This window comes from Haematobia irritans, chromosome 2 (assembly GCF_050003625.1).
Source record: "Haematobia irritans isolate KBUSLIRL chromosome 2, ASM5000362v1, whole genome shotgun sequence".
NCBI lineage: Eukaryota > Metazoa > Arthropoda > Insecta > Diptera > Muscidae > Haematobia > Haematobia irritans.
Window position 1 is genome coordinate 23063689 of NC_134398.1, and position 72089 is coordinate 23135777.

General features: G+C 33.1%; 3 protein-coding genes across 6 annotated transcripts; all 3 read left to right on the forward strand.

The window, feature by feature from the left end:
* Positions 1–4258: 4258 nt before the first annotated feature.
* LOC142223689 (long-chain-fatty-acid--CoA ligase heimdall-like) lies at positions 4259–16906 on the forward strand. 3 transcript variants are annotated; one of them, XM_075293545.1, is made up of 7 exons: positions 4259–4302; positions 10427–11186; positions 11252–11652; positions 15503–15797; positions 15941–16231; positions 16293–16590; positions 16665–16906. In XM_075293545.1, exons 2-7 carry the CDS (start codon positions 10509–10511, stop codon positions 16751–16753), a joined length of 2052 nt encoding a protein of 683 aa, XP_075149660.1. In that variant the 5' UTR covers positions 4259–4302; positions 10427–10508; the 3' UTR covers positions 16754–16906. The 3 variants fall into 3 exon arrangements, with proteins under 3 accessions (XP_075149660.1, XP_075149659.1, XP_075149658.1); XM_075293544.1 differs by lacking the exon at positions 4259–4302 and adding an exon at positions 4348–4387; XM_075293543.1 differs by lacking the exon at positions 4259–4302 and adding an exon at positions 4360–4419.
* Positions 16907–24047: 7141 nt separating this feature from the next.
* LOC142227381 (long-chain-fatty-acid--CoA ligase heimdall-like) lies at positions 24048–51172 on the forward strand. Of its 2 annotated transcripts, none has more exons than XM_075297897.1 (7): positions 24048–24110; positions 31164–31902; positions 31974–32374; positions 49632–49947; positions 50014–50304; positions 50567–50864; positions 51011–51172. In XM_075297897.1, the coding sequence occupies exons 2-7, from the start codon at positions 31219–31221 to the stop codon at positions 51082–51084; spliced, it is 2064 nt and encodes a 687-aa protein (XP_075154012.1). In that variant the 5' UTR covers positions 24048–24110; positions 31164–31218; the 3' UTR covers positions 51085–51172. The 2 variants fall into 2 exon arrangements, with proteins under 2 accessions (XP_075154012.1, XP_075154011.1); XM_075297896.1 differs by lacking the exon at positions 24048–24110 and adding an exon at positions 31003–31103.
* Positions 51173–61790: 10618 nt separating this feature from the next.
* Positions 61791–71251, forward strand: LOC142227382 (long-chain-fatty-acid--CoA ligase heimdall-like). The gene is made up of 5 exons (XM_075297898.1): positions 61791–62493; positions 62568–62968; positions 69524–70109; positions 70182–70479; positions 71009–71251. Exons 1-5 carry the CDS (start codon positions 61822–61824, stop codon positions 71083–71085), a joined length of 2034 nt encoding a protein of 677 aa, XP_075154013.1. The 5' UTR covers positions 61791–61821; the 3' UTR covers positions 71086–71251.
* Positions 71252–72089: the final 838 nt, after the last annotated feature.

The window sequence follows — 72089 nt, forward strand, 5'->3', positions numbered from 1 at the left end:
AAATTTTACCATAGAAATAAAATTTTGACTAAACTTTCGATAGAAATAAAATGTTAACAAAATTTTATTTAGAAATAAAATTTTGACTAAACTCTTGATAGAAATAAAATGTTAACAAAATTTTCTATAGAAATAAAATTTTTACTTCCACAGAAAATTTTGTCAAAATTGTATTTCTATAGAAAATTTCGTCAAAATTTTATTTCTAGGACAATTTTGTCACAATTTTATTTTTGTACAAAATTGACAAAATTTTCGGTGGAAATAAAGTTTTTACAAAATTTTCTGTGGAAATAAAGTTTTGACAACATTTTCTGTGGAAATTAAAATTTTCTATAGAAATAAAAATTTAACAATATTTTTAATAGAAATAAAATTTTGCAAAATTTTTTTATAGAAATAAAAATATGCAAAATTTTCTTATAGAAATAAAATTTGCTACATTTTCTATAGATTCTATAAATTTTGTAAAAATTTTATTTGTAGGAAAATTTTCTTAAGACATAAAATTTTGGCAAAATTTCCCTAAGAAATAAAATTTTCCATAGAAATAAAATTTTGACCAAATTTTCTATAGAAATAAATTGTTGACAAAATTTTCTATAGAAATAAAATTTTGACCAAATTTTCTATAGAAATAAAATGTTGAAAAAATTTTCTATAGAAATAAAATGTTGACAAATTTTTTATAGATCATTTTCTAAATTTTCTGAAGAAATAAAAATTTGAAAACATTTTCTATATAAAAATAATTTTATTTTTTATATAAAATTTCTAAAAAATTTTCCAAAGAAATCAAATTTTGACAAAAATTTCTATAGAAATAAAATGTTGACAAATTTTTTATAAATACAAACTTTTACATAATTTTCTAAAGAAATAAAAATTTGAAAAAATTTTCTCTAGAAATAAAATGTTGACAAGATTTTGTATAGAAATAAAATTTTATATAAAATTTCTATAGAAATAAAATTTTGACAAAATGCTCCATATAAAGAAAATGTTGACAAATTTTTCTATAGAAATAATATTTTGACAAAATTTTCTATCGAAATAAAATTTTGACAAAATTTTCTTTTTATAGATCATTTTCTAAATTTTCTAAAGAAATAAAATTTGAAAACATTTTCTATATAAAAATAATTTTATTTTTTATATAAAATTTCTACAAAATTTTCCAAAGAAATCAAATTTTGACAAAAATTTCTATAGAAATAAAATGTTGACAAATTTTTTATAAATACAAACTTTTACATAATTTTCTAAAGAAATAAAAATTTGAAAAAATTTCCTCTAGAAATAAAATGTTGACAAGATTTTGTATAGAAATAAAATTTTATATAAAATTTCTATAGAAATAAAATTTTGACAAAATGCTCCATATAAAGAAAATGTTTACAAATTTTTCTATAGAAATAATATTTTGACAAAATTTTCTATCGAAATAAAATTTTGACAAAATTTTCTATAAAATTTCGACAAAATTTTTTAAAGAAATAAAATTTTGACAAAAAATTCTATAGAGATAAAATGTTGACAAAACTTTCTATAGAAATAAAATTTTGACACATTTTTTATAGATATAAAACTTTGATATAATTTTCCATAGAAATAAAAATTTGACAAAATTTTCTATAGAAATAAAAATTTGACAAAATTTTCTATAGAAATAAAAATTTGACAAAATCTTCTATAGAAATAACATTTTGAGAAAAGACACAAATAAAGTTTAGTTAAAAAAAAAATCTAGAAAAGGTCTCCCTTTGTGTTGAAGTAGTAACATCCCCTTGTTGTTGGATGCTAAAAATAAAAAGATATTTATACACCAAAAAATTATCGCTAATAGGAGGGATCGTGATATATAATAATGCTTTTGGTAAGGTTTTCTTCAATATTAGTAGATTATGTTTGTCATCAATGGCAACCATGCCCATCCGAACTTCTAGACAACAATGGTTCGGTAAGAGGGATCTGCACCCCAAAACTTTTATTAACTGGGTACAGACGGACAGGAGGGACGTATAATAATATTTACTATAAATTATTATACCCTGAGTTCAGGGTCAAATCTCATCTTCCTTTTTATGAGAACTTGTTTTTTTCTACAATGTCCTTGGGACGCCCAGATGTCTTGTTTTATTTGCTTAAGCTTAAAATTTCTTTAAAAAATATTCATATCTATAAATTTTAGGTAAATTTAGGTTTATACAAAAGAGCCAATGGATATAAGCCATTTTTCTATAATATTACTTTGGACTTTTGTGAATATCTGAGGACCCGAAAAAGGTTCCCATTCTTTAGAATGTTTTTCGATTCTTTTCGCCCGTATTCGAATATAAATCATTCATGCCCTTTTGCGGTGAGTTAGTTTTGAATTTCAGATAAATCAAATATAATAACAATTTGTGTTTTAATTTTCCTCTATTATTTCGTAGCATGACATCATCGTTTCTAATTGGACTTTAAAAGAAGATATGTTCAAATTGTTTCCTTTACCAGAAGGAGACTATATGTTTAAATTACTTATTGGAATTAATAAGGTATGGAAGGCTGATACCAGCGGTTATGTATATAAAAATGATAAAGCCGAAAAATAATTTAATAAATTAATTGAACTTATCTATATTAATGGTCTAATAAAAAAATTATATATTAGGGCTCTAAAGCCACAATTGGTAGTTGCCACAAGTGGTAGAATTCTACCAAAAAAGGTAGATTTTTTTACTGTTCGGTAGACTGGTAGAATTCTTGATGTTTTAGTAGATTTTGCAAAATATTTCTATCCAATTAAAAGGTACTTTTCAAATTTTCTGTACAAATAAAATTTGGTATTTTTCTGTAGAAATAAAATCTTGAAATTTTTAATAGAAATAAAAAATAAAATTTTTCACAAATTTTTTATAGAAATAAAATTTTGTTTAGAAATAAAACTTTGGCAAAATATTTGATAAAATAAAACTTCAACCAAATTTTCTATATAAATAAAATTTTCTTTAAAAATAAAATTTTGAATTTTTGTGGTAGGTTAAATTAATTTTTTCAAAAATTTTCCATTGAAAAAAATTTTCAAATATTTTCTATAGAAATACAATTTGGACAATATTTTCTATGAAAATAAAAATTTTCAAAATTTTTCTATAGAAATAAAATATTTCTAAGGAAATTAAATTTTTACAAAAATTTCTAATATTTTACATGTAAGTTTTTCTTATCGTTTGGTAGTTTTTGGTAAAAATTTCTCCAAATTTAGGTGGATTATTTTTTTGGTCTCGAGTGGCAACCGTGCTCTCAAGTGAATATTTTTTATTTGCCCTAAATAAGTTTTTGTAAGTTAAAAAAAAACTTCGTTTGTCGAAAATTTCATTCAACCCCCCCCCCCCCCCCCCCACAAAAGAAAATGTTTGGTGTGGGTTAGGGTTTTTACGAACTTGTAATTTCGTATGAAACATTGTCTTTCCGGATGAAAGAATAAGAAAAACATTTTTTGCAATAAATTACAGTGTAATAACAGGATATCTTAAGAAAAACGATATTGTTTATATTGTTTATATTTTTTATCTATTTTTCTTTTCAAGTAAATCTAGCTTCGAAATCTTTGAACAAAGCTAGTTTACATATAAACAGCTTGTGCCACCATTAATTGTAAAATCCAGTTTATAAATATCTCAATTCAAGTTTATACATTCGCATTGTTTGAAAATTATTTGCATATGCTGGTTGTTGTTTGTAGAAGCAATTCAAAAATGAGTCAAATAATTTTGTAAGTATATCTTGGAAAAATGTATTGAAAATGATATACCCCTCTAAAACAATAGCCATACCCTGGCTTGATGCTTGATGTCATTTAATTTGCAATTGTGAACAAATAATTTATGACAATAATGATAATGATGAATTTTAATCCATGTGAATATATTACTACACTGGGTAAAAAAACTGAACACTTTTAAAAGAAAAATGAATTATTTCGTAAGGAAATTGAACTAAATTTATTTCATTTGCTTTTTCGTGTTTTAAAACAATTAGAATTTAATAAAATTTAATGTTACTTAACCTTCATTTACAAAATGAATGAACTAAATAAAGATTTTTTTTTTAAATTTTTATTTCAAATATGTTAATTTAATTGTTTTTCTCATCATTGTAGTATTGAAGTTATATGTTATACTCTCTACAAGCACATCGTCCATAAATTTCCGACACATAAATAAACTGCAATTATAGAGAAGTTTATTCATTTATTTTATTGCTTGTCAAACTAGGGGTTATATTATTGATTTTGTGCAAATAAATTGCCAACAAGTAAGTATAAATACATATTGCATTTTTTTGTAAAAGTTTAGTTAAAAAAATCAAATTGTGAAGAGACAAAACAAAGTGTATACAAGTGAGTCTAACGGATTATTTGAATTAAATTATGTAAGCATTTAAAAGTGTAATAGTTATTGAAGTAAATACACATTGTCTATTTGACGAATTATTAAATGATTTAAATAATAAAAAAAAAAATAAAAATTCGGAATCGAAAGATTTTTTTTTAACGATGGAATTATTCTAGTAAAAGTTGGTTTATAAATCTCTTTTTTGTTTTTTATACCCGAAACCACACAGTCCGGTCCGGGGTTTAATAATTTTGAATCTGAGAAAAATGTATCTAACAGAAATATTGTTTCAATACCGTGTAAAGTATATACCAAATCGATACAGAAATACCTCCTGAGCATAGAAATATTGCCGAAATCTGAGGGGATCTCATCATGTCCGCACATCCGTCCATCTGTCGAAATCACGTTAAATTTCGGTCGAATTCAGATATCTGTTTGAAACTTGACGCAAAGACTTTTTATTGCTATAGGCTAGTTTAAGTTAGCTCTGGATCTTCCAAGCTCCCTTTGACGATTCAGTTCATTATTCCATGTTTTCCTCGATGAGTTTCCACTTGTTCCACCTGGAATTTGCTACGTGATTTTGATGTTTACCCTCAAGAAACGAAACAAAAATTATTCATCCTTAAGAACCAGAAAAAAGAATGATGACGTTAAACAAAAGCAAAGGGATGGATTGGCGGTAGTTTGTGTACTGGTTCCTGATGCTGAATTGAACGATTTTGAGATAATCGTGAACTTTTTCTGTGGCGATTTATAGGAGATGATCTTGATGATGCACGACAGCGGCCTATTACAGTACTGTTGATGTAGAGAGGTGGTAGCTATCGCTGATAGGGTCGATGTGTGTATCGGTGGTGGTCTAGGATGATCGGTAGCTTGTAAGGAAGATTTAACTTCTACGTGTGGGGAGGAGATTTACCCTCAACTTGTGTTGAAGAGTGAATCTCAACTTGTGAGGAAAATTTACCTTCAACTTGTGAGGAAGACTTTAACAGCAACTTGCGAGAACGAGTTAACCTCAACTTATGAGGAAGATCTACCCTGTTCTTGTGAGGAAGACTTTACTCTTAACTTGTGGGAAAGATTTTTCACTCAATTTGTAAGGAAGATTTACGAACAACATGTGAGGCAAATTTGGCCTCAACTTGTGAGGAAAATTTAACCTTCATCTTGGGAGAAACATTTTACCCTATCTTGTGAGGAAGATTTATCGTCAAATGTTAGGTAAGGTTTATCCTCTACTTGTGAGGAAAATTTACGATCACCTTGTGAGAAAGATGTTGCCCTCAACTTGTGAGGAAGATTTTATCCTAAACGTGTGAGGAAGAGTTAACCTCAACCTGTGGGAAAGATTAACGGTCAACTTGAGAGGACGGATTTACCCTCAACTTGTGAGGAAGATTTTATCCCAAACTTGTGAGGAATATTTTACACTCTAACCCGAAAGGAAGATTTTGCCCTCAAAGTATGAGAAAGATGTAATATTTTATTGTCAACGTGTGAGTAAGAGTTACCCTCAACTTGGGAGAACGATTAACGATCAACTTGAGAGAAAGATTTTACCCTCAACTTGTGATGAAGATTTTATCCCAAACTTGTGAGGAAGATTTTACACTCAACCCGAAAGGACGATTTTACCCTCAACTTATAAGAAAGATGTTGCCCTCAACTTGTGAGTAAGATTTTATCCTCAACGTGTGAGGAAGATCTACCCTGTTCTTGTGAGGAAGACTTTACTCTTAACTTGTGGGAAAGATTTTTCACTCAATTTGTAAGGAAGATTTACGAACAACATGTGAGGCAAATTTGGCCTCAACTTGTGAGGAAAATTTGACCTTCATCTTGGGAGAAACATTTTACCCTATCTTGTGAGGAAGATTTATCATCAAATTTTAGGTAAGGTTTATCCTCTACTTGTGAGGAAAATTTACGATCACCTTGTGAGAAAGATGTTGCCCTCAACTTGTGAGGAAGATTTTATCCTAAACGTGTGAGGAAGAGTTAACCTCAACCTGTGGGAAAGATTAACGGTCAACTTGAGAGGACGGATTTACCCTCAACTTGTGAGGAAGATTTTATCCCAAACTTGTGAGGAATATTTTACACTCAACCCGAAAGGAAGATTTTGCCCTCAAAGTATGAGAAAAATGTTATATTTTATCGTCAAGGTGTGAGTAAGAGTTACCCTCAACTTGTGAGAACGATTAACGATCAACTTGAGAGGAAGATTTTACCCTCAACTTGTGATGAAGATTTTATCCCAAACTTGTGAGGAAGATTTTACACTGAACCCGAAAGGAAGATTTTACCCTCAACTTATAAGAAAGATGTTGCCCTCAACTTGTGAGTAAGATTTTATCCTCAACGTGTGAGGAAGATCTACCCTGTTCTTGTGAGGAAGACTTTACTCTTAACTTGTGGGAAAGATTTTTCACTCAATTTGTAAGGAAGATTTACGAACAACATGTGAGGTAAATTTGGCCTCAACTTGTGAGGAAAATTTGACCTTCATCTTGGGAGAAACATTTTACCCTATCTTGTGAGGAAGATTTATCATCAAATTTTAGGTAAGGTTTATCCTCTACTTGTGAGGAAAATTTACGATCACCTTGTGAGAAAGATGTTGCCCTCAACTTGTGAGGAAGATTTTATCCTAAACGTGTGAGGAAGAGTTAACCTCAACCTGTGGGAAAGATTAACGGTCAACTTGAGAGGACGGATTTACCCTCAACTTGTGAGGAAGATTTTATCCCAAACTTGTGAGGAATATTTTACACTCAACCCGAAAGGAAGATTTTGCCCTCAAAGTATGAGAAAGATGTAATATTTTATCGTCAACGTGTGAGTAAGAGTTACCCTCAACTTGTGAGAACGATTAACGATCAACTTGAGAGGAAGATTTTACCCTCAACTTGTGAGAACGATTAACGATCAACTTGAGAGGAAGATTTTACCCTCAACTTGTGATGAAGATTTTATCCCAAACTTGTGAGGAAGATTTTACACTCAACCCGAAAGGAAGATTTTACCCTCAACTTATAAGAAAGATGTTGCCCTCAACTTGTGAGTAAGATTTTATCCTCAACGTGTGAGGGAGAGTTAACCTCAACCTGTGAGAAAGATTAACGGTCAACTTTAGAGGAAGATTTTATCCTCAACTTGTGATGAAGATTTTATCCCAAACTTGTGAGGAAGATTTTACACTCAACCCGTAAGGAAGATTTTGCCCTTAACTTGTGAGAAAGATGTTGCCTTAAACTTGTGAGGATGATTTATCATCAACTTGTGAGGAAGAGTTACCCTGTACTTGTGATAAGATTTACTCTTATGCGCTTTACAGACTATCAGTTATTCCGGATGATAGCGATCGTGTCGAACATATCCCATATATTGTGCACAATATAAGTTAAGTCCGAAGGCATAATCGATACTTCTGCATTTTTATGGGATCGATAACACATTTACCGATTATTTAGTCATCGCCGACAAGTCGTATCGATCCGACATACTGTAAGATTCTTTACAAACACCGACATTCCGTCCGGAATAACTGATAGTCTGTAAAGCGCATTACTCTCAACTGGTAAGAAAGATTTTACCTTCAACCAGTGAGGAAGATTTTGCCCTCAACTTGTGAGGGAGATTTATCATCAACTTGTGAGGAAGAGTTTCAATGTACTTGTGATAAGATTTACCATTAAAATGAGTACTAGCTTTGAGTTTAGCCGCTAAAGTGAAAATTAAATCATCAAAATAAGGCATAAAATTATACATATTTGTTGCAAATTTTATTACAACATGAAGTTATAATAATAGCCAAAAGCAACTTTTCATAAAGTTTTTATTCCTTAAAATGGATTAATAAAGAAAAGTAATCTTGAGAAAAAAGTGATTTAGCGGCTAAACTCGATCTTAATACCCACCTTTACTCTCAACTGGTAAGAAAGATTTTACCTTCAACCAGTGAGAAAGATTAACGCTCAACTTGAGAGGAAGATTTTACCCTCAACTTGTGAGGAAGATTTTATCCCAAACTTGTGAGGAAGATTTTACACTCAACCCGAAAGGAAGATTTTACCCTCAACTTGTGAGAAAAATATTGTCCTCAACTTGTGAGGAAAATTTTTCATCAACTTGTGTGGAAAAGTTACCCTCAATTTGTGAGGAAGAGGTTGACATCAACTTGTAAGGAAATTTTTCCTTCAACTTGTAAGGAATATTTTACCATCAACCCGTGAGGAAGATGTTTCCATCAACTTGTGAGGAAGATGTTGCCTTCAACTTGTGAGGAAGAATTACCATCAACTTGCGAGGAAAATTTTTCATCAACTTGTGAGGAGGAGTTACCCTCTATTTGTGAGTACTATTTTACCGTCGACCCCTGAGGAAGATGTTGACATAAACTTGTAAGGAAAATGTACCCTGAACTTGTAAGGAATATTTATCATCAACCCGTGAGGAAAATGTTGACATCAACTTGCAAGGAAAATGTACCCCCAACTTGTGAGGAAGATTTTATCCTCAATTTGTGAGAAAGATGTTGCCCTCAACTTGAGGAAGAATTTATTCTTAACTTGTTAGTAAGAGTTACCCTCAATTTGTGAGGAATATTTTACCCTCAATCCGTGAGGAACATGTAACCTTCAATCTGTGAGGAGGAGTTACTAACGACTTGTTAGGAAGATTTAACATCAACTTGAGAGGAATATTTTATGCGCTTTATAGACTATCAGTTATTCCGGACGGAATGTAGGGGTTTGTAAAGAATCTTACAGTGTGTCGGATCGATACGACTTGTCGGCGATGACTAAATAATCGTTAAATGTGTTAGCGATCCCATAAACATGTAGCAGTATCGATTATGCCTTCGGACTTAACCTATAATGTGCGCAATATATGGGATATGATCGGCACGAGCACTGTCGTAAAGCGCATTACCGTCAACCCGTGAAGAAGAGGTTGTCTTCAATTTGTGAAGAAGTTTTTACCCGCAACTTGCGAGAACGAGTTACCCTCAGCTCCTGAGGAAGACTTTACTCTCAACTTGTAAGGAAAATTTTACTCCCAAAAATGTGAGGAAGATGTTGCCCCCACTTATGAGGGTAACCCTCAAGCCGTGAGGAAGATGTTGCCGTCAACTTGTGAGGAATATTTTACCCTCAACTTGTCAGGTATATTTTACCCTCAACCGTTGAGGAAGATTTTAAGCTCAACGTGTGAGAAAGGTTTTACCTTCAACTTATAAGATTTAAGATCAAAATGTGAGGAATATTTTACGTTCAACTTCTACGGAAGATTTACCGTCGTCTTGTTAGGTAAAGTAACCCTCAACTTGCGAGATCGAGTTTCTTGTGGAGAAGATATACATCAACTTGTAAGGAAGATTTACAATGAACTTGTAAAGAATATTTACTCTAAGCTTGGGAGGATAGTTCAAAACTTGTCTGAGAAAAAAGAGTGCGAGAGATTTCCTTATCTCGAAGATCCATTTACACGTCTCGATTGTGGGCAAAATTCAGGCGACCGTGGTTCCACTTCTTAGAGGTTTGACCATATTTATACATCCAGAAAAGGAATATGATCAACTCCTAGAGCAAGATGTTAGTTTCGGACGGTGAACATGTTTTTAGCTACCATATTTCGTCGGACTGATATCGACAACAATCTCTGATATCTGATTTCGATAACAATTTTATGTTTGGTGAGAAAACAACATCTTGCGGCAAAAATATTGTTTTCTTCCCAAACAAAAAGAATATTTTGCTCAATGAGGTGATAATATTCCTTTTATGCGTGTACATGTTGTTGTGATGGCGATATGGGTATTAGACTGATACAAAGTTATAGTTTATTAGAGTGGTACGAAAAATATGTGAACTATAATTTATGTGGGAAATATGTGGTGTTTCTATAGATTTTTTATTATTATTAGAGTGGTTTATACTAAATATATATTAGCATGGTTAGAAAGATAATGTAACTACAGAATATCTTCGTCACATTGTTGTTTTTTTTTTTTTATTTTTTGTTTCTTACAGAGAAATCTATGCGCAATCCCATGGAAATATCACAAAGAAAACTTCTGTTGAAGTTCCTTTAAGTTTTCAGTATACCTTTAAAATGACTTCCTTCAGAGCAGCCACAAATCATTTTTCGTGTTGTCTAAATGAGGCAGTTCAAATATTGGCATCGAGCAATTCCTTAAACGAATTCAAACCACAGACTATACCACAATTTTTTCGTACATGTTGCCAAAAATATAGCAATTTACCAGCTTTGGTTGTAAAAAATCAAACCTTCGATACATCCCAAATTCAAGAGAATTGGACCATTATTAGCTACAGAGAATATGAAATCAATGTAAAAAAGGCAGCCTTAGCTTTACTCCATTTGAATGTGAAACCACGAACCTCAGTTGGAATATTGGCCTCAAATTGTCCCGAATGGTTTTATATACATTTGGGAGCAATACAAATCAATGCTATATCCACGGGAATTTACACCACAAATTCATCAGATACTATTCATCATGTTCTCCATACATCTGAAGCCTCTGTGGTAATAGTTGAGGACAGTCAACAATTTGAGAAAATTCAGAATATAAAAGAAAAACTGCCAAATTTACAAGCCATTGTCCAATTACGGGGTCCATACGGTTTCAGTAAATCTGAAAAGACAAAGGGATATTATCGATGGATTGATTTAATGCAAATGGAATGGAATACGGATTTAAATGAAGAATTGCATTTAAGAGATCTTGCATTGGCGCCCAACGATTGTGCTTTGCTTATATTCACTGTAAGTTATGTGGGTGGATATTAGAAAATATTCTCTCTCTCATTCTCTTTTCTTTCAATTTCTAGTCTGGTACTGTGGGTATGCCCAAAGGTGTTATGGTCTCCCACGATGCCATTCTCTATACTGCTCAAGCTGTAAGCAAATCCCTCCCTAATCTTTGTCAAGGAAATGAGACTATCATCAGCTATTTACCTTTAAATCATATTGCTGGTCAATTTTTTGACATCTTCATGGCTATGTTGAATGGTACAAAAGTGTTTTTTGCCGATCGAAATGCATTAAAGGGTACGCTTGGCCAAACCATGATTGAAATGAAGCCTACAAGGATGCTTGGTGTTCCTCGGGTTTATGAAAAACTGCAAGAGAAATTAATGTCTATGGAGGCAAACTACTGGACAGTATTTAAAAAGTTAATGGGATGGGCCCGAGAAGTCACGCTGGAATATCATCTTAATCCAGGCAAGAGGTAGTAAAGTATATTAAATTTTAATACCTTCAGCGAAGATAGAGAGCAAATGTTCGAGTCATCGGTAGACATTGTGGATCTACCGATGTTTGGGGCATATAAGTGGAACTTCTAATTCTAATTGATTAAATGGTTATTGTTAGGGACGGTGTGGTGGCGGTAATGAACGGTGTAATACTGACTGATGACGGACGGTGTGATGGAAGCTGGTGATGGAGAATTGCGGGGTGATAATGGCGTTGGCCCGACTGGTACTCATGAACGAGGGTGGCGATGATGTCATGCCAACTGGTGACCGTGAATGAAAATGGCGATGATGTCTTGCCGACTGGTGCTTGTGGAACGGGGATGGCGATGATGCTGGGGTCGTATCCCTTCGACTTGTGTAAATAGAAGAGGGAATGGAGGGGATTCGGCTATACTAGCACTCGGGTGATGCGAACGTATGGCGTAGGTGACGAACTGCGTATATGAACAAATCGCGTAAGCAGACGAACTACATATGCGGACGAACCACGGAAGCACACGAACTGCGTAAGCGAACGAATCGCATATGCGAACGAACCGCGTTAGGCGGGAGCTAGTATAGCCTTGGAAAAGAGGGGATGGCGAGTTACAATAGTTGGATGGGAACGAATCGAGTTAAATACAAAGGTAGATGCGAACGAATCCCGTTAGTTTGAATCGGCTGCTGCTATCGGAAGTTCTGCAGCGATTGATGTCACTCGGTCTACTGTTCGTAAGGCTTCGGATCATTCATGCCATCATCTCGAAAATCCCAATTTTTAAGCTGACAGTAACCACAAATCAACGAGAATTCCCCACATACACTTTATTTATGTTGGGTATCGAAAATCGCTTCCTCCTTGTATTACTTGTACCTTCCCCAAATAAAACAATGACTTTGCACATAGCATTGTATGGAAGAATGTGCGTATGGTACCCACCACCATAGAATGATGATGGGGGCATAATAGGGTTGTCATTCCGTTTGTAAAATATCGAAATATAGACATCCGACTATAATTCTGTATATATATAAAATTCAAAGTATGTTTATTTATTTGTATGTTCCGGGTAAGCTCGGAAACGGCTGAACCGATTAACTTTATATATTCGAAGAACGTAGAGGCGATTATGTGGTGAAAATATGGTACCTCTTTTTTGATATCCGGTGGGATAGGGGACCTCCCCCTTGCCGGACTTTTTCAAAATTGGAAATTGGCAATGTCTAGACAAAGATGCGCTTTTTTATTTTTCCCTATTTGGTCGGGGAGGGGACCTACCCATTGCCACACATTTTTTTAAAGTACAGTGAAAAAAATGAATTCTCTGATTTTCTTAAGAATTACAGAGAACATGACGCGAGGTTATACAATTAATATGGGGTACCTGATTTGTTAATATTTGGACGTGGAGGGCGACCACCCCTTGACCCACTTTTATCCGATTTGCTTGAAGAGGGCGTCTAGAGAAAGATGCGCTACCTTATTTATCGATATTTGGTCGGATAGGAGGACCTCCCCTTTGCACGACTTTTTTAAAGTAGTTACAGTGAAAAACTAAAATTTTCTGGCTTACTGGCGATTTGCGGAGAACTCCCCCAGGTTATGATATTTATATGGGATACCTGAGTTTTTTGGTCGTGGAAAAATAAAAGGGCTCTTTTCCAATTTACTTGAAATTTACAGAGGACGTGGGGGAGGTCATGAAATTAATATAGGGTACCTAATTTTGTGACATTTGGTCGGGAAGAGGGGCATTTTGAACATTGATTTGATGATGATTTGCTTCAAATTTTCAGGAAAGGTTGTGGGTGACGTCTACACAAAGATACGCTAAACCATTTTTCGATATTTGCTCGGGGAGGGGACCTCTTCTCAAACTAAAAAAACAAAACTAAAATGTTCAAGTTTAACAGGATGGCTGATAAGTCCCCGGTCTAACAAAGAAAAACACATTTTTTTTGTCAAAATTAGTTTTTATTATTCAACATAGTTCCCTTCAAGAGCGATACAACGATTATAACGACCCTCCACTTTTTTGATGCCATTTCGGTAGTACTCCTTCGGTTTTGCCTCAAAATAGGCCTCAGTTTTGGCGATCACCTCTTCATTGCAGCCAAATTTTTTCCCTGCGAGCATCCTTTTGAGGTCTGAGAATAAGAAAAAGTTGCTGGGGGCAGATCTGGAGAATACGGTTGGTGGGGAAGCAATTCGAAGCCCAATTCATGAATTTTTGCCATCGTTCTCAATGACTTGTGGCACGGTGCGTTGTCTTGGTGGAACAACACTTTTTTCTTCTTCATATGGGCCGTTTTGCCGCGATTTCGACCTTCAAACGCTCCAATAACGCCATATAATAGTCACTGTTGATGGTTTTTCCCTTCTCAAGATAATCGATAAAAATTATTCCATGCGCATCCCAAAAAACAGAGGCCATTACTTTGCCAGCGGACTTTTGAGTCTTTCCACGCTTAGGAGACGGTTCGCCGGTCGCTGTCCACTCAGCCGACTGTCGATTGGACTCAGGAGTGTAATGATGGAGCCATGTTTCATCCATTGTCACATATCGACGGAAAAACTCGGGTGTATTACGAGTTAACAGCTGCAAACACCGCTCAGAATCATCAACACGTTGTTGTTTTTGGTCAAATGTGAGCTCGCGCGGCTCCCATTTTGCACAGAGCTTCCGCATATCCAAATATTGATGAATGATATGACCAACACGGTCCTTTGATATCTTTAAGGCCTCTGCTATCTCGATCAACTTCATTTTACGGTCATTCAAAATCATTTTGCGGATTTTTTTGATGTTTTCGTCGGTAACCACCTCTTTCGGGCGTCCACTGCGTTCACCGTCCTCCGTGCTCATTTCACCACGCTTGAATTTTACATAGCAATCAATTATTGTTGATTTCCCTGGGGCAGAGTCCGGAAACTCATTATCAAGCCAAGTTTTTGCTTCCACCGTATTTTTTTCCTTCAGAAAACAGTATTTTATCAAAACACGAAATTCCTTTTTTTCCATTTTTTTTCACAATAACAAAAGTTGCTTCACAAAAGACGGTCTATCTCACAAACTAATTGACTTACAGACGTAAAATTTTGACACGAAACATTTGAAGGTTGGTACTATATAAAATTAATATGCATTTAAGCCAACCTGGAAATTTATAAAGGCAATAAGAGACTTGAAGGAAAGTTCCCAGATTTTCTTGATATTTTCAGGGAAGTTTAAGGGTGTTATCCACTTCTGTATTTGTAGATGTTTGGTTCGGAAAAGTGACGTCCCTTTAAAAAATTAGAGGAAAATCTAACCTTCTCCGGTATACTTGGAATTTACAGGGAACGTGGGAGAAGGTGATTAAATCAATACCGGAGTGGGTTCCAAATTGCCCGATTTTTTAAAAATTGAAAGTAGAGGGTTGTCCAATAATGGGAATTTGTGATTGATTTTTATAAATTTGTTAAATCAATTATATATTTAATGCATTTTAAAATACTTGGAATTTACAGGGAACGTGGGAGAAGGTGATTAAATCAATACCGGAGTGGGTTCCAAATTGTCCGATTTTTTGAAAATTGAAAGTAGAGGGTTGTCCACTAATGGGAATTTGTGATTGATTTTTATAAATTTGTTAAATCAATTAAATATTTAATGCATTTTAAAATTTAATTAAAATTTTAATTGGCAAAATGTTATTCTTTATTTTTGTTCAGTGTGTGCATACACGAGGAAAGAGTAACCTGACCCCTGATTTAATTGTCTTACACATTTCAGTGCCTTCGTTTTCAGATCACAACATTACAATAATATTCCCCATACGCCCTTGAATCTTTATTTTTAGAAAATCTCTGTCATATCTGAAATATTGCATTGCCTCTCTCTGGGTGTCACGATGTCGGAAGAATTTGGGTTTGGATAAGTTGAAAAGCTGTTTCATTGGTGGTGCCCCAGTACCGAAAGAGTTGAAGTTATTTTTTATGAGTTTGGATCAGCCCCTTACCGTTTGTTATGGATTATCGGAGACATGCGGTATTGTGGTATACAATTTTGATTATAATGATTTGGAAGCAGTGGGTAAACCCATAGGAGATATTGAAGTTAGAATAAATAAGGACACTGGAAATGGAAAAGGAGAAGTAAGAAAAACAAAATATTAATAAAAAATTAAAAAAAAAAAGAAAAATCTATACAGGATTTTTCTATTCTTTTTTTTTAATTTTTCATTATTTTCTTTTGTGAGCAAACAAATTACATTTGAAATTTTTGAAATTATTTTCAGGTTTTAATGCGAGGACGTATGAATTTCATGGGTTATTTAAAGGAACCCCAAAAGACCAAAGAAACTCTTACCGGAGATGGATGGTTGTTAACAGGTGACATGGGTCATCTAAACTTGGAGGGGAATTTATATATCAATGGTCGTATCAAGGAATTGATTATCACTTCTGGTGGGGAAAATATGCCACCCAATTACATAGAAGATCTTATCAAAAAAGAGTTGCCATGTCTCAGTAATGTAGTGGCAATTGGAGATCGAAGAAAATATGTTACTGCCTTGCTTACTTTTAAGGTAAAAGCAAATTTAATATATTGCTGTCAATTAAGTTAATTGAAAATTTCATTTCCCCTAGACCTTTATAGATCCTGAAACGGGTTATCCATTGGATATTTTACTACCAGAAGCTGTGGATTGGTTGTCTTCTATAGGTCAACATTACACTCACCTTTCACATATGCTTCATATTCAATTGCCTGATGATTTACAAAATTTTGATCCCAATACAGTTCAAATAAAATTGGATGATCCTATCTACAGGGCTTTGGAAGCTGGTATAAAACGGGCAAATGAGAAAGCCATATCAAATGCTCAAAAAATTCAATATTTTTCGGTATTGCCTCATGATTTTTCTGTACCAACTGGGGAACTAGGTTAGTAAAATTTATTTAATATTTATTTTCTTTCTATTTTTTTCTATTTTTGTTGTTTTTTTTATGTATTTTAGGACCTACTCTTAAAAGTCGTCGCAGTTTTATACATGAAAAATATACTCAATTTATAGAGGAAATGTATCAAAGGGGTGAAAACATCTGAAGAGAGCCAATCTTTGACATCTTATGCAGAGAGAATATTTCAAGGGCTGTCCTAGAGCACCAAACAAATTTGAGGCTTATTAACAAAGATTATGGATACTATCTGTGTATTAAAGACAAATCTCTTTGATATAAATATACTTTATAGAAATTATCTATATACAGTGAAACCTCTCAAACTTGGACACTCTGAACACCGGACACCTGTCAAAAGGGGACATTTGATCGGTGAAATTTGCTATATGCTATACACTGAACGACTTTCAAGTGTGAACAAAATATAGGCGACCGTGGATATCTACTTCTCAAAGGTTTCACTGTATACAAACAAAAAAAAAATATTTTTCTCGTCAATCACGAAGTTCGTTGATCCAAATAATTTTTAATTGAAATGTCTTCAATCATAGAAATGATAGTATCAATTAAAACAAATTATTGATCCAACTAAAAATTAATTGATACTATTAGGTTTTAATGTTTGTGATTGATTTTTGTTTCAATTAAACAATTTGTTGAATCAATTAAATTTTTAATTGAATAGTTTTTATATCCTCCACCATAGGATGGGGGTATATTAAATTTGTCATTCCGTTTGTAACACATCGAAATATTGCTCTAAGACCCCATAAAGTATATATATTCTGGGTCGTGGTGAAATTCTGAGTCCGTATGTTGAAATCACGCTAACTTCCGAACGAAACAAGCTATCGACTTGAAACTTGGCACAAGTAGTTGTTATTTATGTAGGTCGGATGGTATTGCAAATGGGCCATATCGGTCCACTTTTACGTATAGCCCCCATTTAAATAAACGGACCCCCAAATTTGGCTTGCAGACTCTCTAAGAGAAGCAAATTTCATCCGATCCGGCTGAAATTTGGTACATGGTGTTGCTATATGGTCTTTAACAACCATGCAAAAATTGGTCCACATCGGTCCATAATTATATATAGCCCCCATATAAACCGATCCCCAGATTTGGCTTGCGGAGCCTCTAAGAGAAGAAAATTTCATTCGATCCGGCTGAAATTTGGTACATGGTGTTAGTATATGGTCCCTAACAACTATGCAAAAATTGGTCTACATCGGTCAATAATTATATATAGCCCCCATATAAACCGATCCCCCGGTTTGGCTTGCGGAGCTTCTAAGAGAAGCAAATTTCATCCGATCCGGCTGAAATTTGGTACATGGTGTTAGTATATGGTCTCTAATGACCATGCAAAAATTGGTCCACATCGGTCCATAATTATATATATCCCCCCTATAAACCGATCCCCAGATTTGGCTTGCGGAGCCTCTAAGAGAAGAAAATTTCATTCGATCAGGCTGAAATTTGGTACATGGTGTTAGTATATGGTCTCTAATGACCATGCAAAAATTGGTCCACATCGGTGCATAATTATATATAGCCCCATATAAACCGATCACCAGATTTGGCTTGCGGAGCCTCTAAGAGAAGTAAATTTCATCCGATCGAGCTGAAATTTGGTACATGTAGTTAATATATGACCTCAAACACCCATGCAAAAATTGGCCCGCATCGGTCCATAATTATATATAGCCCTCAGATAAACCGATCCCCAGATTTGACCTCCGGAGCCCTTTGGAGGAGCAAAATTCATCCGATTCGGTTGAAATTTGGTACGTGATGTTAGTATATGGTATCCAACAACCATGCATGAATTGGTTCATATCGGTTCATAATTGTATATAGCCCCCATATAAACCGATCCCCACACTGTTAGAAAAATATGTTTTTCATATGTTCCGATTTAAACAAAATGTGTTTCGGGCACGATTTTAAACCACAATATATTTAAGTGCAAACATGTAATGTTCCTAAACTAACACTAAATGTTTGGGACATCTATGTTAATATGTTAGAATATATTATGTTTGGGGTATGAATGTTTCATAAAAATCATATGTGTGAATACAAACATATATAAATTTACAAATTTCGACTAAACATACATATGTTGTGATATTTTATTTAAAGTGACCGAGAGAGTATAGAGAAAGAAATAGAGATGGAAACCGGGAGAGTTGACGAAAGATATCAATATAACACAGCAAAAGAGTCAAAAGAGAACAATTTCTGTGAAACCGCTTGTATGTTGTTTCGGAAAACTGTTTTATGATAAGGCCAAAAATTTGATATGTTTAAGTCTAAATATTATTTAATTTGAATAAAGAGAATATACATTCTGAACCAAGAGAATAGACATTTGAAAAACAAACAGCTTATGTTTTCGCCTTGAGAGCAGCATTTTATGTATGTGTGGACATGTGTTTTGTTTATCATTTTGGCATTATGGGCACAATTTTTTTCTTGGTTCGTTAAAAGAAATCAGGGGTCTTCATAAAAATAACGAAAGGGCACTATACTCTTTTTAGAGTATAGTGCCCTTTAGTGACAGTAAAATGAAATAAGGAGGAAAGGAGTGAAAAATTACACAGTAAAATGTAAAAAAACAAACTTTAGTTCTTCTTTATTAAAAAGTAGTCCACGAGGAGTTGACGGACACCATCAAATATAAAAGCGGGCATTAAGTTCGAGTTTTACAGCTAAAACAATTTAAAAAGTTTATTTTCTTTAAAATGAATTATTAAAGAAAAATAAAAGGAATTTTAGAGCGATGGTGTTAAATGCTAGTAAAAAACTGTTCACTCCTAAATAAATTTATGTTTATATTATAAAATTATGTATGTATGTTTATACTCGACTCCACGTTCTTCTTTTGTTAGTTTTTGAATTCTTTCCAAATTTTAAAGTTTTGTACAAAAACAGTTTTTTATTACAAGATTGTTATTTTTGCAATAAAAAATAATATTTTATCCAAAAATCAGTCAATTTCGTTTATATCAAGCACTGTTACTGACTATAAATCTTTAATAACGCATATTTCGAAGTTTCATTTAAAAAAAAAAATAATATAGTATAAATATAAATGTGTAAATTAAAAAACAAAAAAAAAAAAAAAAAACAAAAAAAATGTTCGGTCGGAGCAGGGATTGAACCCACGACCCTTTGCATGCAAGGCAGACATGCTAACCACTGCTCCACGTGGCAAACAAATGTATGTTTCTGTTAAATAATGTTATGTTTGCATGGGCTCGTGGGCGCTGCAAACTATGCTATATAAATGTAACTTAAAACGATAATTATCTACTGGTGACTATAACAGCTACGTAGCCCAGTGGATAGTGTGTTGGCTTACAAACTGTATGGTCCTCGGTTCGATTCTCCGTGCAGGCGAAAGGTAAAATTTAAAAAATTTATAAAAGTGAATAATTTCTTCAACATTATTTGTATTACAGAAAAAGGTGCCAATAACTAAAAAATTTCGTGGAAGTGAAAATTACGAGTATGTTAGGGAATGAGCACAATCGTGTTTGGGAGAAATTCTTCCAAGCATATAATATTTTTGGCTCAAAATGCTTCCAAACATATAATATGTTCACATAAAACAAACATATTAATGTTTCGGCAGTATGCAATAATATATGTGCTTCCTGCAAAATATGTTTGGAACATATGTTAAAGAAGCGATTTTTTTTGAGGGTGCAGATTTGACTTCCGGTGCCTTTTGGAGAAGCAAAATTCATCCGATCTGATTGAAATTTGGTACATGGTGGTAGTATATGATATTTAACAGCCATGCCAAAAGTGGTCAATATCAGTGCATTATCATATATAGCCCCCATATAAACCGATCGCGAGATTTGGTTTTGGAGGCTCTTGGAGGAGCAAATTTCATCCGAGTCAGTTGAAATTTGGAACATTGTGCTAGTACATGGCCGTTAACAACCATGCCTAACTAGGTCCATATCGGTATATAGTTATAAAGGGTGGTTAAATTGTAAGGGCCGACGTTGAATGTGAACCACATCTAAACGCCAAGTTTTTTTTCCGAATTTTATTTGACATTTCTCTATTTCAGACTTACTTAATTTGAACCATGCAGAGATACACAATCCAACAACGTGTTAAAGTTATCGAGACATATTATGATGTGGATGAACAATTTTCGAAGAAAATCATCTTCAGTGATGAAGCACATTTTCACCTCAGTGGATTCGTCAATAAACAGAATTGCCGCATTTGGGCGAATGAGAATCCAAGAGTGATTGTCGAAAACCAATGCACCCACAAAGAGTGACTGTTTGGTGCGGTTTATGGTCTGGCGGCATCATCGGGACGTATTTTTTCCAAACTGAGGACGGTCAGGCAGTTACTGGGAATGGTGTTCGCTATCGTGAGATAATAACGAACTTTTTATGGCCCGAATTGCAAGATATGGATGTGGACGATAGTGGTTTCAGCAGGACGGTGCCACTTGCCACACAGCTAACGAAACAATGGCTCTTTTGCGCAACAAATTCAATGGCCGTGTTATCTCACGTAATGGCGATGTCAATTGGCCGCCAAGATCATGTGATTTGACACCGTTGGACTTTTTTCTTTGGGGTTATTTTAAAGGAAAGGTGTACGTCGATAAGCCAGCAACAATTCAAGAGCTAAAGGATGAGATAATTCGGCATATTAACGGCATAGAACCTCCATTATGCCTCAGCGTCATCGAAACTTTGGACCATCGGATGGAGGTGTGCCACCTAGGTCGCGGCGCCCATTTGGCCGATATTTTGTTCCATACATAATTGAGTAATACCAATACATCATAATAAAATAAAACAAGTAAGGAAAGTCTGCAGTCGGGCGGTGCCGACTATATTATACCCTCCACGACTTTGTAGATCTAAATTTTCGATACCATATCACATCCGTCAAATGTGTTGGAGGCTATATATAAAGGTTTATCCCAAATACATACATTTAAATATCACTCGATCTGGAAGAATTTGATAGACTTCTACAAAATCTATAGACTCAAAATTTATGTAGGCTAATGCACTAGGGTGGAACACAATGTTAGTAAAAAAATATGGGAAACGTTTAAATCTGAAGCAATTTTAAGGAAACTTCGAAAAAGTTTATTTATGATTTATCGCTCGATATATATGTATTAGATGTTTAGGAAAATTAGAGTCATTTTTAAAACTTTTCGACTAAGCAGTGGCAATTTTACAAGGAAAATGTTGGTATTTTGACCATTTTTGTCGATATCAGAAAAACATATATATGGGAGCTATATCTAAATCTGAACCGATTTCAATCAAATTTGGCACGCATAGCAACAGTGCTAATTATACTCTCTGTGCAAATTTTTAACTAAATCGGAGTTAAAAATTGGCCTTTGTGGTCATATGAGTGTAAATCGGGCGAAAGCTATATATGGGAGCTATATCTAAATCTGAACCGATTTCAATCAAATTTGGCACGCATAGCAACAATGCTAATTCTACTCTATGTGCAAAATTTTAACTAAATCGGAGTTAAAAATTGGCCTCTGTGGTCATATGAGTGTAAATCGGGCGAAAGCTATATATGGGAGCTATATCTAAATCTGAACCGATTTCAATCAAATTTGGCACGCATAGCAACAATGCTAATTCTACTACCTGTTCAAAATGTTAACTAAATCGGAGTTAAAAATTGGCCTCTGTGGTCATATGAGTGTAAATCGGGCGAAGCTATATATGGAAGCTATATCTAAATCTGAACCGATTTCAACCAAATTTGCAACAATGCTAATTCTACTCCCTGTGCAAAATTTCAACTAAATCGGAGCAAAAAATTGGCCTCTGTGGTCATATGAGTGTAAATCGGAAGAAAGCTATATATGGGAGCTATATCTAAATCTGAACCGATTTCAACCAAATTTGGCACGCATAGCTATAATGCTAATTCTACTCCCTGTACAAATGTTCAACCAAATTGGGGTAAAACTCTGGCTTCTGGGACCGTATTAGTCCATATCGGGCGAAAGATATATATGAGAGCTATATCTAAATCTGAACCGATTTCAATAAAATTTGGCACACTTGACTATAGTACTAAATGTTCTTCTTGTGCAAAATTTTAAGCAAAATTGGGTAAAACTCTTCCTTCTGGGGCCATATAAGTCCATATCGGGCGAAATATATATATATGGGAGCTATATCTAAATCTGAACCGATTTCTTCCAAAATCAATAGGGATCTATTCTGAGCCAAAACACATACTTGTGCCAAATTTGAAGTCGATTGGACTAAAACTGCGACCTAGACTTTGATTACAAAAATGTGTTCACGGACAGACGGACATCGCTACATCGACTCAAGAGCCCACCCTGAGCATTTTTGCCAAAGACACCATGTGTCTATCTCGTCTCCTTCTGGGTGTTGCAAACATATGCCCTAACATATAATACCCTGTTCCACAGTGTGGAGCAGGGTATAATTACAATAATTTCCTAAATAGTTTGTGTTTTATTCAAAATCAACATCGGCCCTTGAAATTTTAACCACCCTTTATATGGCCGTTAACAACCATGCCTAACTAGGTCCATATCGGTCTATAGTTATATATAGATAAATCAGATAAATCGATCCCCAATCACACAAAAATTTGCCCATATTAAATTCATAATTGTATATAGCCCCCTTATAAGCGACCGCCATATTTCAATTCAGGCTCTCTACCACGTATGGACTAACTCACAATTTAGAAAACGATGTTAAGAAGTTTTAATATACCACAACCCAAGTAATTCGATTGTGGATCACAGTCTTTCGTAGAATTTTCTACGCAATCCATGGTGGAGGGTACGTAAGATACGGCCTGGCCGTATATACTTATTTTTTTCTAACATTGTGCTTCGCCCCAGAGCATTAGCCGATTTTCGTAATATAAACCTTTATATATAGAACCAAATAAAATGGAAGGATTTAAGATGGCATCGAAAATGTGGATCCACAAATTGGTGCAGGGTATTAAAAAAGTCGGCCCCACCCGACTTTGGACTTTCCTTACTTGTTTCAGTGTATGTACTGTCATGAAATAAATTTGATATGAATTAAAAGATCGGCAATTAAATACAGAAAAGCTGATACTGTCTGAATATTCATAAACATATTAAATTATAATTATTTTAGTTATATGCTTTGTATCGAATCGAATTAAATACCGACTAAAGACACAATATGGCCAGAGTCATAAAATCTTGAATGGATAAAAAAAATAACCCGGATGTAATATAGGGAAATTATTTCATAATTACTGTTAATATTATCATTTAATTAGTTCCACAAAACACTTCCGCCGTTCATTGATTTATTCGTTTCTATAAAGGTAATCGGATATATATATCAAATAGGTTTAGACTAGTTCAGTAAAACGTGAAAAAGTACGCATAACGAGTATAACATTTTTATTGTATACATATAGACAAATATTTTCATTTAGTTAAATAAGTAAGAACATGTGTTAATCTGAATTTATAATCACACATTAATGAAAATTAGTTGAAATATCCCTAAGATACTGTGTTATTATTATACAAAGTAAGAACGCTGTTTAGTTTTAGCTGACCAAATGTTCTAGGACATGATTGTGGATTACTAGACCTGAAAATCATTAATAAATTGTTTTCCAAAAGATTCATTTTTATAAGAATAGACACAAATTGACATCAACAGTCGTCAACACTTTGTGCCTACACTGGAAAAAATATTGCCGTGAGGTCAACGATTTCATGTATTTAAAATACGAATGCACATTTTGCTTAGCATAGAAGACGCATTTATAAAGTTTTTTTCCTTGTCCAAAAGTCGATAAACTTTTCAATGAAGTCGTATTATCCTTATAATTAAGTGATTTGACTAAAAAATGGGTATCATAATATGAAAGAAAAAATGTCAACTTGACTTTAATAATTCAGAAAAATTCTTTAAATTTAATGAAATTATCTTTAAATTTGTTGTCTTTTTGCATCTTGACTACAAAGCAAAAAATCGTTCAAAAATAGGACATGTTTTTCAACACTTTATTTTAAAGACGTTTTTTACTTGAAACATTGCATAATTTCTACTGGAAGTCGAGTCTCAATTTGGGAAATAAAGTTGTCGTTAACTCGTTTTTAAAGGACTTTCATAGCATATGAAGAAAAAAAGTTGAAAAAATAAAAAAATAAAATTTGCTTCCTAGAATCAAGTACACAAAACCAAAATTTAAAAGAGAATTGTGTCTTAAAAGTATCCTTACTTGTATTCTCTGCTTCTTTGGCTCTGAATCAATACCAAAATTTTTAACGTAAAGACAAAATCTTTGGAACCGGTCATGCTTTCTTTTCTTGGTGTCCAATGTTGAGAAGTTAAGCTTTAATGTGATAGTACAGTGAAACGTCTGTTAATTTTATATAAAATTTTGTCACAATTTTATTTCTATTGAAAATTTGATACAAATTGCAATTGTAGAAACTTTGTCAAATTTAGTTTTTTTTTTTTATAGAAATATCATATCTTTATACCCTCCACCATAGGATGGGGGAATATTAAATTTGTCATTCCGTTTGTAACACATCGAAATATTGCTCTAAGACCCCATAAAGTATATATATTCTGGGACGTGGTGAAATTCTGAATCGATCTGAGGATGTCCGTCCGTCCGTCCGTCTATTGAAATCACGCTAACGAACGAAACAAGCTATCGACTTGAAACTTGGCACAAGTAGTTGTTATTGATGTAGGTCGGATGGTATTGCAAATGGGCCATATCGCTCCACTTTTACGTATAGCCCCCATATAAACGGACCACCAAATTTGGCTTGCGATTGCTCTAAGAGAAGCAAATTTCATCCGATCCGGCTGAAATTTTGTACATGGTGTTAGTATATGGTCTCTAACAACCATGCAAAAATTGGTCCACATCGGTTCATAATTATATATAGCCCCCATATAAACCGATCCCCCGATTTGGCTTGCCGAGCCACTAAGAGAGGCAAATTTCATCCGATCCTGCTGAAATTTGGTACATGGTGTTAGTATGTGGTCTTTAACAACCACGAAAAAATTGGTCTACATCGATCCATAATTATATACAGCCCCCATATAAACTGATCCCCAGATTTCGCTTGCGGAGCCTCTAAGAGAAGCAAATTTCATCCGATCCGGTTGAAATTAGGTACATGGTGTCAGCATTTGATCTCTAACAACCATGCAAAAATTGGTCCACATCGGTCCATAATTATATATAGCCCCCATATAATCTGATCCCCAGATTTCGCTTGCGGAGCCTCTAAGAGAAGCAAATTTCATTCGATCCGGCTGAAATTTGGTACATGGTGTTGGTATATGGTCTCTAACAACTATGCAAAAATTGGGCCACATCGGTCAATAATTATATATAGCCTCCATATAAACCGATCCCCCGATTTGGCTTGCGGAACAAATTTCATCCGATCCGGCTGAAATTTGGTACATGGTGTAAGTATATGTTCCCTTTGGGAGCCACCGTGGTGCAATGGTTAGCATGCCCGCCTTGTATACACAAAGTCGTGGGTTCGATTCCTGCTTCGACCTAACGCCAAAAAGTTTTTTCAGCGGTGGATTATTCCACCTCAGTAATGCTGGTGACATTTCTGAGGGTTTCAAAGCTTCTCTAAGTAGTTTCACTGCAATGTGAAACGCCGTTCGGACTCGGCTATAAAAAGGAGGTCCCTTGTCATTGAGCTTAACATGGAATCGGGCAGCACTCAGTGATAAGGGAGAAGTTCACCAATGTGGTATCACAATGGACTGAATAGTCTAAGTGAGCCTAATACATCGGACTGCCACCTAACCAAACCTAACCTAACCTAGTATATGGTCTCTAATGACCATGCAAAAATCAGTCCACATCGGTCCATAATTATATATAGCCCCCATATAAACCGATCACATGATTTGACCTCGGGAGCCTCTTGGAAGACAAAAATTCATCAGATTCAGTTGAAATTTGGTACGTGGTGTTAATATATGGTCTCAAACACCAATGCAAAATTGGTCGAAATCGGTCCATAATTATATATAGCCCCCGTATAAACCGATCCTCAGATTTGACCTCCGGAGCCTCTCAAATTTGGTACGTGATGTTAGTATTCCTGCAACAACCATCCAGGAATTGGTTCATATCAATCCATAATTATATATAGCCCCCATATAAAGCGATCCCCAGATTTGAACCCCGGTGCCTTTCGGAGAAGCAAAATTCATCCGATCTGGTTGAAATTTGGTACGTGGTGGTAGTATATGATATTTTGCAACCATGCCAAAAGTGATCCATATCATATATAGCCAACATATATACCGATCCCGAGATTTGGTTTTGGAGCCACTTGGAGAAGCAAATTTCATCCGAGTCAGTTGAAATTTTGGTACATTGTGCTAGTATATGGCCGTTAAGAACCATGCCTAACTAGGTCCATATCGGTCTATAGTTATATATAGCCCTCAGATAAATCGATCCCCAATCACACAAAAATTGGTCCATATCAAGTCCATAATTGTATATAGCCCACATATAAGCGACCCCCATATTTCAATTCTGGCTCTCTACGTACCGTGAAAAAGTCCATATAGATTCGCAATTAGTTGTAGACTTACCTATACATACCTTTTTTGTCTAATATATATCACGTATGGACTAACTAACAATTTAGAAAACGATGTTAAGAAGTTTTAAGATACCACAACCAAATTAATTCAATTGTGGATGACAGTCTTTTGCAGAAGTTTCTACGCTATCCATGGTGGAGGGTTCATAAGATTCGGCTTGGTCGAACTATAATATATATAATATATAGAATAGTTTTAGCTTTATAGAAAATTTTTTCAAAATTTTATTTCTATAGGAAATTTTGTCACAGTTTTATTTCCCTACAAAATTTTGTTTGTATAGAAAATTATGTCAAAATTTTATTTCTATAGAAAATTTTGTCAAAAAATGTATTTGTATAGAAAATTTTGACAAACATTTATTTCTATAGAAAATTTTGTCAAAATTTTAGTTCTATAGAAAATTTCGTCAAAATTTTATTTCTATAGAACATTTGGTCAACATTTTATTTCTATAGAACATTTGGTCAACATTTTATTTCAATAGAAAATTTTGTCAAAATTTTATTTGTATAGAAACTTTTGTAAAAATTTTATTTCTATAGAAAATTTTTATTTCTATAGAAAATTTTGTCAAAATTTTATTTCTATAGAAAATTTTGTCAAATATATATTTCCATAGAAAATTTTGTCAAAAATTTATTTCTATAGAAAATTTTGTCAAAATTTTAGTTCTATAGAAAATTTCGTCAAAATTTTATTTCTATAGAAAATTTCGTCAAAATTTTATTTCTATAGAACATTTTGTCAACATTTTATTTCAATAGAAAATTTTGTCAAAATTTAGTTGTATAGAAAATTTTGTAAAAATTTTAGTTCTGTAGAAAATGTTTATTTCTATAGAAAACTTTGTCAAAATTTTATTTCTATAGAAAATTTTGTCAAAAATTTATTTCTATAGAAAATTTTTAAAAATTTTATTTCTATAGAAAATTTTGTCAACATTTTATTTCTATAGAAAATGTTGTCAAAATTTTAATTCTATTGAAAATTTTGTCAAAATTTTATTTCATACAAAATTTTGTCAAAATTTTATTTTTATAGAAAATTTTATATCTTATATTTGACCAAATTTGACAAAATTTTATTTCAATAGAAAATTTTGTCAAAATGTTATTTCTAGAGAAAATTTTGTCAAAATTTTATTTCTATAGAAAATGTTGTCAACATTTTATTTCTACAGAAAATTTTGTCAAAAATTTATTTCTATAGAAAATTTTGTCAACATTTTACTTCTATAGAAAATTTTGTCAACATTTTATTTCTATAGAAAATTTTATAAAAATTTTAGTTCTATAGAAAATTTTGTAAAAATTTTTATTTCTATAGTAAATTTTTTCAAAATTTTATTTCTGTAGAAAATTTTGTCAAAATTTTATTTCCATAGTAGATTTTGCCAAATTTATTTTTTTATTTTGTTCAGAATTTTGTCAAACTATATTTCTATAGAAAATTTTGTCAAGCCATAGTTCTATAGAAAATTTTGTCAAAATTTTATTTCTATAGAAAATTTATTTATTTATTTTTTTTTTTTTTTTGTAGAAAATACGTATTATCAAATTTTCTTTTTTCTGTAGAAAATTTTTTTGAATTTTTATAGTAGGAGCCAGACAGACAGGTCTTCTATAGAAATAAAATTTTAACAAAATTTTCTATAGAAATAAAAATTTTTACAAAATTTTCTATATAAACTCAAATTTTGACAAAATTTTCTATAGAAATAAAAATTTTTACAAAATTTTCTCTACAAACTCAAATTTTGGCAAAATTTTCTATAGAAATAAAATTTTGACAACATTTTCTATGGAAAATTTTCTAAATTGTATTTTTGTTGTAATCACTCCTTACAATAATAACACCGTCATATTATCAATTAACATCTAGAAATTCCTTAATAAAACTTCCAACTCTTGAGTGTCATCGATCAAGTCAAAGCTAATCTGAATTCGGGTTATGTATGTAAAAAAAAGAAATAATATAATTATAAGCTGTCTTAGTTTTCCTGTTTTCGAATTTTGATCTTTGGGCAGCTAATGACTGGAACACGATTTAAACCGTTCAAATCAAACCAGAAAATTAGTGTATATTGAACTCAAAAACAAACAGGTCTGGCTCCTAACACTCATAAACTAGTCTCGGACAAACTATTGGGAATCAGTTTCCTTTTTGGCACGAATCGCATTAGAAATGAAAAACTTTCCAACTATGTTGAACAACTCTCATAATCGTATTTCACTAAATGTTCATAAAGGTTTTTGTTAAATTTTTCCTCGATTCAAATCACCAATTAATTCATACTTTTGTCATAAATTCAGATTGTATTATTTTAGTAGGAAAAGGGTAAACCTTAGGCTTTTTAACATTAAATAGCCAAATTTATATAAATGAATATTGTAACTATTATTAAACAATAAAGAAAATTGAATTGAATTGAAAATTTTGTCAATTTTTTTTCCATAGAAAATTTTGTCAAATTTGGTTTTTATAGATTTTTTTGTATAAAAATTTCTGTCAAAATTTTATTTTTTAGAAAATTTTGTCAACATTTTATTTCTATACAAAACTTTGTTAAAATTTTATTTCTATAGAAAACTTTTTCAAAATTTGATTTAGTGATTTTCCAAACTTTTACTTCTAAAGAAAACTTTGTCCAAATTTTATTTCTATAGCAATTTTTTTCATAATTTTATTTCTACACTAATAGACAAAGTTTCGTTATATTAACGAAATGTGTCGTTAAAAGTCAGCCAATGAAACAAATTCGTTAATACAACGAATTTTTTTGTTAATATAAAACAATTTTCTGCAAATCAACGTAACGTTTCGTACTATTAACGAATATTTTCATTGTATTAATGAAAATGTTTCGTTATATCAATTAACATTTTTCGTTGGCTGACATTTAATGAAATTTTCTTTGTGTGTATAGAAAAGTTTGTCCAAATTTTATTTCTATAGAATATTTTGTATTTTTTTTTTCTTTTTTTAAGGAAAAAGTAGAAAACCTTTCCCCCAAAAGATTGGATATAAATCGAGGACGACAAATTTAATTTTCAAAAAGACTAGCAAAAGGAGGGCTTAGAGCTCGCACTAATAGAAAAAGTTTCGTTGTATTAACGAAATGTGTCGTTAAAAGTCAGATAACGAAACAAATTCGTTAATACAACGAAATTTTTCGTTATTATAACGAATTTTCTGTTAATTAACATAACGCTTCGTACTATTATCTCTATCTCGAAACCACTCAAATCATTCTATACTAAATTTTATTTCTATAGAAAATTTTGTCAAAGTTTTATTTCTATAGAAAATTTTGTCAACATTTTATTTCTATAGAAAATTTTGTCAAAATTTTGTTTCTATAGAAAATTTTGTCAAAATTTTATTTCTATAGAAAATTTTGTCAAAATTGTATTTCTATAGAAAATTTTGTAAAAATTTTATTTTTATACAAAATTTTGTCAAAATTTTATGTCTATAGAAAATTTTGCCAAAATTGTATTTTTATACAAAATTTTGTCAACATTTCATTTCTATAAAAAATGTTGTCGAAATTTTGTTTCTATAGAAAATTTTGTCAAAATTTTGTTTCTATAGAAAATTTTGTCAAAATTTTATTTCTATAGAAAATTTTTTCAACATTTTATTTTTTGTAGAAAATTTTGTTTCTATAGAAATTTTTGTCAAAATTTTTTTCTTCTCCCTTTTCCTAAAAAAATTGGAAATAAATCGAGAACGATAAATTTAATTTTCAAAAAGTCTAACAAGAGGAGGGCTTATAGCTCGACCTCCCCAAGTGTATCACAAAATTAGGTATCTCTATCTGGAAACCCATCAAATCATCGTTCCAATTTGTTCTTTAACCTTTTTCAGATATCAACAATTTCATATAAAGTAACTTCGTAAAAACAGAACTTATCAAATAGAGATGTCCTCTCATAATTCTGCCATGGACTATAGATCATGGTCTTTACATCATCCCATAAAAGGTCGAGCTACCAAAGAAAGCCTCAATGAATTTAAATATCAGACAATATCGGATTTTTTTCGTGAACGTTGTGAAAAATATGCCAATATTCCAGCATTGGCTTATAAGACTAACAAGACAGAAGCCAATGAGACACCATCATCTAATCAATGGACAATGATTACCTATGAGCAATATGAAAAGGAAGTGGAAAAAGTTGCTATGGCCTTGCTGTATTTGGGTGTACCACCTCGTTCTTCGGTGGCCATTATGGCTTTCAATTGTCCCGAATGGTTTTACATTGAATTGGCAGCTATACGAATTAATGCTGTGGCCGCTGGTATATATACCACCAATTCTGCCGAGGCGACTTTTCATATACTCTCAACAGCTGAGTCTTCGGTGGTGGTTGTAGACAACAATCATCAGATGTCTAAGATACGCTCTATAAGGTCTAGCTTGCCCCAATTGCGGGCAGTGATACAATTACAGGGTCCCTATGAGTTTGATGAGAAGGCCCAGAAAGAAGGTTATTATCGTTGGTCAGATTTAATGAAAATGAATCTAAGACCCATGTATCAAAGAGAATTGTCCCGAAGGGAATTGAAAGTGGCGCCCAACGATTGTGCATTGCTGATATTTACGGTATTTAATGGTGATTGAATATAATTAAAGAATTCGAATTTAATCAATTTTTTATTTGTATATTTTTCTAGTCCGGTACTGTGGGCTTGCCCAAAGGTGTTATGCTATCCCACGATAATATCCTCTATTCAGCAAAAAGTGTATCCAAAGCTCTTACCTCCATTAATCCAGGAAACGAAGTCATTGTCACTTATTTACCATTGAGCCATGTTGTGGGTCAGGCTTTCGATATATTTATGAGTTTGAATTATGGAGCTACTGTATATTTTGCCGATTGTAATGCCCTGAAAGGTACCATCTTAACTACATTTATGGAAGTCAAACCCACCATGGCTATTGCGGTACCTAGAATATGTGAAAAGTTTTATGAGCGGCATATACAAATGGATAGCGAATCTTCGAGAACATTTAGGGTATTGAGTGAAATGGCAAAAGTTACAATGTTACAGTACCATTTGGAGCGAATGAAAGAGTAAGTCATTGGGGGAAATTAGAAAAAAATATACTGTGAGCCACTGTAGATCATCATGGCATTAAAGGTTGGTCATAAATTGATAAAAAAAAACTCGATATTGTATAGACATAATGGCCAAAGGGGATAATCTATGCATGGTAGTTAGAGACCATAAATTGGCATCGTACATCCATAGAAAAAAATCATTAACGACGTGCACTTTTCGTGAACGGATCGTGTTGAACAACACACATGTGGTGTCAAACGGAGAACAGACGATGTCAATCTGACAACGATAAAATTACACCATGTGATGTCAAAACAACAACCAACGTTCATGATCTGAAAACGTAATGGTCACGAATTTATAAAAAACAAGTAAGGAAAGTCTAAAGTCGGGCGGAGCCGACTATATTATACCCTGCACCACTTTGTAGATCTAAATTTTCGATACCATATCACATCCGTCAAATGTGTTGGGGGCTATATACTCGTATAAAGGTTTGTCCCAAATACATACATTTAAATACCACTCGATCTGGAAAAATTTGATAGACTTCTACAAAATCTATAGACTCAAAATTTAAGTCGGCTAATGCACTAGGGTGGAACATAATGTTAGTAAAAAAAAAAATATGGGAAACGTTTAAATCTGAAGCAATTTTAAGGAAACTTCGAAAAAGTTTATTTATGATTTATAGCTCGATATATATGTATTAGAAGTTTAGGAAAATTAGAGTCATTTTTACAACTTTTCGACTAAGCAGTGGCGATTTTACAAGGAAAATGTTGGTATTTTGACCATTTTTGTCGAAATCAGAAAAACATATATATGGGAGCTATATCTAAATCTGAACCGATTTCAATCAAATTTGGCACACATTACTATATTACTAATTGTACTCCTAGTGCAAAATTTCACCCAAATTGGGCAAAAACTCTGGCTTCTGGGGCCATATAAGTCCATATCGGGCGAAAAATATATATGGAAGCTATATCTAAATCTGAACCGATTTCAATCAAATTTGGCACACATGACTATACTACCAATTGTACTCCTTGTGCAAAATTTTAAGCTATTCGGGATAAAACTCTGGCTTCTAGGTCCATATAAGTGCATATCGGGCGAAAGATATATATGGGAGATATATATAAATCTGAACCGATTTCAACCAAATTTGACACGCATAGCTACAATGCTAATTCCACTCCCTGTGCAAAATTTCAACCAAATTGGGGTAAAACTCTGGCTTCTGGGACCGTATTAGTCCATATCGGGCGAAAGATATATATGGGACCTATATCTACATCTGAACCGATTTCAATAAAATTTGGCACACTTGACTACAGTACTAATTGTTCTTCTTGTGCAAAATTTTAAGCAAATTAGGTTAAAACTCTGGCTTCTGGGGCCATATAAGTCCATATCGGGCGAAATATATATAAGGGAGCTATATCTAAATCTGAACCGATTTGTTTCAAAATCAACAGGGATCTATTCTGAGCCAAAACACATACTTCTGCCAAATTTGAAGTCGATTGGACTAAAACTGCGATCTAGACTTTGATTACAAAAATGTGTTCACGGACAGACGGACAGACGGACATCGCTATATCGACTCAGGAGCCCACCCTGAGCATTTTTGCCAAAGACACCATGTGCCTATCTCGTCTCCTTCCGGGTGTTGCAAACATATGCACTAACTTATAATACCCTGTTCCACAGTGTGGAGCAGGGTATAAAAATGCTTTGTCGTGCTTCGAACCTGGATTGTCTGCTCCAGACGCGTTAATAGTAGCCTTCGCAGTTGCTTCACCAATGGAGTTGCCACAGAAACGTCTAATGATAATTTTAAGACTTTGCATGGCCAAAGAAAAATGAAAGCCATTCATGAAATCGTTAACGTCTGTGGACGAAACCGTAAATAATCTCTTTTTGAATTTTCGTGAAGATTTACATTTCATTTTGTTACCGCCCGTTCACGATTTTGGAACAAAATTTTTTCTATAAGGAGAAAATCTCATCCGATCCGGTTGAAATGAGAAAAAAAGTTAAAAAGTTGATAAACTTTTCCAATAGCCCAGGGGACCAATTTTGAAGGCCTGTTGGTAGGGTTTCGGTCTACCTAGGGTCACAAAATTTAAATCACTAGTTGGTCTGATATCTCGACTCTAACCATACAAAATTCCAAAGAGTGATCTATAACGATTCTCAAACATTTTTCTATTTGTTTTATCTCGTCCTTTTATGCAAACAGATAAAGGGTGATACGGTCAAAATTAGGTCAAGGGAAAACGCGTGTAAATCGGTGAAATCGTTTATTTAAAAAATCAAATTAAATTTCTTTTTCAAGTTCAATTAATATAAAATTCAGGAAAAATATTCAGTTAGGCTTTCGCTTTTCCAAATCCGAATTGCCGGGCCTCACGCTTGACACCTGCCATCAGATTTTGTACAGCCACCTTGTCCACCTTCTTCGCCGCAGAAAGCCAGTTTGCATTGAACTGCTGCTCGTCCTTAGCAGTTTTTTTGGTCTTCTTTAGGTTCCGCTTGACAATAGCCCAGTATTTCTCAATTGGGCGGAGCTCTGGCGTGTTGGGAGGGTTCTTGTCCTTGGGAACCACCTGCACGTTGTTGGCGGCGTACCACTACATGGCCTTTTTACCGTAATGGCAACATGCCAAATCCGGCCAAAACAGTACGGAACAATCGTGTTTCTTCAGGAGAGGCAGCAGACGTTTATTCAAACACTCTTTCACGTAAATTTCTTGGTTGACAGTCCCGGAAGCTATGAAAATGCTGCTTTTCAAGCCACAGGTACAGATGGCTTGCCAAACCAGATATTTCTTTGCGAACTTTGACAGTTTTATGTGCTTGAAAATATCTGCTACCTTTCCCCTTCCTTTTGCCGTATAAAACTCCTGTCCCGCAAGCTGCTTGTAGTCGGCTTTGACGTAGGTTTCGTCGTCCATTACCACGCAGTCAAACTTCGTCAGCATCACGACGTACAGCCTCCGGGATCGCGCTTTGGCCGTCGTATTTTGTTTATCATCGCGATTTGGAGTCACTACCTTCTTGTAAGTCGATAGTCCGGCTCGTTTTTTGGCTCGATGCACGGTTGTAGACGATACACCCAGCTTATTTACGGCATCTCGTAGAGAGAGGTTAGGGTTTCGCTTGAAACTACCGGCAACTCTCTTTGTCATCTCAGCGGCTTCCGGTTTTCGATTTCCCCCCGATCCAGACTTCCTGGCTGTCGACAAACGTTCCCCAACACTTTAATTCGGATTTTCGCGATGCGCTAGCAAAATTTTGATACGCTGCTCTTCTTGCTTGGACGGCATTTTGACAACTGAATAGTGAATTCCAAAATCAAAATAAGAGCAACATTCTACACACACACACATTCAAAATGAGGGGTGTTCAGGTTTTTTAAATGCGAAATTTAAAGAAATACGTCAAGTTTATATTGACCAAATTTTGACCGTATCACCCTTTATTTTTGATCCCTTTGTATGGGAGGTACGTGAAGCAGTGGTCCGATCGGAACCAAATTTTTAGGTTTTGTTATACCCTGCTCCACACTGTGGAACAGGGTATTATAAGTTAGTGCATATGTTTGCAACACCCAGAAGGAGACGAGATAGACACATGGTGTCTTTGGCAAAAATGCTCAGGGTGGGTTCCTGAGTCGATATAGCGATGTCCGTCTGTCCGTGAACACATTTTTGTAATCAAAGTCTAGGTCGCAGTTTTAGTCCAATCGACTTCAAATTTGGCACAAGTATGTGTTTTGGCTCAGAATATATCCCTATTGATTTTGGAAGAAATCGGTTCAGATTTAGATATAGCTCCCATATATATATTTCGCCCGATATGGACTTATATGGCCCCAGAATCCAGAGTTTTACCCTAATTTGCTTAAAATTTTGCATAAGAAGAACAATTAGTACTATAGTCAAGTGTGCCAAATTTTATTGAAATCGGTTCAGATTTAGATATAGCTCCCATATATATCTTTCGCCCGATATGCACTAATATGGACCCAGCAGCCAGAGTTTTATACCGATTTGCTTGAAATTTTGTATTAGCATAACACTTAGTCGTATAGTCAAGTGTGCAAAATTTGATTGAAATCGGTTCAGATTTAGATATAGCTCCCATATATATCTTTCGCCCGATATGGACTTATATGGACCCAGAAGCCAGATTTTTGGCCGAATTTGGTTGAAATTTTGCATTAGGAGTACAATTAGTAGTGTAGTCAAGTGTGCAAAATTTGATTGAAATCGGTTCAGATTTAGATATAGCTCCCATATATATCTTTCGCCCGATATGGACTAATATGGTCCTAGAAGCTAGAGTTTTGACCCAATTTGGTTGAAATTTTGCACAGGGAGTAGATTTAGCATTCTAGCTATGCGTGCCAAATTTGATTGAAATCGGTTCAGATTTATATATAGCTCCCATATATAGCTTTCGCCCGATTTACACTCATATGACCACAGAGGCCAATTTTTTGCTCCGATTTAGTTGAAATTTTGCACAAGAAGTAGATTTAGCATTGTAGCTATGTGTGCCAAATTTGGTTGAAATCGAGTCAGATTTAGATATAGCTTCCATATATATTTTTCGCCCGATATGGACTTATATGGCCCCAGAAGCCCGAGTTTTGGCCCAATTTGGTTGAAATTTTGCACAGGGAGTAGATTTAGCATTCTAGTTATGCCTGCCAAATTTAATTGAAATCGGTTCAGATTTATATATAGCTCCCATATATAGCTTTCGCCCGATTTACACTCATATGACCACAGAGGCCAATTTTTTGCTCCGATTTAGTTGAAATTTTGCACATGGAGTAGAATTAGCATTGTAGCTATGCCTGCCAAATTTGGTTGAAATCGGTTAAGATTTAGATATAGCTCCCATATATATGTTTTTCTGATTTCGACAAAAATTGTCAAAATACCAACATTTTCCTTGTAAAATCGCCACTGCTTAGTTGAAGAGTTGTAAAACTGAATCTAATTTTCCTAAACTTGTAATACATATATATCGAGCGAACCATAAATAAACTTTTGCGAAGTTTCCTTAAAATTGCTTCAGATTTAAATGTTTCCCATATTTTTTTACTAAAATTGTGTTCCACCCTAGTGCATTAGCCAACTTAAATTTTGAGTCTATAGATTTTGTAAAAGTCTATCAAATTCTGTCCAAATCAAGTGATATTTAAATGTATGTATTTGGGACGAACCTTTATATAGCACCCAACACATTTGACGGATGTGATATGGTATCGAAAATTTAGATCTACAAAGTGGTGCAGGGTATAATATAGTCGGTCCCGCCCGACTTTAGACTTTCCTTACTTGTTTTGACCTAGTTTTGACCATCAATCAGGCCCTACAAAATTTCGCTTTCCAACGGTGCCTCCTTTCAATTTTGTCCATTCGTTGTATGGGATCGAAGCACTGTGCGATGGGCAGACATTGCCGGGTTGACGTCAAAATTTTAAAAATTTGTTTCTTTATTTTATTTTACAAAAGAAAAAATATCAGAAACTAGCGTAACCCGGCCTGCATATATTTAGTCAAGCATATATTTAGCCAACCATATCCTTCGATCTGAAAACAAATTCGAAAAGATTTGAACTCTTTTAAAGAGTAGGGTCAGGGGAAGTCTGGCACAAAAACTGAAGTACTGATTAATCACTCCATGGTTTCCACACACGTGTCCCGTACATTTCAAAAAAATCGGACTACTTGATTTTTCGTTTATATACAGAAATAGGGCGGTTATGCAGATGTAAAACAGACCGGCTTAACAAACGTCGGGTAGGGGGTGTTCCCTTTCAACCAATTTTTTGTTTTTTTTTTTAATTGCTCTAAATATATTCAAATCGTTGGACAATCTTCTACATTTCCTGTGAATTTCAAGCGTGGTTTGAAATCGGGCAAAAGGGAACCCCCCTCCTTCGCTCCTCCCCGACCAGATATCGTAAATTCATGTACCCCATATTCATTTCACAAACTACCCAACTTCACTATTCCTCTTCCCCAACCAGACATCGAAAAATCATGGACCCAGTATACATTTAATTCTCTTCTCCCAATTTCAAGTAAATCGGAGAAGGTTAGATTTTGCTATATTTTTTGTAAAGGGACGTCACTTTCTCTGCAAATTCCAAGAAAAACTGTAAACTTTCCTTCAAGTTTCATAGTGTGAGGCAAGGAGAAGGTTCCCATCCAAATACCCAAAAATCAAGTACACCATATTGATTTCATAATCTTTCCCTACGGCCTTTGCTAATTTCAAGTAAACTTGAGAATTCTAGTTTTTTGTTTTTCAGTTTTAGAGGAGGTCTCCTTCCCCGTCCCAATATCGAAAAATTATATAGCGTATATTGTGTAGGCGTCCCAGAAAATCTCAAACAAATTTTAAGCCCAATTTTTTAACAGGAGGGCAAAGGGAGGCCCTCTTCCCTACCCCACATCCTCTGTAAATTTCAAGTAAATTGGAAAAGTTTAATTGTTTCACGGTATGTACACTGAAAAAAAAAGCATGCCCGGTTCCAAAGATTTTGTCTTTACTTTAACAATTTTGGTATTGATTTCGAGCCAAAGAAGCAGAGAATTCAAGTAAGGATACTTTTAAGACACAATTCTCTTTTAAATTTGGGTTTTGTGTACTTGACTCTAGGAAGCAAATTTTAATTTAAATTCAGACACGACTTCCAGTAGAAATTATGCTATGTTTCAAGTAAAAAACGTCTTTAAAACAAAGTGTTGAAAAACATGTCCTATTTTTTAACGAATTTTTAGCTTTGTGGTCAAGATGCAAAAAGACAACAAATTTAAAGAGAATTTCATTGATTTTAAAGAATTTTTCTGAATTATTAAAGTCAAGTTGACCTTACCCCTACAAATTTTTCTTTCATGTTATGATACCAATTTTTTATAAGGATAACACGACTTCATTGAAAAGCTTATCGACTTTTGGACTAGGAAAACAATTTATATTAGAGAAATGCGTCTTATACGATAAGCAAAATTTGCATTCGCATTTTAAGGACATGAAATCTTTGGCTTCAGGACAATATTTTTTTCAGTGTACTTGAGGGGAAATGAGGTCTCCCTGTGCCCTTATATTTTTCCCCGACCAAATATTAAAAAATCATATAGCTCATATAAATTTCAAACCTCTCCAAAGTTCTCCGTAAAAATTCAGTAAGTCGACAAATTTTAGTTTTTTCACTGTACTTTAAAAAAAAAGTCAGACAAAGAGAGATGACGAGGAGGCCCCCTCCTCAACCAAATATCGAAAAATAAAGTAGCTGTTCTTTCAACCAAATCGGATAATTTTGTTCCCAGTCGGGCAAGGGGGAGGTCCCCCTTCCCGTCCAAATTCTAAAAAATCAGGTACTCTGTAATTCTCAAGTAAGTCAGAGAATTTTTGTTCCGCCCGACCAAATATCGAAAAATAAAGCAGCGGTTCTTTGTCTAGACATCACCCTTAACCTTTCTTGAAAATTTCACCCAAATCGGAGAACTTTGGCCCAATTTCGGGCAAGGGGGATGTGCCCCTCCCCCACCAGATATCAAAAAATGAGATATCCTATTTTCACCCTCTACGTTCTCCGAACACTTTTCATGTGAATAAATAACAAAACCAACTGCGATAAATTCAAATTATAAATTTTTGTAATGTGCGCTGTATGTAAAAAAAAAGATTTTTTCAACTTTTCCGTTGAAACGTTTCTTGAATTTTCTTACGGAGCCCGAGAACTTTCCAACGAATGCAAAACCGTGGAAATCGGTTTGTGGGTTCTAGAGTTAAAGCGTCAGAACGAAAAACTCGACTTAGACTCTCACCACGACCCAGAATATACAAACTTGATATTTCAGGCTTACTTTGATTATTCAGTCTCCATTGTGAAGAACTTCTCTCTTATCACAGAGTGGAGGCCGATTCCATGTTTTAGCTCAATGACAAGGGACCTCGATTTTATATCCGAGTCCGAACGAAGTTGCGATGAAACCACTTGAAGAAATTTTTAAACACTCGGAAATGTCATCAGCATTAGTAAGAGGGGACAATCCACCGGTGAAAAACTTTTTGAAGTTTGGTTGAAAAAGGGATTGAACCCAAGATGCTTTATATGCACGGCAAGTATGCCACTGGTCTAAAAAGAACAAAACTTTGTTTAACGAAATTTGTCATTAAAAAAAGAGCCAATCTACACACAAAAAAAATAATTCTTTCCTCCCAAACGAAATTTTAGACAAACAAAGTTCGTTTCTCATTTGCTTTTCGCTGTAAGGAAGTATATTTGGAAGAAAAGTATATACTTTTTGTGATAAACGTTTATTCTTTTCCAGGATGTAAAAAATATTTCATAAAGACAAACTCAAAAAAAAACACAAGTAAGGAAAGTCTAAAGTCGGGCGGGGCCGACTATATTATACCCTGCACCATTTTATAGATCTAAATTTTCGATACCATATCACATCTGTCAAATGTGTTGGGTGCTATATATAAAGGTTTGTCCCAAATACATACATTTAAATATCACTCGATTTGGACAGAATTTGATAGACTTTTACAAAATCTATAGACTCAAAATTTAAGTCGGCTAATGGACTAGGGTGGAACACAATGTTAGTAAAAAACAAGTAAGGAAAGTCTAAAGTCGGGCGGAGCCGACTATATTATACCCTGCACCACTTTGTAGATCTAAATTTTCGATACCATATCACATCCGTCAAATGTGTTGGGGGCTATATACTCGTATAAAGGTTTGTCCCAAATACATACATTTAAATACCACTCGATCTGGAAGAATTTGATAGACTTCTACAAAATCTATAGACTCAAAATTTAAGTCGGCTAATGCACTAGGGTGGAACATAATGTTAGTAAAAAAAAAATATGGGAAACGTTTAAATCTGAAGCAATTTTAAGGAAACTTCGAAAAAGTTTATTTATGATTTATAGCTCGATATATATGTATTAGAAGTTTAGGAAAATTAGAGTCATTTTTACAACTTTTCGACTAAGTAGTGGCGATTTTACAAGGAAAATGTTGGTATTTTGACCATTTTTGTCGAAATCAGAAAAACATATATATGGGAGCTATATCTAAATCTGAACCGATTTCAATCAAATTTGGCACACATTACTATATTACTAATTGTACTCCTAGTGCAAAATTTCACCCAAATTGGGCAAAAACTCTGGCTTCTGGGGCCATATAAGTCCATATCGGGCGAAAAATATATATGGAAGCTATATCTAAATCTGAACCGATTTCAATCAAATTTGGCACACATGACTATACTACCAATTGTACTCCTTGTGCAAAATTTCAAGCTATTCGGGATAAAACTCTGGCTTCTAGGTCCATATAAGTGCATATCGGGCGAAAGATATATATGGGAGATATATATAAATCTGAACCGATTTCAACCAAATTTGGCACGCATAGCTACAATGCTAATTCTACTCCCTGTGCAAAATTTCAACCAAATTGGGGTAAAACTCTGGCTTCTGGGACCGTATTAGTCCATATCGGGCGAAAGATATATATGGGACCTATATCTACATCTGAACCGATTTCAATAAAATTTGGCACACTTGACTACAGTACTAATTGTTCTTCTTGTGCAAAATTTTAAGCAAATTAGGTTAAAACTCTGGCTTCTGGGGCCATATAAGTCCATATCGGGCGAAATATATATAAGGGAGCCAAGGCCGTATTCAGGGGGGGGGGATGAGGGGGATCAAACCCCCCCCGAAATGAATGAATATTTTTATATAAATAAATATATATTTTTAGCTGCATAGAAAATCGAAGATGTTGAAGAAAAGCTGGAGGTTTTATTTTGAAAAACGCTTACCTATAAAACTTGCACAAATCATAGAATACTAGTTGAAAAGCCCGTCAAACGACGGTCGAAAAAAACAAATTGTTTTTGTTCTCGCACCACAAATTTCATTTTTGGAAAATGCATTTCTGCTTTTTATGTGTGTTTGTTGTTCTTTTTGTGAACATGACTCGCTTTGTTTGGCCATAGCAACAACAACGAAACAGCCAAACACACATGTGTAAATGAAATGGCGCAAAACCTGCGAAAAGAACCTGCCTAATTCAGCTATGGAAGCAATAAAGAGATATTTCCAAACGTGAATATTCTTTTAAAAATTTTGGTCACTTTGTCAGTTACTCAGGGATGGAAAATACAATTTTGAAGAAAGTACAAGAAAGGTATTTTTTGAGCGGAAAGCTACTTTTTACTAAATTTCAACAAAAATTTCACTGGAAGATTATTTTCAAGAGACTGAATTTTAAAGAAAATAAAATTTTGACAAAATTTTCTATAGAAATAAAATTTTGCAAAAATTTCCTTTAGAAATAAAATTTTTACAAAATTTTCAATTGAAATAAAATTTTGCAAAAATTCTATATAGAAATAAAATGTTGACAACATTTTCTACCGAAATAAAACAATCGATAATATAGTTTCCATCCCTGCAGTTACTACGTGCTCATCCGAACGTTCATTTTCAACAATGAAGAGATTAAAGACGTATCTTAGAAATGCGACTAGCGAGAGTAGACTCAAAGGATTGGCATTAATGTCGGTTCATCGCCGAATAAATGTGCCGACTGAAGAAGTCATTGATTTATTTGCTGCCCAGAAAGCCCGTCGGCTCAATTTAATATTATAACAAGTATATACAGCACTAAGTTCGGTCGGGCCGAATCTTAAATACCCACCACCATGAACCAAATATTAGGGTTTCCTTTGAAATTTCAGGAGGGCTTGAGGACTTGAGGATATTCCCGAAGATAAATTTAAAGATTTCACCTATGAGGACTATATCAGATTCTGGATTTATAAGAACCATTTTTGTTTGAGTTTTAGAGGAATTATTAACATCTCTTGTAAGTGTGCAAAAAAATTATAAAATAACGTCTTGATTTGAAATCTTAAATCTGTAGAAGTAAAATCTGGAAATTTTACATTGAGTTTCAAGCAATTTTCATGATCAGTGCGCCTTCTACACCCTCAGGAAGTGAAGTCGGTCTATACGGAGGCATTATCAAATGGATCGATAAAAACTTAATCCGATACACGTTTTTGTGAGCCTAAAATACCAGAATATTTACAATTTCAGGCAAATCACATAAAAACTACGGTTTCTAGAAACCCAAGGAGTTAAATCGGGAGATCGTTCTTATGGGGGCTATACTAAAATATGGACCGATACTCACCGTTTTCGGCACACCTCTTTATGGTCCTAAAATACCTCTAAATTTCCAATTTCAGACAAATTGGATAAAAACTACGGTTTCTATAAGCCCAAGAAGTAAAATCGGGAGATCGGTCTATATGGGGGCTATACCAAAACATGGACCGATAATCACCATTTTTGGCACATCTCTTTATGGTTATAAAATACCTATAGGTTTCAAATTTCAGGCAAATTGGATAAAAACTACGATTTCTATAAGCCAAAGACCCCAAATCGGGAGGTCGGTTTATATGGGGACTATATCAAAACCTGGACCGATATAGCCCATCTTCGAACTTGACCTGCCTGCAGATAAAAGTCGAGTTTGTACAAAATTCCAGTACGATTTCTTCATTATTGAAGACTGTAGCGTGATTACAACAGACAGACAGACGGACATCGTTATATCGTCTTAGAATTTCTCCCTGATCAAGAATATATATACCTTATATAGTCGGAAATCGATATTTCGATGTGTTACAAACGGAATGGCAAACTTATTATACCCCCGTCACCATTCTATGGTGGTGGATATAAAAATATTGTATACATACCTATGCATAAATAAAATTTTCTACACATGAGATTATATGAATATTTTTTTTTAAGTTGAACCCCCCCCGAATTAAAATCCTGGCTACGGCCTTGAAGGGAGCTATATCTAAATCTGAACCGATTTCTTTCAAAATCAATAGGGATCTATTCTGAGCCAAAACACATACTTTTGCCAAATTTGAAGTCGATTGGACTAAAACTGCGACCTAGACTTTGATTACAAAAATGTGTTCACGGACAGACGGACCAGACGGACAGACGGACAGACGGACATCGCTATATCGACTCAGGAGCCCACCCTGCGCATTTTTGCCAAAGACACCATGTGTCTATCTCGTCTCCTTCCGGGTTGTTGCAAACATATGCACTAACTTATAATACCCTGTTCCACAGTGTGGAGCAGGGTATAAATATGGGAAACATTTAAATCTGAAGCAATCTTAAGGAAACTTCGCAAATGTTTATTTATGATTAATGCTCGATATAAATGTATTAGAAGTTTAAGAAAATTAGAGTCATTTTTTCAACTATTCGACTAAGCAGTAGGGATTTTACAAGGAAAATGTTGGTATTTTGACCATTTTTTTCGAAATCAGAAAAACATATATATGGGAGCTATATCTAAATCTGAACCGATTTCAACCAAATTTGGCACGCATAGCTACAATGCTCATTCTACTCCCTGTGCAAAATTTCAATTAAATCGGAGTAAAAGATTGGCCTCTGTTGTCATATGAGTGTAAATCGGGCGAAAGCTATATATGGGAGCTATATCTAAATCTGAACCGATTTCCACCAATTTTGACACGCATAGCTATAATGCTAATTCTACTCCCTGTGCAAAATTTCAACTAAATCGGAGCAAACAATTGGTCTCTGTGGACAAAGGAGTGTAAATCGGGCGAAAGCTATATATGGGAGCTATATCTAAATCTGAACCGATTTGGATGACATTTTGCAAGTTTTTCGAGACTCATAAAATATTGGGATGTACGGTATTTGAGGAAGATCGGTTGATATACACGCCAATTATGACCAGATCGGTGAAAAATATATATGGCAGCTATATCTAAATCTGAACCGATTTTTTCCAAAATCAATAGGGATCGTCTTTGAGCCGAGACAGGACTAAATATTAAATGTTAGGACAATCGGACTAAAACTGCGAGCTGTACTTTGCACACAAAAATACATCAACAGACAGACAGACGGACAGACAGACAGACAGACGGACATCGCTAAATCGACTCAGAATTTAATTCTAAGACGATCGGTATACTAAACGATGGGTCTCAGACTTTTCCTTCTTGGCGTTACATACAAATGCACAAACTTATTATACCCTGTACCACAGTAGTGTTGAAGGGTATAAACATTGTTTTTCTTGCTAATTGCATTTTCCCTCACATCTTTCTCACATCCACGAGGTTTTTTAGTTCTTAACACCTTTTCCGGTAATAACAACAATGTAGAAGAAATTATACGATTTTATAAATTTTTTAATTTTTTTACCTTTCGCCTGGACGGAGAATCGAACCGCGGACCATGCACTTTGTAAGCCAACACACTAACCACTGAGCTATGTTCCTGTTATGGTCATCAATAGATACCCAGCAAAAACTCTCATTACCCGGTAATCTTGTAGGTAAGCTTATTTAAAAATTAATAACCACTTATTAATTGGCATCGCTTCGGATTACATTTACATACGCATGTCCTAGAAGGAAAGTACTTCTCCCCTGGCATACTTTCGGCCATAAAATAAGTAGTGCATTTAAAGCATATAATCACCTAATATGTAATTACATATTTGTAGATACACCAAAGCTTGCAAAATAGCTACTTATTGTCTCAGGCAACCAAATCTCGAAAATATTGATTTCTATCGCCGATTACAATGGATCAAAATATGGCGAGTGATGCTGTAATAGGAGAACTACTTGAATAGAAACGAATATTGTATAAATAAACAAAAAATCGAATAAATAATCTAAATAAGATGCAATTTAATTTCACACTTAAAATAGAAATAAATGTAGGTTGTTTAAGGAGTTGGATTCGTGAATTTCGTTATAATATATCCAATAGCCAATTCACATAAGGTTCAAAATCTACTAAAAGTGAATTTTAAGTCTCTTTTTTATAAGGCAAATGACATTTGAAATTTAGTTTAAGCGCATTTTGGAAGTGTAATGTGAATGAGGTATAAGAAAGCATTTATTTAAAACATAATATGTTAATGTCATTAACCACAATTATTATGAAATATTTGTGATAATTTCTTAACGGAAAAATTTTCAGAATTAGCGTTACATTACATACTCTTTTTGATTTTTTATGTAAGTGCTCGATTATGTAAATAATTATACCTAATGGTAGCATCATTTATTCTATTTTATTAAATCGTTAACTACAACTGCATAAAATTTGAGAATAACAATTCGAAAATTACCGAGAAGTATTTATTTTTGTCATTACAAGTTAGTCATTATAACTCGCCGCAATGTAATGCAAAGTGTAATGACAGCTTTACTCCTGGTAATGTCAATTGTAATGAGATGTGGTTACCTAGTTTTTGCTGGGTAAATATCCATATAAGTTATATTTATATAGCATAGCTTGCGGCGCCCACGAACCGAATAAGCAAAGTTTATTTGACAGAAACAAACATTTAGTTTGGCACCGTGGAGCAGTGGTTGCTACGTCCGACTTGCATGCCAAGGGTCGTGGGTTCGATCCCTGCTTCGACCAAAGAATTTTTTTTTTGTTTTTGTTTTTTACATATATTCCAGATATGTTCGGAAGATTCAGAAAAAATGTCTAACATTATGTTACATTGTAGTATATTAAATTTTGAACTCAAACGTGTCTTATTAAAGGCCTAAAGTCAGAAAAGAACTGTGTTTGATATGAACGAAATGGACTGTGTTGTTGTTTCAAAAATAACTTTTTTATTGAAAAAATAAAAATTTTGTAACAAACTAATTTTTTTGGTGATAAAAGTTTAAAATTTTCGAAGCAATTCAAAAAACTGTAACAAAAGAAAAACGTTTTTGGTACACGTTTTCCAAACGTTTTTTTTCTTTGCGTGTAATAATTTCGTAAATATAATGCATTTTTTTATACCCTGCTCCACACTGTGGAACAGGGTATTATAAATTAGTGCATATGTTTGCAACACCCAGAAGGAGACGAGATAGACACATGGTGTCTTTGGCAAAAATGCTCAGGGTGGGCTCCTGAGTCGATATAGCCATGTCCGTCTGTCCGTGAACACATTTTTGTAATCAAAGTCTAGGTCGTAGTTTTAGTCCAATCGACTTCAAATTTGGCACAAGTATGTGTTTTGGCTCAGAATAGATCCATATTGATTTTGGAACAAATCGGTTCAGATTTAGATATAGCTCCCATATATATATTTCGCCCGATATGGACTTATATGGCCCCAGAAGCCAGAGTTTTAACCTAATTTACTTAAAATTTTGCACAAGAAGAACAATTAGTACTATAGTCAAGTGTGCCAAATTTTACTGAAATCGGTTCAGATTTAGATATAGCTCCCATATATATCTTTCGCCCGATATGGACTAATACGGTCCCAGAAGCCAGAGTTTTACCCCAATTTGGTTGAAATTTTGCACAAGGAGTAGAACTAGCATTGTAGCTATGCGTGCCAAATTTGGTTGAAATCGGTTCAGATTTAGATATAGCTCCCATATATAGCTTTCGCCCGATTTACACTCATATGATCACAGAGGCTAATTTTTTGCTCCGATTTAGTTGAAATTTTGCACAGGTAGTAGAATTAGCATTGTAGCTATGCGTGCAAAATTTGGTTGAAATCGGTTCAGATTTAGATATAGCTCCAATATATAGCTTTCGGCCGATTTACACTCATATGACCACAGAGGCCAATTTTTTGGTCCGATATAGTTGAAATTTTGCACAGGGAGTAGAATTAACATTATAGCTATTCGTGCCAAATTTGGTTGAAATCGGTTCAGATTTAGATATATCTCCCATATATAACTTTCGCCCGATTTACACTCATATGACCACAGAGGCAAATTTTTAACTCCGATTTAGTTGAAATTTTGCACAGGGAGTAGAATTAGCATTGTTGCTATGCGTGCCAAATTTGGTTGAAATCGGTTAAGATTTAGATATAGCTCCCATATATATGTTTTTCTGATTTCGACAAAAATGGTCAAAATACCAACATTTTCCTTGCAAAATCGCCACTGCTTAGTCGAAAAGTTGTAAAAATGACTCTAATTTTCCTAAACTTCTAATACATATATATCGAGCGATAAATCATAAATAAACTTTGTCGAAGTTTCCTTAAAATTGCTTCAGATTTAAACGTTTCCCATATTTTTATACCCTGCTCCACACTGTGGAACAGGGTATTATAAGTTAGTGCATATGTTTGCAACACCCAGAAGGAGACGAGATAGACACATGGTGTCTTTGGCAAAAATGCTCAGGGTGGGCTCCTGAGTCGATATAGCCATGTCCGTCTGTCCGTCTGTCCGTGAACACATTTTTGTAATCAAAGTCTAGGTCGCAGTTTTAGTCCAATCGAGTTCAAATTTGGCAGAAGTATGTGTTTTGGCTCAGAATAGATCCCTATTGATTTTGGAACAAATCGGTTCAGATTTAGATATAGCTCCCATATATATATTTCGCCCGATATGGACTTATATGGCCCCAGAAGCCAGAGTTTTAACCTAATTTACTTAAAATTTTGCACAAGAAGAACAATTAGTACTATAGTCAAGTGTGCCAAATTTTACTGAAATCGGTTCAGATTTAGATATAGCTCCCATATATATCTTTCGCCCGATATGGACTAATACGGTCCCAGAAGCCAGAGTTGTACACCAATTTGGTTGAAATTTTGCACAGGGAGTAGAATTAGCATTGTAGCTTTGCGTGCCAAATTTGTTTTTCTGATTTCGACAAAAATGGTCAAAATACCAACATTTTCCTTGTAAAATCGCCACTGCTTAGTCAAAAAGTTGTAAAAATGACTCTAATTTTCCTAAACTTCTAATACATATATATCGAGCGATAAATCATAAATAAACTTTTTCGAAGTTTCCTTAAAATTGCTTCAGATTTAAACATTTCCCATATTTTTTACTAACATTGTGTTCCACCCTAGTGCATTAGCCGACTTAAATTTTGAGTCTATAGATTTTGTAGAAGTCTATCAAATTCTGTCCAGATCGAGTGATATTTAAATGTATGTATTTGGGACAAACCTTTGTATATAGCCCCCAATAATTTGACGGATGTAATATGGTATCGAAAATTTAGATCTACAAAGTGGTGCAGTGTATAATATAGTCGGCCCCGCCCGACTTTAGACTTTCTTTACTTGTTTCATAATATTAAAATATTAAAATTATTAAATTTTAGAATTAATATAAATCCTTCTAAGAGCCGTATACCTTCACTTAAATATTGGATGGCATCTGCAATAATATATCGCCTAAAAACATATTTGGGTTTGGAACATTGTAAACTGGCCATGGTTGGTGGAGCTCCAATCTCAGAGACTGTGACTAATTTCTTCCTCAGTCTAGATTTACCGTTGATCGATGGTTTTGGTTTATCTGAAACTTCTGGTGGCGTGATATTTTCCCTACAAAAGCCCAATGTGTTGACCATAGGAAAACCACTTAGAGGTGTCGACATTAAGATCCATGAACCTGATGAGAATGGTGAAGGGGAGGTATGCCATCGTATGAGGGATACAGTTTTTCTATTCAAAATTTTATATCTGTTTATTATTTTTTAGCTTCTTATACGTTCTCGCACAAATTTTATGGGCTATCTAAAGGAACCGGAAAAGACTATGGAAACCATAAGGCAGGATGGTTACATTTGCACTGGTGATTGTGGAAGAATCGATAAAGATGGTTATGTGTATATCACCGGACGTATAAAGGAACTCATCATTACTTCGGGTGGTGAAAATATGCCTCCAGTTGTTATTGAGGATTCGATCAAGAAGGAGTTACCCTGTATTAGCAATGCTGTGGCTGTTGGAGATCATCGCAAATATGTGACTGTATTGCTAACATTTAAGGTGAGTCAAATTGAGAAGTGAATAGTTCTTCCCGATGGTATTCACGTACAAATAAATTCCAGTTTAAAATTTCCAAATTAATTAACTCCTAATAACTTTAAGCCAAAGATGCAAATTCCTCAAAAAAATCTTAACCTATAAGTGAAACATTTTTATCTTAAATTTAAAAAACCAATACAATTTTCATATATTTTTTTAGAAATCTCCATTATTTTATTTGTCCTCACACTAATGTATAATGTATCATTGGACTTTATTACAGACTTTAATATCTCCTGAAGCTGGTTATCCTTTGGATAATCTATTACCCGAAACTATTGATTGGTTATCAACATTAGACCTACACTACACAAAGCTCTCTGAAATACTTCATATGGAATATCCCAAAAATTTCAAGGATTTTGATGTGAATAGTGTTGAAATACGTTTAGATGAAAAGGTTCATAAGGCATTGGAATCTGGCATAGAGAAAGCCAATCGTCATGCCATATCAAATGCCCAGCGTGTACAATATTTTTCAATATTGCCACATGATTTCACTATAGTTACAGGAGAATTGGGTAAGTAAATGTCCCCCCAAAATTCGGGTATACAAATTTGTTAACCTTAAGATTCTTTTTCCACATATATGAAGAAATTCTTAAAAATATTGAAAATTCTTCATTTATTTATTTTTTTAATTTCATTTTTTTTAATTATTTTTTAGGACCCACCATGAAATTACGCCGAAATATAATTCATAAAAAGTATGCTAAATATATTGACAAGATGTATAGCTAATAAAGTTGAAGTAAACAACAATAAAACGTATTTAAATATTTAAATTAAAGGTAAAAAATAAATGAGGTTTATCTATGCTCTCCACGAATTGCTTAATTTGTTTCCTTTACTTCCTTCAATTGGTTTAGGTTCGGCAAGTTTTCGACTACCCTAATGTTGGAACCTGTACCATGTATGATCTATTATTTCCCAGCAATACACTTTGGAAGTTCTTCTAAAGTTACGACTTAAAAAGCACTTGCAAAAATGTCATCCCACACTGAAAAAAATATTATCGTGAGGTCAAAGATTTCATGTCTTTAAAATACGAATACAAATTTTGCTTAGCATAGAAGACGCATTTCTCTAAAATAAAGTTATTTTCCTTGTCCAAAAGTCGATAAACTTTTCAATGAAGTCGAATTGTCCTTATAATTAAGTGATTTGACTTAAAAATGGGTATCTTAACATGAAAGAAAAAAAATTATAGGATAAGGCCAACTTGACTTTAATAATTTAGAAAAATTCTTTAAATTTAATGAAATTGTCTTTAAATTTGTTGTCTTTTTGCATCTTGACTACAAAGCAAAAAATCGTTCAAATATGGGACATGTTTTTCAAAACTTTATTTTAAAGAAGTTTTTTACTTCAAACATAGCATAATTTCTACTGGAAGTCGAGTCCTACTTTGGAAAATAAAGTTGCAGTTAACTCGTTTTTAAAGGACTTTGATAGCATATGAAGAAAAAAGGCTGAGAAAGCGAAAAATTAAAATTTGCTTCCTAGAAGCAAGTACACAAAACTTAAATTTAAAAGTGAATTGTGTCTTAAAAGTATCCTTACTTGTATTCTCCGCTTCTTTGGCTCGGAATCAATACCAAATTTTTTAAAATAAGGACAAAATCTTTGGAACCGAGTATGCATTTTTTTCAGTGCAAAAAAGTTCTTTACAATTTTTTATACCCTCCACCATAGGATGGGGGTATATTAACTTTGTCATTCCGTTTGTAACACATCGAAATATTGCTCTAAGACCCCATAAAGTATATATATTCTGGGTCGTGGTGAAATTCTGAGTCGATCTGAGCATGTCCGTCCGTCCGTCCGTCCGTCTGTTGAAATCCCGCTAAATTCCGAACGAAACAAGCTATCGACTTGAAACTTGGCTCAAGTAGTTGTTATTTATGTAGGTCGGATGGTATTGCAAATGGGCCATATCGGTCCACTTTTACGTATAGCCCCCATATAAACGGATCCCCAGATTTGGGGATCCGGCTGAAATTTAGTACATGGTGTTGGTATATGGTCTCTAACAACCATGCAAAAATTGGTCCACATCGGTTCATAATTATATATAGCCCCCATCGTAAGCGTAGGAAGGCCTCTGGGGAGGGGGCTTAGACCCCCCCAGAAAAATTTTAGCCCCCCCCAGAATTTGAAACTCTATTTGTGATTTTCCATTTTTCAATAAATGTCAATAGTTTTTTAATTTTTATAAAAATTAGACAAGTATATACAATCGCACAAAGTTCCACTAAAGACTTTCATGAACAATCGAATTACTTGGGTTGTGGTAGCAGTTGCCGATGGCAATGTTTAAAGTCAGATATTTATGAAATAAAGCTGTGGTTGAACTTATGATTGATTTAGTTTAGTCAATTTAATTAAAAAAATAGTAATTGATATTAAAACTATTCTTTAATAAATTAATATCTTAATATTGCTGCGAAAAAGCTTTGCCAAAAAAGTAGTGAAAATGTTCTTTTTGGGTCTAGAAGTGGTGCAAAATTGGCGGAGAAGCAATGAATGTAATATGAGCTTGTCATAGGACAAATGTCCACCGTTTCAACAGCCGTTGCAATGAATTTGCATCACTTCTTAAGGTGAGATCCGAATTCAGTGTTTTGAATGTGAATTAAAAAATTTTGAGATATTTTCCCAAATAAATAATTTTTATATTGTTTTTATGATTTTTAATGCATTCTGACGCTTGTTTGAAACGTTTTTCCTCGAATTATTTCCAAAATTATCGATTTTTCTATAATGGATTTAGCAGTTTTGTGGCAAAATTTAAATAATTTGTACCAATTTATTTATTCTTACTCTTTTTTAAACTATTTGAAAAAAAAAGAAAACAAAAAATTACACATTAAAATATGAAAAAAATGAAGTAAAAAACTTCCTGTGTAGTTAAAATAATTGAGGACATTTTTGGAAGTACTTTTAAAGTTGTGCCTTTAGAACAACTCACAATTTTTTGCTGGGAAAAGTGTGGAACTACTTTTAGTTGCTTTATTATAAATTAATTGTCGAGTTATTTTGATGTCTAATTTTTATTCAATTTTATGAAATAAAACATTAATTGAGCCTATAAGTTCGGTCAATAAATTTTTAGCGCTGGGGGCTATAGCCCCCCCCCTAGGAAAATTGTCTAGCTACGCTAATGGCCCCCATATAAACCGATCCCCAGATTTGGCTTGCGGAGCCTCAAAGAGAAGCGAATTTAATCCGATGCGGCTGAAATTTGGTACATGGTTTTGGTATATGGTATATGGCCGCTAACAACCATACCAAAATTGGTCCATATCGGTCTATAGTTATATATAGCCGATCCCCAATCACACCAAAATTGGCCCATATCGGTTCATAATCATGGTTGCCACTTGAGCCAAAAATAATCTACCAAAATTTTATTTCTATAGAAAATTTTGTTAAAATGTTATTTATAAAGAAAATTTTGTTAAAATTTCATTTCTATAGAAAACTAGCGTAACCCGGCCCGCTTCGCTGCGCCTTCCGAAGCGTATTTGGAGGAACATTTTGCGTTAACTTAGTCAACTATATCCTTCGTGCTGAAAACAAATTCGAAAAGATTTGAATTCTTTTAAACAAATCGGACTACTTGATTTTTCGTTTATAGGTACAAATACGGCGGGAGTGGGTGTACCCTTTCCTCCAAATTTGTTTAATAATGTTCTGTATTCAAGTAGTTGGACAATCTTCTATATTTCTTGTGAATTTTAAGTGTGGTTTTTCAAGGAAAGGTATCCTTCTCCTCAACATATCTGAGAATTAAGCACTATATTATAACATACAAAGAATTACTGTTTCCCATCCAATAAATCGGAAAAAAAGTAGTAAAAAATTTTACCAAATTATCATTTGCTAAAATGTTGGAAAATGATGCACCCTCTACGTTGGCTGCCAATTTCATGTAAATTTAAGTTCTTTACTAAAAAGAAGTCTGGCAGAAGCCTGTGCCAAAATCATCAAATTACCATTTACGGACAACCCTCTACTTTCAATTTAAGAAAAAAAACACGGACAAAAAGGAAGCCTCTCCCCACCTTCGTTCCACTCCGACCTGATATCGGACTATCACGTGCCCTATATTAATTTCGCAACGACTCAATGGTCCCTATAAATTCTATCGAAGTAAATCGACAAAGTTTATTTCAATCCCCAACCAGATATCGAGAAATCATATACTAATTTAAAAATCATGTATAAATTTAATCACCTCCTCCCACGTTCCCTGTAAATTTCAAGTAGATCGGCGATGTTTAAATTTTGCTCTATTGTTTTAAAGGGACGTCACTTTCCCCGATACAATATCGACAAACACCGTAGTGAATAGCACACCTAAACTTCCCTGAAAATTCTTGAAACTGCACTGAAAAAAATATTGTCGTGAAGTCAAAGATTTCATGTCTTTAAAATACGAATACAAATTTTGCTTAGCATAGAAGACGCATTTCTCTAAAATAAAGTTATTTTCCTTGTCCAAAAGTCGATAAACTTTTCAATGAAGTCGCATTGTCCTTATAATTAAGTGATTTGACTTAAAAATGGGTATCTTAACATGAAAGAAAAAATTTGCATCTTGACTACAAAGCAAAAAATCGTTCAAATATAGGACATGTTTTTCAAAACTTTATTTTAAAGAAGTTTTTTACTTCAAACATAGCATAATTTCTACTGGAAGTCGAGTCCTAATTTGGAAAATAAAGTTGCCGTTAACTCGTTTTTAAAGGACTTTGATAGCATATGAAGAAAAAAAAACTGAGAAAGCGAAAAATTAAAATTTGCTTCCTAGAAGCAAGTACACAAAACCTAAATTTAAAAGAGAATTGTGTCTTAAAAGTATCCTTACTTGTATTCTCCGCTTCTTTGGCTCGGAATCAATACCAAATTTTTTAAAGTAAAGACAAAATCTTTGGAACCGAGTATGCTTTTTTTTCAGTGTGTCCTTCAAGTGTGGGGCAAGGAAGGTTGCCTCTTCGTTCATAAACTTCCCCCACTGCCTATGTAAATTTCAAGAAAACTTAAGAATTGTTGTTTTTTTTTTGCAGTTTTAGAGGAGGACCTCCTCCCCGACTAAATATCGAAAAGTGATGTAGCGTATCTTTTGTAAACGTCCCAGAAAATGTCATGCAAATTATAAGCCTAAAAGGGCGGCCTCTCCTCCGTCCAAATATCACAAAATCAGGTATCAACTATTAATATCGTAACCTCTCCGCAGTCCTCTGTAAACTTCAAGTAAATTTCATAACCCATATATAAATTTCATAACCCATTTTTCCGTAAAATTTCAGTCGGGGGAGTTTAGTTTTGTTTGTACTTTGAAACAAAAAAATTCAGGCAAAGGGGTGGTCCCCCTCACCGACCAAATATCGAAAAATAATGTAGCGGATTTTTGTCTAGATGCCAACCCCAACATTCAATGAAAATTTCAAGCAAATCGCATAATTTTGTTTCAAGTTTCAAAAAGTAGGGCAAGGGGGAGGTCCCCCTCCCCTTCCTCACCACATGTTCTCTGTAAATCTCAGATAATTTAGAGAATTTTAGTTTTTTCACTGTACTTAAAAAAAAGTCGAACAAAGGGGAGGCCCCCCTCCGCCACCAAATATCGAAATAAAAAGTAGCGGATCTTTGTCTAGATGCCAACCCCAATCTTCAATGAAAATTTCAAGCAAATCGGTCAACTTTGGTCTAATTTTCAAAAAGTCGGACAAAGGGGAGGTTCCTCTCCGCGACCATATGTCAAAAAATGAGGTACCCTATTTTCAGCACATGAGTGCCCCCCACGATCTCTGAAAGTTTCAAGTAAATCGGTTCAGCCGTTTTCGCGCCAACCCGGAACATACAAATAAACAAACAAACAAACAAACAAACAAACAAATAAACAAACATAATTTGAATTTTATATATATATATAGATTTTGTCAAAATTTTATTTCTTCAGAAAATTTAGTTAAAATGTTATTTCTAAAGAATTTTTTTTTTTTTTAAATTTCATTTCTATAGAAAATGTTGTCAAAACGTTATTTCTATAAAAAATGTTGTTAAAATTTTATTTCTATAGAAAATTTTGTCAAACTAAATTATATACTTATTTAATCGGTCTTTTTTAATTTAATATATGCTACGTATGGACTTACTTACAATTTATAAGACGGTGTTAGAAGGTTGTAAGATACCTTGCCATCGGCATGCGTTACCGCAACCCAAGTAATTCGATGACAGTGTTTACAAGAAATTTCTATGCAATTCATGGTGGAGGGTACATAAGCTTCGGCCTGGCCGAACTTACGGCCGTATATACTTGTTTTTTATACCCTAAACCACATTGTGATTAGGGTATAATAAGTTTGATCGGCCAAAAAATGTGCCTACCAGAAATATTGATTTTAGACCCCATAAAATATATACCGATCGACTCAGAATCACCTCCTGAGTCGATCTAGCGCTTGGTGTCCGTCCGTCTGTCCATGTATTTGTTGTTCACAGGATTCCGGTCGCAATTATTAACCGATTTGGATGAAATTTGGTACAGGGTGTTTTTTGGGCACAAGGACGAACGCTATTGAATTTGGAAGAAATCGGATCGAATTTAGATATAGCTCCCATATATATGTATCGCCCGATTTCGACAAATGGAGGAATCACGTTGCGCTTTTTTACAAACCGATCGTCATCAAATTTTGCACAAAGTAAGCTTTTTCATCACCCTTTAAGTCTGCAAAATTTCAATCGGTTCAGATTTAGATATAGCTCCCATATATATGTATCGCCCGATTTTCCCAAATTTGGCCATAAAAACCTTATTTATTAAGCGGTCTTACTCAAACTTGGCTTACTCTAATCTTTTATGGTACTGACAATATGTGCCAAAAATAATCCAAATCGGTTCAGATTTAGATATAGCTCCCATATATATGTATCGCCCGATTTTGCCAAATTTGGCCGAAAAATACCCTTATTTATTAACCGATAGTACTCAAAGTTGGCTAAATATAATATTCTATAGTTCTAACTGTATGTGCGCAATTGCATCGAAATCGGTTTTAGATTTAATAGCTCCCATATATATGTATCGCCCGATTTGGTCAAATTTGGCCGTAAAAACCTTATTTATCAACCGATCGTACTCAAAGTTGGCTAAATGTAATCTTCTATAGCTCTAACTGTATGTGCAAAATTTCATCGAAATCGGTTCAAATTTAGATATAGCTCCCATATATATGCATCGCCCGATTTTGAAAATTTTGACCCTAATAACCTTATTTTTGACCATAGGGGCCTCATTTATTAACTGATCGTACTCAAATTTTACACCAAGTGACCTTCTGTGGTATCAATCATACGTGCAAAATATTATACAAATTGGTTCAGATTTAGATATAGGTCCCATATATATGCATCGCTCGATTTTCCCAAATTTGGCCATAATACTTTTATTTATTAACCAATGTTACTCAAATTTCAAATCTTGATGTACTAGCCGATCGTATTTAGACTTACATTTAGCTCTTACATGAATCTATTGCCCTATTTGCAGAAATTTGGATTTATTACCCACAACTAATTGACCGATTTCCTCTTTTTTAACAATGGACTCAATATTAGTGGCATACTAACTCTTTTGGTGCAAAATAAACTCTAGCTCTTAATATTAGACATTTCTGATCAGATTGTGACAAGACACCCATAAACATGTACCCCCTTTATGTTCTCCAAAACCTATACCAATGATACCCCACAAATGCTTATGTTTACTAATTCAGTAGGGGTGGTTTAGGGTATGATATAGTCGGCCCAGCCCGACTTTCAACTTTACTCACTGGTTTTTTTTAATAGGTTTAAAAACAGAGTAAGAATTAATAAAATGGTACACATAATTGACAATTATATTATAATTGAGAATTTTTAAAAATACCTGAGGTTAAACGTTTCAGACATGCATTACACTAATCGAAAAAATTACGTTCCACAATCGTGAACGGACGGTGACAACATGAGACGGAATCGTTCACAAAAAATCAAAACGAAATGTTATCGATTTCGTCCACTGGCGTTAACGATTTCATGAACGGCATAAGGCGACTGTTAAAGCGTATGGTGCAGACAACACAGGTTCGAGTCACGGTAGCGGATTTTTTTTTTAAATTTTGTGTATAAATTCGTAAACACAACGTTTTCAGATCATAAACGTTGTCAGATTGTCCCCGTCTGTTCTCAGTTTAACAACACATTTGTGTTGATTCACTTCCATGAACGGAACGTTTTGAAATGACCACGCCGTTCATGATTTTTCTATGGGTCTAAGATGTATTAAAAATCATAAAAAATTATAAAAATTGTTCATTTCGCAAAATATTACAAAATTTTTCAATGCACATCCAAAACATTAAACTCGGATCACACATTAAGAAGTGATGCAAATTCAGTGTAACCATTGCTGAAATGGTGGACATCGGTAATATGACAAGCCCATGTTGAATTCATCGCTTCTGGGCCAATTTTGAACCATTTCCGGATACAAAAGGAACATTTTCACCACTTTATTGGCGACGCTTTTTTCTGGGTTGCTAGACAAGTGTGTCCTATATACGGCGCAAGTCTGTCTTGAGGTCCGAGTGTCCAGTCATGACTCCGACAATTCTACTTATCGTACTCTTATTCTCTTCGTGGTCCTCCAGGCCTCCTCTTTTGTGCATGTGTACGCTTTGTCTACGCCTTTATCCCGGACCGAGTAGCCCCATAGGGTTTGAGCTTATTAAAGTTTATTTCACCAGTTTCCCTGGTGTTTGTGGTCTGATTAATATTGGGGCTTATGGAGTAGTAAAGAGAGGCTACGTTAGAAGGTGTGTGTTTCACATCACCTTCCTGAATGTTGCAGAGGCCAAATATGTCTTATATATAGAAATAAAATATTAAAAAAATGTTCTATAGAAATAAATTTTCGACAAACATCTTATTGCTATAGAAATAAAATTGTGACAAAATTTTCTAAAGAAATAAAATGTTGACAAAATTTTCTATAGAAATTAAATTTAACAAAATTTTCTATAGAAATAAAATTTGGAAAAAAAATTTCTATTGAAATAAAATTTTACAAAATTTTCTATAGAAATAAAATTTCCACAAAAGTTTATATAGAAAAAAAATGTTGACAAAATTTTTTATAGAAATAAAATTTTGACAAAATTTTCTAAAGAAATAAAATTGTGACAAAATTTTCTAAAGAAATAAAATGTTGACAAAATTTTCTATAGTAATAAAATTTAACAAAATTTTCTATAGAAATAAAATTTGGAAAAAATGTTCTAAATTTTGCCACGTTTCTATAGAAAAAAAATTTCTATAGAAATAAAATTTTGACAAAATTTTCTATAGAAATAAAATTTTAATAAAATTTTCTATAGAAATTAAATGTTGAAAAAATGTTATTGCTACAGAAATAAAATTGTGAAAATTGTGATTGAAAATTTTTTTATAGAAATAAAATTTAACAAAATTTTCTATAGAAATAAAATTTGAAAAAAATATTCTATAGAAATAAAATTTTGCCAAGTTTTTGACAAAATTTTCTGTAGAAATAAAATTTTGACAAAATTATCTATAGAAATAAAATTTTGATAAAATTTCCTATAGCAATAAAATTTAACAAAATTTTCTATAGAAATAAAATTTTTACAAAATTTTCTATAGAAATAAAACATGGATAAAATTTTCTACAGAAAAAAATTTTGACAAAATTTCGGGTAGAAATAAAATTTTGACAAAATTTTCTGTAGAAATAAAATTTTGACAAAATTTTCTATAGAAATAAAATTTTGATAAAATTTTCTATAGCAATAAAATTTAACAAAATTTTCTATAGAAATAAAATTTTTACAAAATTTTCTATGGAAATAAAACTTGGATAAAATTTTCTACAGAAAAAAATGTTGACAAAATTTCGGGTAGAAATAAAATTTAGACAAAAATTTTATTGCTATAAAAATAAAATTTTGACAAAAATTTTATTGCCATAGAAATAAAATTGTGGCAAAATTTTCTATAGAAATAAAGTTTTGAAAATTTTTTTGTTATAGAAATAAAATTTAACAAAATTTTCTATACAAATAAAGTTTTGAAAAATTTTTTAAAGAAATAAAATTTAACAAAATTTTCTATAGAAATAAAATTTGGAAAAAATGTTCTAAATTTTGCCACGTTTCTATAGAAAAAAAATTTCTATAGAAATAAAATTTTGACAAAATTTTCTATAGAAATAAAATTTTAATAAAATTTTCTATAGAAATAACATTTTGACAAAATTTTCTAAAGGAATACAATTTTGATAAAATTTTCTATAGAAATTAAATGTTGACAAAAATTTTATTGCTACAGAAATCAAATTGTGACAAAATTTTCTAGAGAAATAAAATTTTGATAAAGTTTTCTATAGAAATGAAATTTGGAAAAAATTTTCTATAGAAATAAAATTTGTTGTTGTTTTTTTATTTCAGCTTAAAACCATACATCGTCTACACTACAAGTGTAGCTTAATCAACAGAGGAAAAGACTGTTTGTCACATTTATTTGGGCAGAGCCCTATAGACTGCAAGATGGTTGGATGGACACACGTTTCGGAATTACCACATTCCTCATCAGCATCCTCTACTTGCAGCAAAACTATCAACCAATTATCAGAATAAATTCAGGCAGTTCATTAAACCCAACAATGAACCACACTTGAACCCTCCGAAAAAAGGTTTTGTATGATAGCCGGATAAATTCGAAACAAACATATCTCTTTTCCTATGCCACTGTCAAAGCATCGATTTGATTGTAGTTGGACAAAATTTCGTGTAGAAATACATTTTTTACAAAATGTTCTATAGAAGTAAAATTTTGACAAAATTTTCTATAGAAATAAAATTTTGAAAAGATTTTCTATAGAAATAAAATTTTGATAAAATTTTCGATAGAAGTTAAATGTTGACAAAAATTTTATTGCTATAGAAATAAAATTGTGACAAAATTTTCTAAACAAATACAATTTTGACAAAGTTTTCTATAGAAATAAAATTTTGACAAAATTTTTCTATAGAAATAAAATTTCGATAAAATTTTCTACAGAAATAAAATTTCTATAAAATGTTGACAGAATTTTAACAGAATACTAGATGAAGTCCTAGGAGTTGAGTTACAGACTAAAGTCTTGGTTATTGAACTACAATATACAAAAAACCATCGTCGTCTTGTCATTGACCCAGTGATAAGACAATTTATGTCAAAATTCTTTGAGTGAATCATTTCTTATTCTTCAATGCTTTTAATCAGTAATGTGGGACAATGGCAATTGATTAATCGGGAGCTTTGCAAATTGTAAACTAGAAGAGGTCATTTATAATATGGTGAAATACGGGCTCATCATTTGTCTGTGAACAGTTGAAGAAAGCAATCGCCATTATTTTAAAAAAGAAGATGTCTTCCACAGTAAAACCTACTACCAATCGTATATCCTGTTCATTACAAGATCCTGTGCAAATTTGGCCTTTTGAAGAAAGTTTGGCCAAAATTAAACCAAAAACCATACCAGAATTTTTTCATGAGTGTTGTGAGAAATACCAAGATCTACCAGCATTGGTGTATCAAAAGGGAACAACAACTGAAGAAGCCAGCTGGGAAACTGTCAGTTATGCTGATTATGAAAATAAAGTGCAACAAGCTGCTTTGGTCTTACTTCATCTGGGGGTAGAGCCACGGACCTCTGTAGGAATTTTGGCTATGAATTGTCCCGAATGGTTTTACATACAATTGGCTGCTATTCGTATTAATGCTGTATCAGCTGGTATTTATACTACAAATTCTCCTGAAGCCATATTCCATGTTCTTGAAAGCTCTGAAGCCAGTGTTGTGGTGGTAGAGGATTCCCATCAATTGGCTAAGGTGCGGTCGATACGATCGAGTTTACCAAAACTACGTGCCGTAATACAATTAAATGGACCCTATGGATTCAATGGAAATGCTCAGAAAGAAGGCTATTATCGATGGTCAGATTTGATGAGTATGATTCACAGTACAATATTGAGAGAGGAATTACAAGTGAGAGAACGGGAAGTGGCGCCCAACGATTGTGCCATTCTCATATTCACGGTAAGTTGAAAATAAAAATACCATCATAGACTATGGACTGATTGATTTTCTGTTTCGATTGTCCCATATTCCAGTCAGGTACAGTTGGTATGCCCAAAGGTGTTATGCTTTCCCATGATAATATTTTACATTTGGCTCAAGTAATAAACAATACCGTGCCTGGGGTGAATTCAGGACGAGAGACTGTGGTTTCCTTTCTTCCATTGAATCATGTAGCCGGACAACTTTTCGATATATTTATGAGTATGCACAATGGAGCCAAAGTATATTTTGCCGATCGTAATGCTTTAAAGGGAACTTTGATTAAGACATTTTTGGAAGCCCGACCCACAATGATAGTGGGAGTTCCTAGGGTGTTTGAAAAAATCCAAGAGAAGCTAATGTTAAGGGATTCGGAATCTTCACGGGTTGTGAGATGTCTAAGCAATAAGGCTCGAGCTATGATGTTACAACATCATATCAACAGAATTCAGGGGTAAGTTTGAAGATCGATTTTCGGCCGAGCAGACGGAGTTTTTATTTCGTGAGTTGAGGCCTACTAAAACTGGATATCCCAACCACGGTTGCCACAGTTAATAGAATTCCACCAAAAATGGCAGATTTTGTACAGTTTGGTAGATTGGTATAATTCTTGATGTTTAGGTAAATTTTGCAAAATATTCAATTCAAACTTTATAAATTTTCCATAGAAATAAATTTTTAAGAAAACTTTCCATAGAAATAAAATTTTGACACAATTTTCTATAGAAATGAAATTATTATAAAATTTTCTATAGAAATAAAATTATAATAACATTTTCTATAGAAATATAATTTTGACAAAAAATTTTTTTAGAAATAAAATTTTGACTACAATTTCTATAGAAATAATATTTTGACACAATTTTCTATGGGAAAAAAATTGACAAAAGTTTTCTATAAAATAAAATAAATGTTAACAAAATTTTCTTTAGAAATAAAATTTTGACAAAATTTTCTATAGAAATAAAATTAGGACAAAATTTTCTATAAAAATAAAATTTTGATAGAAATTCCTATAGAAATAAAATTTTGAAAAAATTTCGTATAAAATTAAAATTTTGGTAGAAATTCCTATAGAAATAAAATTTTGACAAAATTTTCTATAGAATTAAAATAGGACAAAATTTTCTATAAAAATAACTTTTTTATAGAAATTCCCATAGAAATAAAATTTTGAAAAAATGTCTATGGAAATAAAATTTTGCCAAAATTTTCTATAGAAATAAAATTTTGACAACATTTTCTATAGAAATAAAATTTTGACAACATTTTCTATAAAAATAAAACTTTGATATAATTTCCTATAGAAATAAACTTTTAACAAAATTTTACTATAGAAATAAATTTTTGACAAAGTTTTGGTTAAGCTACACTTGTAGTTTAGTCAATGCATGGCTTTAAGCTGAGATCAAAAACAACAATAACGATTGAAGAGAAGCCAACAATAACAAACAAAACGAATGAAGATAAAGGAAGCACGCTCAAAAACAAACCCAGCCAACTAAATACAAATCGATGATTTGAGTTTGGCAAAGGAAAAGAGATATGCTTGCAAACTTGTTTAGGCAGTAGCCGACTATTAAACCCTTTTTCGGAAGGTTCAAGTGTATTTCACTTTGGGTTGAGTGAATTACCCGAATTTATTCTGATAATTGGTTGATAGTTTTGCTGCAAGTAAAGGATGCTGATGAGGAATGTGGTAATTCCGAAACAGCTGTACATCCAACCATCTTGCAGTCTATAGGGCTTTGCCCAAATAAATTTGACAAGCATACTTTTCCTCTGTTGGTTAAGCTACACTTGTAGTTTAGTCAATGCATGGCTTTAAGCTGAGATCAAAAACAACAATAACGATTGAAGAGAAGCCAACAATAACAAACAAAGCGAAAATAAAATTTTGACAAAATTTTCTATGGAAATAAAATTTTGACAACATTTCCTATAGAAATAAAATTTTGACAAAATTTTCTATAAAAATAAAATTTTAACAAAATTTTTCTATATCTATAGAAAAATTTTTGACAAAGTTTTCTATTGAAATAAAATTTTGACAACATTTTCTATAGAAATAAAATTTTGACAACATTTCCTATAGAAATAAAATTTTGACAAAATTTTAGAAATGAAATGTCAACAACATTTTCTATAAAGATTAAATTTTGATAGAATTTCCTATAGAAATAAACTTTTAATAAAATTTTACTATAGAAATAAATTTTTGACAAAATTTTCTATAGAAATAAAATTTTCTATGGAAATAAAATTTTGACAAAATATAGAAATAAAATTTTGACAAAATTTTCTATAGAAATAAAATTTTGACAAAATGTTCTAAAGAAATAAAATGTTGACAAAATTTCCTAAAGAAATAAAATGTTGACAAAATTTCTATGGAAATAAAATTTTGACAAAATTTTCTATAAAAAAAAAATTTGACAAAATTTTCTATAGAAATAAAATTTTGACAAAATTTTCCATAGAAGTAAAATTTTGACAAAATTTTTTATAGAAATAAAATCTTTACAAAATTTTCTATAGAAATACAACTTTGACAAAATTTTCTATAGAAATAAAATTTTGACAAAGTTTGCTATACAAAATAAAATTTTGACAAAATTTTCTATAGAAAACAAGTAAGGAAAGTCTAAAGTCGGGCGGGGCCGACTATATTATACCCTGTACCACTTTGTAGATCTAAATTTTCGATACCATATCACATCCGTCAAACGTGTTGGGGGCTATATATAAAGGTTTGTCCCAAATACATACATTTAAATATCACTCGATCTGGACAGAATTTGATAGACTTCTACAAAATCTATAGACTCAAAATTTAAGTCGGCTAATGCACTAGGGTGGAACACAATGTTAGTACAAAAATATGGGAAACATTTAAATCTGAAGCAATTTTAAGGAAACTTCGCAAAAGTTTATTTATGATATATATGTATTAGAAGTTTAGGAAAACTAGAGTCATTTTTACAACCTTTCAACTAAGCAGTGGCGATTTAAGTCGGCTAATGCACTAGGGTGGAACACAATCTTAGTACAAAAATATGGGAAACATTTAAATCTGAAGCAATTTTAAGGAAACTTCGCAAAAGTTTATTTATGATATATATGTATTAGAAGTTTAGGAGAACAAGAGTCATTTTTACAACCTTTCGACTAAGCAGTGGCGATTTTACAAGGAAAATGTTAGTATTTTGACCATTTTTGTCGAAATCAGAAAAACATATATATGGGAGCTATATCTAAATCTGAACCGATCTCAACCAAATTTGGCGTGCATAGCTACAATGCTAATTCTACTCCCTGTGCAAAATGTTAACTAAATCGGAGTTAAAAATTGGCCTCTGTGGTCATATGGGTGTAAATCGGGCGAAAGCTATATATGGGAGATATATCTAAATCTGAACCGATTTCAACCAAATTTGGCGCGCATAGCTACAATGCTAATTCTACTCTTTATGCAAAATTTTTACGAAATTGGGGTAAAACTCTGGCTTCTGGGACCGTATTAGTTCATATCGGGCGAAAGATATATATGGGAGCTATATCTAAATCTGAACCGATTTCAATAAAATTTGGCACACTTGACTACAGTACTAATTGTTCTTCTTGTGCAAAGTTTTAAGCAAATTTGGGTAAAACTCTGGCTTCTGGGGCCATATAAGTCCATATCGGGCGAAATATATATATATATATATGGGAGCTATATCTAAATCTGAATCGATTTCAACCAAATTTGGCACGCATAGCTACAATGCTAAATCTACTGCCTGTGCAAAATTTCAACCAAATCGGGCCAAAACTCTGGCTTTTAGGACCATATTAGTCCATATCGGGCGAAAGATATATATGGGAGCTATATCTAAATCTGAACCGATTTCAATAAAAGTTTGCACACTTGACTATACTACTAATTGTACACCTAGTGCAAAATTTCAACCAAATTCGGCCAAAAATCTGGCTTCTGGGGCCATATAAGTCCATATCGGGCGAAAGATATATATGGGAGCTATATCTAAATCTGAACCGATTTCAATTGCACACTTGACTATACGACAAAGTGTTATTGTTGTACAAAATTTCAAGCACATCGGTATAAAACTCTGGCTGCTGGGTCCATATTAGTGCATATTGGGCGAAAGATATATATGGGAGCTCTATCTAAATCTGAACCGATTTCTTCCAAAATCAATAAGGTTCTATTCTGACCCAAATTAGGAACATGTGCCAAATTTGAAGGCGATTGGACTTAATTTGCGACCTAGAGTTTGATCAAAAAATGTGTTCAAAGACAGACGGACGGACAGACGGACATGGTTATTCGACTCAGGGACCCACCCTGAGCATTATTGCCAAAGACACCATGTGTCTATCTCGTCTCCTTCTGGGTGTTACAAACATATGCACTAACTTATAATACCCTGTTCCACAGTGTGACGCAGGGTATAAAAATTGTTGTTTAGTCAATGCATGGTTTTAAGCTAGAATAAAAAAAAACAACAACAATGATTAAAGAACAAAACCAACAATAACAAAACAAAACGAATGAAGGAAAAAATTGGGACAAAATTTTCTATATAAATAAAATTTTAATAGAAATTCCTAAAGAAATAAAATTTTGACAAAATTTTCTATAGAAATCAAATTTTCTATAGAAATTTTGAAAAATTTTCTATAGAAATAAAATTTTGAAAAAATTTCTATAGAGATAAAATTTTGAAAAAATTTCTATGAAAATAAGATTTTGAAAAAATTTCTATGGAAATAAAATTTTGGCAAAGTTTTCTAAAGAAATAAAATTTTGACAAACTTTTCTCTAGAAATTAAATGTCGACAACATTTTCTATAAAAATTAAATTTTTATAGAATTTCCTACAGAAATAAACTTTTAACAAAATTTTACTATAGAAATAAATTTTTGAAAAAAGTTTTCTATAGAAATAAAATTTTGACAAAATTTTCTATAGAAATAAAATTTTTACAAAATTTTCTATAGAAATAAAATTTTGACAAAATTTTCTATAGAAATAAAATTTTGACAAAATTTTCTATAGAAATAAAATGTTGACAAAATTTTCTATAGAAATAAAATGTTGACAAAATTTTCTATAAAAATAAAATGTTGACAAAATTTTCTATAGAAATAAAATTTGGACAAAACATAGAAATAAAATTTTGACAAAATTTTCTATAGAAATAAAATTTTGACAAAATATAGAAATAAAATTTTGACAAAATATAGATATAAAATTTTGACAAAATTTTCTATAGAAATAAAATTTTGACAAAATGTTCTATAGAAATACAAGTTTGAAGTAAAGAAATAAAATTTTGACAAAATTTTCTATGGAAATAAAATTTTGACAAAATTTTCTTAGAAAAAAAATTTTGACAAAATTTTCTATGGAAATAAAATTTTGACAAAATTTTCTATAGAAATAAAATTTTGATAGAAATTCTATAGAAATAACATTTTGACAAAGTTTTCTATACAAAATAAAATTTTCTATAGAAATAAAATTTGAAAGTTTTTTCAATTGAAAAATTTTTATATAAAAATAAAATTTTGATAGAATTTCCTATTGAAATAAAAATTGGTCAAAATTTTCTATAAAAATAAAATTTTGATATAATTTTCTATACACCCTCACAAAAAATCGCTTCTGTAACATATACTCCTAAACATATTTTGCTTCAAGCATATACATTTTTGGGTATTGCCCAAACATTTATATGTTTGATCTCTACCAATATATAATATGTTTGAAAGCATATTGGTCTAAACAATATATGTTTGGGTAGTCTAAGTTCCAAACATTTTGTATTTTTGCATCCAAATTCAATAATGTTGTCTTCCAAAAAACAATATGTTATTATGTATAACATATTGTTTTATAATATGTTTGGAAGCATTTTGCACCCAAAAATATTATATGCTTAAAAAAAATTCTCCCAAACAATATTGTGCTCAAAATTTTATTTATTTATTTATATATTTACAATCATAATGAATTATGAAAATAAACAGGTAATATAGGTGCTAACAACATAGGTTTTCGACCTGAATGCTCAAAATTTTGTTTCTGCCCAATTGTATATTCCCCGACATCTTTCTCACTTCCACGAGATTTTTTAGTTCTTAGCACCTTTTTCTGTAATACAAACATTGTAGAAGAAATTATTCAATTTTATGATTTTTTTTTATTTTAATTTTACCTTTTGCCGGACGGGGATTCGAACAACGGACCGCACAGTTTGTAAGGATCAAAGAAGTAGCTGATCAATTGCCCAAGGAAAAATAAAATGTTAATTTTGTAATAACAAGCAACAACCACCAACTTAATTCAATATCGCTCCCTGTTAAATAGCGCTCCAAGCTACTAAACACATATATGTTTATAGGCTATTTCTAAATTAATATATGTTTGCATCCAAGCATATTATATTTACAAACATTTTATATCCCAAACATAATATGTTCTAACATATTAACATATATGTCCCAAACATGTTATGCTAGTTTATGAACATTATATGCTTGCACTCAAAAATATTGTGTTTAAAAATTTGTGTTCCAAACATATAATGTTTATAGCCAAACATATGAAAAACAGTCTTTTTCATCCGTGTAGAAACACAATTTTGAAACAATTTTCTTTAGACATAAAATGTTGACAAAAGTCTATATAGAAATAAAATCTTTATAGAATTTCCTATAAAAAAAAATAATGGCAAAATTTTCTATAGAAATAAAATTTTGTCAAAATATTCTGTAGAAATAAAATTTTACCAAAATATCGATAGAAATAAAATTTTGCAAAATAACATTTTTTTTTTGTTTGGTAGACTTTTGGAAAAATTTTCTTCAACATTTAGTAGTTTATTTTTAGCTCGAGTGGCCAATACATCTTCAACAGCTACAAAATATATTTTTATTGACTAAAATCGTGTATGAATTTCTTGATTCTACGAAGCGTTTCTTTTTTATCTCTTTCAGAAATCCCACTTCATCCCTGAAGTATTGGTTGGCCTCCATTATAACGAATCGCATTAAAACAGCTCTGGGTCTAGATCACAGTAAAGTAACCATGATTGGTGGAGCTCCAGTTTCAGAGGAACTAAAACGTTTCTTTTTAAGTTGCGATTTACCTTTAACGGATGTTTATGGTCTCTCCGAAACTAGTGGGGCTGTGGTAGTTGCTGTAGAGACTCCCAACCTATTGACTGTGGGCCAACCGTTAGAAGGAGTAGAAGTGAAAATTCTCGATCCCAATGAAACTGGTGAAGGAGAAATTCTCTTGCGATGCCGATCACAATTCATGGGCTATTTAAAGGAAGTGGAGAAAACCACCGAAACCATAAGGGAAGATGGCTACATAATGACCGGGGATATGGGTCACTTGGATCAGTTGGGTAATTTGTACGTAAATGGACGTTTGAAAGAACTCATTATAACCTCAGGTGGGGAAAATATGCCACCCGCCCACATTGAGGCCTTAATCCAAAAAGAGTTACCCTGTCTTAGTTATGCAGTGGCAATAGGAGATCGCAGAAAATTTGTAACAGCCCTCTTGGTATTTAAGGTAAAAATACAAAAGCGAATATTTTACAAAAATATTTCATTTATATGATATCAATTCTCCTCATCACAATAGACTGATATTGATCCAGAAACTGGTTATCCTTTGGATACCCTTTTACCCGAAACCATAGAATGGTTAGCTTCCTTAGACTTGCACTACACAAAACTCTCTGAAATGCTTCATATTGAACTTCCTGAAAACCTAGAAAATTTTGATCCCAATAGTGTTGAACCTAAATTGGATGATAAAATCCAAAAAGCCCTGGAAGATGGTATTAAGAAATCCAATGAGTTCGCCATATCAAATGCTCAAAGGGTACAATATTTTGCTGTATTGCCTCATAATTTCTCAATGGCCACCGGAGAGTTGGGTAAGAAAGGATAAATGTTCCACACGCAGAGAAGCAATATGATCACTTCAAATCTGTTTCAAGAGCAAAATGTTTTCTTTGGAAGGGAACATTTTTGCGGGAAAACTTTTTTTTTTCTCACCAAACATAATATAACATGCTTGCCGAGAAGATAAAATGGTAGCGACAAACATGTTTCCCGTCCAAAAATATTATTGTGCTATTGAAACATGTTTGGGGCAATCATACATCCAGAGAAGGAATATGATCACCTCAAACATGTTTCAAGAGCAAAATTTTATTTTTCTAACATGTAACATGTTTGTCGCAACCATGTTTTTTTCTCACACATTATGTATCTCATTTCGGTAACCATGTATATGTTTGCCTAGAAAACAAATTTTTTGCGACAAAAATGTTCCATGTTCACCGTTCAAAAATAAAATTTTGCTCTCGAAACATGTTTGGGATGATCATATTCCTTATCTGGGTGTATTCTTTCTATGGGTGTACGCGGATTTTTGTATCTAATTAATTTTCCCATTTGTAGGTCCCACATTAAAGATACGACGAAATATCATTCATTCCAAATATGCCAAAATCATCGACAAATTGTACAATCTGTAAAGCGATTTATTGCATGAATCTCAACAAAATTTTTGCAGTGGAATGAGAAGACAATGATGGATCAACGGCTGAGAATAAACAAAGAAACTAATGAGACTTTTCTCTATCAAATAAAACGTTAATTGATATCAACATTTTAGTTGTTTAAAAAAATTTATTAGAAAATAAAATCCATTTTTGTACAAAAAAGTGAGTAAACTAGATAATCGGGAGCGGTGGACTTTATCATCCACTAAAGTACCCCTACTGAATTATTACACCAAAGCATTTAAGGGGTATTTTTAATATATGTTTGCGAGATAGTGCTATCGTAGTGACACTTTTTCAAGCAGTGATACGTTTACGCCAATTTGAGATGATCGATACTTTGGTATTTTTTAGTGCCATCCTCACTCTCTAAAATTCCTCAGGCGCAAAAGTCCAACCTATTGAGATCCGGAGATTTTGGCGATCGGAATCTCCTTGTTAAGCCATTTTTGGTTTTCGCATGCTGAGTGCTATGGTGCTGAATCTTATTGGAATGTCCATGGTCTGCGGCCAAAATACTATTTTTAAGGCATTTTCCCTATAATATTCGTCATTTATTATGACGCCACGAATACGAACGGGGATCGACCATCGGGTGTTACGACAACCCACCATCAACATTAACGGCGCTTGAGTTCTGGTGACCAATCGAATGTGTAAATTTTCAGCTGGCCTCTTTGGTAATCACAAACTGCTCAGTATGAAATGGCTACTTATCGGAGAACACCGAATTCGGTAACTGGCCACTTCCGTGGAACTCCTTGGTTTTTCCAGTCGAACTTTTTGGTATATTGGTTAGCTTTTATGCTTTTTGGAAACTTCAATGGATTTAGTCCAAGCTCTCTAGTACATCATCTAGTCCCGATTGCAGTGTTCTATGTTCCGAACAGTGGTACAGTCACGTCTTTTCTGCCCCTTTCTCGCTGTGTTCCGAAAGCGGTCACGGTCACATTTTCCCGCCAGTTACTTCGCCACCA

Excerpts from the sequence above, each read along its gene's own strand:
- LOC142223689 (XM_075293545.1), top strand. The coding sequence starts at position 10,509 with ATGACTTCCTTCAGAGCAGCCACAAATCATTTTTCGTGTTGTCTAAAT. Across the intron at positions 11,653-15,502 it reads CATCTTAATCCAGGCAAGAG|AAAATCTCTGTCATATCTGA; the intron begins GTAGTAAAGTAT and ends CTTTATTTTTAG. Across the intron at positions 16,232-16,292 it reads CTGCCTTGCTTACTTTTAAG|ACCTTTATAGATCCTGAAAC; the intron begins GTAAAAGCAAAT and ends CATTTCCCCTAG.
- LOC142227381 (XM_075297897.1), top strand. The coding sequence starts at position 31,219 with ATGTCCTCTCATAATTCTGCCATGGACTATAGATCATGGTCTTTACAT. Across the intron at positions 32,375-49,631 it reads CATTTGGAGCGAATGAAAGA|AATTAATATAAATCCTTCTA; the intron begins GTAAGTCATTGG and ends ATTAAATTTTAG. Across the intron at positions 50,865-51,010 it reads TATAGTTACAGGAGAATTGG|GACCCACCATGAAATTACGC; the intron begins GTAAGTAAATGT and ends ATTATTTTTTAG.
- LOC142227382 (XM_075297898.1), top strand. The coding sequence starts at position 61,822 with ATGTCTTCCACAGTAAAACCTACTACCAATCGTATATCCTGTTCATTA. Across the intron at positions 62,969-69,523 it reads CATATCAACAGAATTCAGGG|AAATCCCACTTCATCCCTGA; the intron begins GTAAGTTTGAAG and ends TATCTCTTTCAG. Across the intron at positions 70,480-71,008 it reads AATGGCCACCGGAGAGTTGG|GTCCCACATTAAAGATACGA; the intron begins GTAAGAAAGGAT and ends TCCCATTTGTAG.